Raw genomic sequence first — 72089 nt, 5'->3', positions numbered from 1 at the left:
ATGCCTTTAGTAGGTTTGCCAGTCAAACAGGTGCCTTTGGCTGTCTTGAGACCTTTTTTAGATTTGTCAGTCAATCAGGCGCCCTTGGCTATCCTGAGACCTTTTGTAGATTTTTCAGTCGATCAGACGCCTTTTGCTAACCTGAGACCTTTTTTAGATTTGTTAGTCAATCAGGTGACTTCGGCTAACCTGATACCTTTTGTAGATTTCTCAGTCAATCAGGTGCCTTCGTCTAACCTGAGACCTTTTGTAGATTTGTCAGTCAATCAGGCGCCCTTGGCTAACCTGAGACCTTTTGTAGATTTTTCAGTCGATCAGGCGCCCTTGGCTAACCTGTGAGCTTTTGTAGATTCACACCACTTTTGATAACTTACTTTTATTGCTTGAAGCGGATGTTTATACATTGAGGGGTTCAGACGTGAAACTTTTTCTACCATTTACCGTTGATGGGTGTTTTGACCTTGGTTCCATCCATGCGCCTAAGCTTATAGTATCCGCTTTCTACTACTTTTATTATTTTGAACTGGCCTTCCCAGTTAGCGGAAATCTTACCGGTTAAATACCAAGTCTTCCGCCTTGAAGGTTTTCTTCTTCACGCTCTGGTTATAGTATTTGGCTGCACGCTTCCTGTAATCTTCTGCAAATGGTTCCGCTCGTGCTCTTCGTTCTTCTATTGAATTAAGGTGGGAGAAATGACTTATCTCGTCTGGCGTGTTGTGGCTTGCCATCGCTACTCTTTTCGACGGAATCTCTATCTCCGCCGACAATATCGCGTCTTCTGTGTAGACTAGTGAATAGGGTGATGCTCCGGTGGAGCTACGCTTCGAGATTCTGTATGCCCAGAGTGCTAATGGCAACTGTTCGTGCCACCCCCTATGGTGATCATGCATTGTCCTGCTGAGGATTCGGATGAGCGTCTTGTTTGTCGCCTCAGCATGCGCATTTCCCTTTGGGTAATAAGGGGTCGATGTATGAAGCCTTATGTTGTATTAGCGGAGCAGATCGAGTATATCCTTATTTACAAAAGACTTGACATTATCTGCTCTAATTATCATGGGCGCACCGAACCTATAAATGATATGCTCTTTGATGAATGCGGCTACAGTTGCTCCAGCGTAGTCTTTAAGAGGTATTTCTTCTACCCATTTTGATGTGTACTCGGTGGCCATTATTATGTATTTGTGGCGCTTTGACAAGTGTCTCCTCATTGATTTCTTCATGACAGTCTAGCGCCAGCCGCCGGAACCGTAGGATGTACTTTCCTATTTCTTCCCCCATCCGTTGTCCATTCTTGCTTAAATATATCACCGTGATTTTCCTCTTAGCTGAGTAGAATTTCCGAAGGAAGAGCGTGGACATGGTTGACCAGGAATCCACAATTTATGCCTTGAGGTTGTCATACCAAGTGAATGTCGTTCCTGTGAACGATTTGGGGAATTCTTTTAGGGATAACTTTCTATCGGAGGCTCTATCATTCATCGCTTATAGGAATCGGCTAAGATGTTCTCGGGTGTTTCCTTGTCCATCATATGTCTTGAATTTTTGAGATTTGTAGTCTTCAGGGTATTGGTATCTTCGGATATCCATCGGATATGGGTTACTTAAGCAACAATAGTTTTCTTGTTCACCACATGGTAATTTTTCTCCAAGTACTTCGCCATTTCTTCTTGTGATATCGCTATTATCTCGTCGTCTTTGTACTCTTCGTCCTTAGTCTTTTCTCCAGGAGTGTCTTGTCCTTCTATTACTGCTTGTGTGATCCAGTCTTCAAGCTCCTGCCTTCTTCGTGAGCGCTCTTCTAGTTCCATTTGCATGTTTTGCAGAGTTGGTGATATGGATTTTGGCGGTTGGATTACTTGCGTGTTCTTTCCTTGTATTTTCGCCTATTTGTTTTGGGACTCATATCCTGCCGGTCGTTTGATAACGCCTTGGATCGGTGTTTCTTCCTCGTTATCATGCTCTATTGTTACTTCCTCCCGATTGATGGGTCGGTCAGTTACTTGATTCTCTATTGTACCAGTGTTAGCGCCTCCTACGTGTGTCATGGTTAGCTAGGCACGAGCCTCCGGGTGTGGTCGCCAAATGTTGAGGGGTGAATTCAGGTTTGAGGTTCTACCCGTCCTAGCCATCTAAGTGACCTCACTTTACCAATAATAGTAAGAGAGGGAGTTTTCTTTCCATTGTTCTTTATATAGACTTTCCAAAAGCCCCTTCCTTTCATGACTACATGCCATGTGTCCAAAACTCCTTTAATTACTACTAATGCCATTCCTTCTCTAATAGAACCTCCTTTTTCCTTTTAATTCCTCCCTTGTCCTTTCTATCTTATGGATACTTTCTTGGTTGACTTGGTGATAGACACATTTTTGTGTCTGAATTGTCCTCAGTGTCTCTATTGCTAGTGCTTGATTCTGTACTTATTGTGGTGTTTTTTTGTATAGGTGTTTTTGGAGAAATACACTTGTGTGGAAAAAGTTGCTCAAAAAGTGCTATTTGGACCACTTGAGGACATTTTTTATACGGACCCCAAATTTGGCTAAGGGGCACCCAAGGTTATGTGTATCCGAAATTCATCCTCAGCACCCAAATTTTTCCTCAGCACCCATCTGTTTTTCGCACTCCCGGATTGGATAAGGGGCGGTCATCTTCTTCGTTTGAATTTTGAATTTTGGCGGGAAAATGGTTGCAAATTTAGGGTTTGATAATTGAAGTGGCTTCATCGAGACTAAAGCGCTGAAATTGAATAGGCATCTTCCTTAAGCCTAAACAGGCCTGGTATGATCGATAGATTGGATCAACATTGTCTAGAATGGTGATTTGAAGCAAACAGATTGAAAGGGAAAGTGGCGGGAAACTGGTTCTTGAACTGGCAGAATTAGGATTCGAATTTTAATCATGTTCTGGGGAGATTCAAGGGCCTAAAATCATTGGGTTTGTTTCTTTTGGACTAACAGAGCTGGTAATGGTCGTATTTTGGACCAGAATTGGCCAGAATGGTGGATTTAATGCTTGAACAGGTTCTCGAGTTTTCTTCCTGCGGAAACTCTGTTAGGAATTTTGACAAGTGTCAGTAAGACTCGACAACTGGTTTTGGTTGATTCGGGCCTGTTTGTACCAAAAAGGAATGGTATGGTCGCTGGAATCGATCCATTTTGGCTGGATAATCATTTGGAAGCAAAACAGGGAGTGAGGAAAAACTCGTGTTTTCTTGCATTTCATCTGTGAAGATTGATGAAGATATTTGGCGAGATTCTTGGATTGAACTGGATTGGTATTGATCTGTTACGCTAAAACAGGGGTGATCACTGCATTTGATTCAGAAAAGGAAGGTCGATTCTCTCATTTGAAGAAAACAAGCCCATATATTCTTTGTGAAATATTCTCGGGACTTCCCGTTATTTTGGGAAGTTATCTTGTGGTAGAGGCGTGTTTGATGTTATCTGGTGCGTGTACAATCTTTTTGAGGTGTGTTACATATCTGCAGACGCATGAGAAGGCAAATCAGGGAAGAAAATATTCCCAAGAACATTTTTATTCACTGTCGTATAATGGGAGATTTCGTGGAGTAATGAGAGGTTATTCTTGGCCCTGATGAGTATAAATACGACTCTGGGGTAGCATAGAGAGGACGGAGAGTTTGGGGGAGATTACAGAGCTGTGAAAGTCGAGTTGCAGAAGAATCACCATTTCTGCTGCTGTGAAGAACACCAAGAACATTAGGCGCGCAACAGCAGTCGTTTCTCAACAGTGGAAACGACACACAGGCGAGGGTCGAGAATCAGCGACAGTACTCTGTTCTATCGTTCTTTTTAGTTTGTAACACTTATAACTGTTGTAAACCCGGTTTTTAATATTTTCTCTCCATTTCATCTTTGTAAACAATTTTTGAAGCAATGAACAAATATTTTGAGAGTGTTTACACAATGATGAGCTAAACTCATCCTCTGGGGCGAAGGAAGAAGCTATTTCACCAATGAAAAGTGGTAATCTCTAATTTGTGCAATTATTATATGATTATTTGTCTAGATAAATAAATTGCTAAAATGGTTTTTGTTAAACAATTGTCATTTCAATTGATGGAGCATGCTAGCCTAGGGTTTTGATGTCCCATACTTTCGATCTACAATTGTTATTTCTAAAAAATCAACTATTGCAATATTAAGAATCAATTTGAATGCATGATTTGCATGATTATAATTAGAGAATATAAATCACTTTGATATTGGTAAATAGTGGATTCCTTAGCCCCAGTCTTCTCCATATTTTTCATATCACTTTTATTTAAGTTTGCTATATTTTTAGTCTTAAAAATTAAATCTAAAATATGTTGCTTTCACAAGTCTCAACGAACTTTTTACTACAACTCAATTTGAAATCTGATCAAATTTTTGGCGTCACCGACGCGGACTTGTCTTTACGCTAGAATTTTTAGATTTTATTTTTTTAGGTTTTTATTTGTTTTTCATTTTTATTTTATTTGTTCTTATTTACGTTTCTGGGTTTTTGTCTTTTCCTTACAGATTTTGGAATTTGGAGCGAAAGAAAAATTTGCCAAAGCTTTTGGTGAATACTTAAAGATTTGGAGTAAAAGCAAAGCGAAAGGAGCGAAAGAAAGAAGAGAATAAAAATTAATTAAAAAAATTAAAAAAAGAGAGAGACAATTTTTTTTTTTTTTGAATTTCTTTTAGATTCTTTTTCTTTTGCACTTTATTTTTGGACTTTGGACTGTGGACTTTGGGACTTTATTTTTTTAAACCCTACGGAAGGGTAGTTTAAATATCAATGTTTGCAGAGAAGGACGGCGATTACGATATCGCCTCGGCCCCTCGGGTTCGTACATGACATAGGAGTCGTGGCCCGAGTCGACTTCAGCGGTTCATCCCCCGTCTGGTACGGGAGGTAAGTTTGTCGAAACACTCGCGAATCTCCTGTCAGCGAGTTACTGTATTCCTTCGTTTGCATATATGCTGAGGATTTGAAAACGGCTGCTTTAATTTCCTAGTAAAGGGCAAGGACTGGCCATACAAGATAAGGGTTCGGATTTCATCACCGTTCCCTTCTTGCCCGCCTTAGGAAAACGAAACCAAACGCGAACCTAAGCCTAAAATTTGACTAGAACGAGACCTATAGGGTAACGAGCTTAATAGGAAAGTCATTCGAAAAATATGGTTACTCTTTTAAGCATGCTTCAAAGTTCATGATGGTTTCTGTGAGTTGAATACGCCGCCTTGTAACGCCGGTGAGGCCTTGGGTATCAAAGCTCCATTGAGCTTCCCTCGTCTCGATTCAACTTACTTAAACTCGGATTGATTCCAGAGGGGTTTGCTTAAATTGTAACGAATTCCCTTTCGAAGGATTAGAAGCTGGTCTAGAAACAATCTAAGTGGAGCCATCATGCTTTTTGTTTGCTAGAAATCTAGGTTTGCTTTGGTGGAGTCAGCCTGTTTGTGTTTGCATAGAACTTCCCTTCCTTTTAGGATTTCTTTCTTTTTCTTTTGTTTTTCTAGTGTATGCCCAAGGTTATTAAAGAGCGGGCTTGGAAAAGAAACACTCTAGGTCGTTTGATTAGTGATAAACCTAGTAGTTCTTCTTGTGAAGGCGGGAGCTCGAAGACTCTTCTTTTGAGAGCCCTGTTTTTGGAAACTTCAGTTTTGAGAATCTGTCTCTTCGTGAGGAAAATACCCCTAGTACTTCAGTGTGCCAGCGATGGCAACTTTGAAAGATTACATGTTCCCAACTAGGTCCACCCGAGCTTCGTGCATTAAATTGCCAGCCACTACGGCTAATTTCGAGATAAAACCTAGTATTCTTCAGATGATCCCTATATTCTTAGGGAAAGATGATGAGAACCCTTATTTTCATATTAGGGACTTTGAGGAAATTTGTGGGACAATTAGAATAAAAGACCTTACTGATGAAGTCTTGAAACTTAAGATGTTTCCCTTTTCCTTGAGAGATAAAGCCAAGACCTGGCTGAACAACCTACCATCTGAATCCATTGAAACATGGCAGGAACTTATTGCTGCTTTCTATATGAAATTCTACCCTAAGCATAAAACTGCGTCTGTTAGGCAGAAAATTAGTGCTAGTGTGCAACAAGAGGGAGAGTCTCTTTATAGGTTTTGAGAGATTCAATGATCTCCTATCCCAGTGTCCTCACCATGGATTTGATAAGATGAAACTCGTAGAGATTATTTATGATGGTTTAGACTATTCAACCAAAGCCATGGTTGAGTCTATGTGCGCTGGTGAGTTCACTAGTAAAAGTGTTGATGATGCTTTCACCTTCTTAGGAGTGTCGCTGAAAAATCCCAACAGTGGGAGTCTTGTGTTGAACCCCCCAAAAGACTCTTGGTCAATAGAAGTAGCACCAATGTGGTAGATACAAGCTTCGGGTCTGATGCTAAGTTTGCTGCTTTGTCTAGAAGGTTAGAAGCTTTGGAATTGAATCATCCTAAACATAGGTCTCTTGTTGAACCTGATGATAGGTTTAGAGCCTCTCAAGTGTCTAGTTGTGGAGTAGAACCCAATAACTCGTTTTGGGAAGGTCAGGTTAGTGAAGAGCAAGCCCATGCTGTCTATAACAATGCTAGGTTTGAGAACCGTCAAAGTTTGACCCATACTCAGAGACTTACAACCCTGGTTGGAGAAACCATCCTAATTTTTCTTGGTCTAAGGGTCAGAATCAAGGACAGTCTAGTAATTCTCAGCCTCCCCAGGTTTTGGTTATGCTAAGAACTCTTCAGGTCAACCCCAGTTTCAGAATGAGAAAAAGATCTCCACCTTAGAAGAAACCCTTACTATGTTAGCAAAGAACCATGAGATGTTATCAAAGAACCACTATGGTTTTCAAGAAGAAACCAGGCAGAATTTTAAGAATAATTCCCAGTCTCTTGCTAACTTAGAACTTCAAGTCGGCCAAATAGCTAAGTTTCTTAGTGAAAGAGAAGATGGAAGATTCCCTAGTCAAACTGATCCTAACCCTAAAGGAGAGAAATCGTACAATCATGTGAATTCTATAACAACCCTTAGGAGTGGAAAGAAAGTTGACAATAAGGTTGCCATGCCTGATAGTGAACATGTTGTAGTTCACCCTTCTGAGCCAGAAAATGAGGAGACTGATAGAGTCTCCAAAGAGACCAATGAGGGTCATGCTGAGCCCGGCTTTGTTCCCAGAGCCCCGTTCCCCCATGCTAGTTCCAACTAAGAGGGAGTCCAACTTTAATGATATATTGGAGGTTTTTAAGCAGGTTACTATCAACCTCCCATTGTTAGATGCGATTAAGCAGATTCCCGCTTATGCCAAGTTTCTTAAGGATATGTGTACGCGAAAGCGAAAACTTAGTGTCCAGAAGAAAGCCTTCCTAGCTAGTCATGTGAGTTCTATTATTCAGAATACCACTACTCCTAAGTATAAAGACCCAGGGTCCCCTACTATTTCTTGCACAATAGGTAAAAACCATGTCGACAAAGCTTTGCTTGACTTAGGAGCCAGTGTGAACTTACTGCCATACCATGTGTACCTTAAGCTAGGACTTGGTGAGATGAAACCTACTCAGATGACACTTCAGTTAGCTGATAGGTCCATTAAAATTTCCTCGTGGTGTGATCGAGGACTTTCTTATTGAGGTCGACAAGTTTATTTATCCAGTGGATTTTGTTATCCTAGATACCCAACCTGTCCCTGACCCAGAGAACCAAATACCAGTAATTTTAAGTCGCCCGTTTTTAGCTACATCCAATGCGATTATTAACTGTCGAAATGGTATTATGAATTTGTCTTTTGGTAATATGACTATTGAGTTGAACATTTTTAATATTAGTAAGCTACCCTCTGAACTAGATGACTCGAACATAGAAGAGGTGAACATGATAGGGACATTAGTCGAGGAGTCATTACCAAACACTTTGTTAGAAGATCCATTAGAGAAATTCCTAGCCCACTTTGGGATTGATTTTGATGATGACGATGTGATTAATGAGGTGAATGCTTTGTTAGATTCAACCCCTTTGATAGACACTAGTAATGGATGGAAACCTAAGTTCGAACCTCTACCCATTTCTGAGTCTAACCTAGTTCCTTCGTTAGAAAATCCTCCTACGTTGGACCTTAAATCATTACCAGATTCCCTGAAGTATGTGTTTTCAGGCCCATCTGAAACTTTACCTGTGATTATAGCATCCGACTTGGATAGTGATCAGGAAAGTAGGCTAGTGACTGTCCTTCAGAATAACAAGGAAGCTTTAGGGTGGACCATAGCATACATTAAGGGTCCTACTGATTTTATGTATCATATTTATTTAGAGAGTGCCACCAAACCTTCTAGGGAGATGCAACGTCGACTGAACCCTGATATGAAAGAAGTAGTTCGAACCGAGGTTCTTAAGCTGTTAGATGCAGGCATTATCTACCCCATTTCAAACAGTAAGTGGGTAATCCCCGTTCAGGTTGTTCCCAATAAATCCGGTATTACTGTAGTCCAGAATGATAACAGTGAGTTAATCCCAACCCGTGTGACCACGGGCTGGCGTGTCTGTATTGACTATAGAAAATTGAACAAGGTCACTAGGAAGGATCACTTTCCCCTTCCATTCATCGACCAAATGCTAGAGAGGTTAGCTGTACGTAGCCACTATTGCTCTTTAGATGGATATTGCGGTTATAATCAGATTGTCATAGCCCCAGAATACCAAGAGAAACCACTTTTACATGTCCCTTTGGTACCTTTGCGTATAGACACATGCCTTTTGGGCTATGTAATGCCCCTGCGACATTTCAGCGTTGTATGTTGAGCATATTTTCTGACATGGTAGAACGGTTCTTAGAGGTCTTTATGGATGATTTTTCAGTGTTTGGTTCATCATTCGATGAGTGCTTGCATCATTTGTCATTAGTTTTGACTAGGTATAAGGAAAATAATTTAGTGCTTAATTGGGAGAAATGTCACTTCATGGTTCGTTCAAGAATTTTTCTAGGGCATATCGTATCTTCGAAGGGTATAGAGGTAGATAGAGCCAAAGTTGACCTCATTAAAACTTTACAGGTCCCAAAAACCATAAGAGATATTAGGTCATTCTTAGGGCATGCAGGTTTTTGTCGTTGATTCATTAAGGATTTTAGCTTAATTTCTAGACCTCTTTGCAATTTGCTTGCAAAAGACGTTAAGTTTGTCTTTGATGATGCTTGTTTAGAGGCTTTTGAGAAGCTTAAGAATTTACTCACTACCGCCCCCATAGTCCAGGCACCCAACTGGAACCTACCCTTTGAGATCATATGTGATGTTTCAGATTATGTTATTGGTGTTGTGCTAGGTCAGCGAGAAAATAATTTACTTCATGTGATTTACTATGCTAGAAAAACTCTGAATGATGCCCAGTTGAACTATACCACCACGGAGAAGGAACTATTAGCTATTGTGTTTGCCTTATACAAGTTTAGATCCTACCTCTTAGGTTCTAAGTTCATAATCTTTACTGATCATGCTGCTTTGAAGTATCTTCTTTCCAAGAAGGATACTAAACCTAGATTGATTAGATGGATCCTATTGTTGCAGGAATTTTCCTTAGACATTAGAGATAAAAAAGGTGCAGAAAATGTAGTAGCAGACCACTTGTATAGGCTTGTTGTGGATACCTTAATGATTCTCCTCCTGTTAGGGATAGTTTTCCTGACGAACAACTGTTCTTTGTTACCCAAGCACCTTGGTATGCGAATATAGTGAATTGTCTTGTTACTGGTCGAATGCCCCAACATTGGGGTAAACAAGATCGTTATAGGTTTTTAGCCGAGGTAAAGCACTTCTTTTGGGATGATCCTTATTTGTTTAAGTATTGTCCAGACCAGATTATTAGGAGATGTATACCTGAGAGTGACCAGTCCAGTATTATTTCCTTTTGTCATGATCATGCTTATGGGGGTCACTTTAGTGCTAAGAAGACTACTGCTAAAATATTGCAGTGTGGATTCTATTGGCCTTCGTTTTTTAAAGACTCCCACTACTTGTGAGCGTTTCCAGAAATTAGGAACCATTTCCCGTAGGAACATGATGCCCTTGAACCCTATTTTAGTTGTTGAGGTCTTTGATGTGTGGGGTATTGACTTTATGGGTCCGTTTCCTAATTCTTTTGGTAACTTATACATCCTTGTCGCTGTAGACTATGTCTCTAAGTGGATTGAGGCGGTTGCGTGTAAGACTAATGACCATAGGGTTATGATTGAGTTCTTGAAAGATAATATACTTACACGTTTTGGTACACCGCAAGCTATAATTAGTGATGGAGGGACGCACTTTTGTAATTGACCTTTTAGGATTTTGATGAAGAAATACACATAAGGTAGCTACCCCATGTCATCCACAGACTAGTGGTCAGGTAGAGGTTTTCAATAGGGAGATAAAGCGTATATTAGAGAAAACATTTAGTCCTAATCGGAAAGACTGGTCGTCTAGGATTACTGATGCCTTATGGGCTTACATTACTGCGTTTAAACTTCTAGCGTCACATAGTATCCGGTTAGCTAAGTTTACATACGGTTTCTCACCGAAAATATGGAAATTGGAATTGCTAGGGATAACATTCTTCTAAGACATTAGAAAAAAAGACATTGAGATCTTTGACATTCAGGAGATAACCTGTTCCTTTTAGAGGGTAACCATGATGGACCTAACCATCCATGATGGAAAGGAAAGTAGGTCAGAAGGAAATGCCAGAAAGACAAAGCAACCTCAAAATGTAGTCTTAGTTACTGGATTACGACTCTCTCTCAGTAGAAACTTATCATCATAAACAAGCGGAGCGACATAAAAATCTATGAAGAAAGTTGAAAACGTTAAAGGTTTAGAAGAAACAATAGAAAAGAATAATTCAAAAAAATCAAAGTTGAAGATTGAGTTACAAGAGCAAAGATCAAACGATATACGTTGTTGAAGTTCATGATACCAAGACATTACAAGTTGTGAAGATCCAAGTTCTAAAGTCCTTCTCTAATGGCCATGTAAATTGTTGTCTTGTTATTTTTGTTTCCAAAAAAAAAAGTACATTTAAATTTTGTTTAATAAGGCCATAGGGAAGTAGAAATCTATAAGGAAGTTTCAAGCAAGAAATCGAAGAGAAGAAGTAATTGTCAAGGTTCTGCGAAGTTCGAGAGTTTATCATCAACAGTTGAAGACCGAATAAGACGTTGTTTCTACTGAGCACTATGAGAGAGTCGAAGAGAGATGCATATTGGTTGCTTTGTTAGTCCGCTTTCCATCTGGCACAAGATCTTTCTAGCACTGGTTCAACTCATCACACGTAATTAGTCCAGTTGTGTAGCAGATGTCCCTCTCATTTTTATCTCTCCTAATCTTATCCAGCTGTAAAGCGGACGCATCTTACAATGTTTATCTAGTTGTGTAGCAGATATCTCTTTATCTAGCAGTGTTGAAGATGTGTCTCCCCTATTCTTTGTTCATCTTTAGAGCTGGCACCTTTAATTTCTCTGGCATTCTAGTTACTTGGAGATAGGTTGAGAATCTGTATGTCCTCATAGCTCTTTGGATACTTGTGACAAATTAGAAGTCATGGTTTTGTGGGTACACCTCTGGTAAACCCTCCTGAGACTATTTCTCGGTCACTAGGGCCACCTAGTGATTTAGGCTTTTATTTTTATTAGTTTTGCTCGAGGACTAGCAAATAATAGGTTTGGGGGTATTTGATAGACACATTTTTGTGTCTGAATTGTCCTCAGTGTCTCTATTGCTAGTGCTTGATTTTGTACTTATTATGGTGTTTTTATGTTTGTGTAGGTGTTTTTGGAGAAATACACTTGTGTGGAAAAAGTTGCTCAAAAAGTGCTATTTGGACCCCTGGAGGACATTTGCTATACGGACCCCAGATTTGGCTAAGGGGCACCCAAGGTTATGTGTAGCCCAAATTTATCCTCAGCACCCATCTGCTATTCGCACTCCCGGATTGGATAAGGGGCAGTCATCTTCTTTGTTTGAATTTTGTATTTTGGAGGGAAAATGGTTGCAGATTTAGGGTTTGATAATTGAAGTGGCTTCATCGAGACTAAAGCGCTGAAATTGAATAGGCATCTTCCTTAAGCCTAAACAGACTTGGTATGATCGATAGATTGGATCAACATTGTCTAGAATGGTGATTTGAAGCAAACAGATTGAAAGGGAAAGTGGCAGGAAACTGGTTCTTGAACTGGTAGAACTAGGGTTCGAATTTTAATCATGTTCTAGGGAGATTCAAGGGCCTAAACTCATTGGGTTTGTTTCTTTTGGATTAACAGAGCTGTTAATGGTCGTATTTTGGACCAGAATTGGCCAAAATGGTGGATTTAATGCTTGAACAGGTTCTCAAGTTTTCTTCCTGCGGAAACTCTGTTAGGAATTTTGACAAGTTTCAGTGAGACTCGACCACTGGTTTTGGTTGATTCGGGCCTATTTGGACCAAAAAGGAATGGTATGGTCGCTGGAATCTATCCAGTTGGGCTGGATAATCATTTGGAAGCAAAACAGGGAGTGAGGAAAAACTCGTGTTTTCCTGCATTTAATTTGTGAAGATTGATGAAAATATTTGGAAAGATTCTTGGCTTGAACTGGATTGGTATTGATCTGTTACGCTAAAACATGGGTGATCACTGCATTTGATTCAGAAAAGGAAGGTCGATTCTCTCATTTGAAGAAAACAGGCCCATATATTCTTTGTGAAATATTCTCGGGACTTCTCGTTATTTTGGGAAGTTATCTTGTGCTAGAGGCGTGTTTGATGTTATCTGGTGCGTGTAGAATCTTTTTGGAGTGTGTTACATATCTTCAGACGCATGAGAAGGCAAATCAAGGAAGAAAATATTCCCGATAACATTTTTCTTCACTGCAGTATAATGGGAGATTTCTTGGAGTAATGAGGGGTTATTCTTGGCCCTGTTGAGTATAAATACGACACTGGGGTAGCACAGAGAGGACGGAGAGTTTGGGGGAGATTACAGAGCTGTGAAAGTCGAGTTGCAGAAGAATCACCATTTCTGCTGCTGTGAAGAGCACCAAGAACATTAGGCGCGCAACAGCAGTCGTTTCTCAACAGTGGAAACGACACACATGCGAGGGTCGAGAATCAGCGACAGTACTCTGTTCTATCGTTCTTTTCAGTTTGTAACACTTATAACTGTTGCAAACCCGGTTTTTAATATTTTCTCTCCATTTCATCTTTGTAAACAATTTTTGAAGCAATGAACAAATATTTTGAGCGTGTTTACACAATGATGAGCTAAACCCATCCTCTGGGGCGAAGGAGGAAGCTATTTCACCAATGAAAAGTGGTAATCTCTAATTTATGGAATTATTATATGATTATTTTCCTAGATAAATAATTTGATAAAATGGTTTTTGTTAAACAATTGTCATTTCAATTGATGGAGCATGCTAGCCTAGGGTTTTGATGTCCCATGCTTTCGATCTACAATTGTTATTTCTAAAAAATCAACTATTGCAATATTAAGAATCAATTTGAATGCATGATTTGCATGATTATAATTAGAGAATATAAATCACTTTGATATTGGTAAATAGTGGATTCCATAGCCCCAGTATTCTCATATTTTCATATCACTTTTATTTAAGTTTGCTATATTTTTAGTCTTAAAAATTAAATCTAAAATCTGTTGCTTTCGCAAGTCTCAACAAACTTTTTACTACAACTCAATTTGAAATATGATCATTTGGACTTTAATTTCCATGTGTCATGTTGAGTTTGTCTCCCTTTTGAGGGCACACTATACCGACTAAAGAGTAATATTTTTCATGTATCAATAATACTCATAACTAGCTGGTCTTATACTGGCGATACTTCTCCCTAGTAGTGTTTTCAGCCGGAAGAGTCTAATGGTGAATCCAATCCAATCCAATAGCTTTATTCAATGGTTCAGAGATTCGACTTAGTTTCTCACTCCAGACAATTTGTATATACTTAATTTCGGGTCAACTAGGCTAGACCGTTTATGAATACGTGACATGAAAACATGGTCTTTTTAGAAACATGCCAGGGATTTTTATGACATTTCCAGACTCTAAAAAAGAGACTCAATCTATCGACCTCAAGGATGAGAGTCGACTTCTGAACAAAACTACTCATAATTGTTCAAAAAAAATGATTATTAGGCGCCCACACAAGAATTGCCTCTCGATTCAAGTGTAAGGAAGTTGGTTAATCGAAACATTTCTACTTGTAATTGAGATTTTGAACAAAATTGTTCTTATAAAACCAACTTAATAAAAAATATTTATAAAAGACAATTTAATTAAAAATTTGGAGCATCTGTAATGATGAGATTTTTTTTTTCTTGATGTCACATTAAATATTAATCGGATTATATAAATTCATCTCTAATGGTTTATCCCTACGGAATAAAAGTAACGATATAACAAAAAAAAATGGCAAAATAAGTATTTTTTCTTTCTCAATTTTTTTTCTGTTAGTCGTTCATTCGACGATTTAATCAAGTATTGTTAGGATTTAACTGTCTGATCTTTTTTTCTAAAGGTTTTATATCAGTTTCATCCAATAACGAAAAAAAACAAACAATAACCTGTTTCACAATTGGTTCAAAATTTTTAAAGACTAAACTAACCTTTGTATCTCTAAACATGTTTTATTTCTTTATTTCTCTACATTCGTGTTTTTCTTTCTCGGCTTTTCTGTATTTATTTTCTTTTTCTTTTCTCAAAAAGTTCTCCACACTAATAATGCATTCATGCATGTTATCTCATTGAAATTGAATTTTTTTTCTCATCTACATCTTTTTCTTTTGAAATCAAGAGTGTTAGCTAGTAATGGTGGAAAAAGTGGCAAATAAGTTTTTGTTGTATGTATTAGAAAAATTAGGAAAAATTAGGACTCTAATTCATAAATTGATATAACAATTTTCTTAAAGTCTAATATATTCGTGATAAATTGTCAATTTTAAAAAAAGTAACCTACTAATCAAATATTTTTAATTTTATGCATAGTTCATTCTAAATGTATTTTACAGAAAAGTTCACTTGAAAAATATCATTCCAGAAATAAACTGCAACAAAGATGAATTTCTCGAAAATTAGGAGAAAAAAAGTTCATACCAGAAATTTAATGAATTTTGGATGCACTATTAGATTACAAGTTCATCTAGCAAAAAGAATCGTCACCCATAATTTATTTTCCAAAATAAGATGTTAAATTAATAGTACTTTACATAGCAAAAATTAATAGTTCATATAACAAAATAAACTCTCTCACTCCTTTTTTTCTCCAGCAAAATCATCAAGAACAACCCATCTCTGCTCAGATTAATAGTTCATATAGCAAAATAAACTCTCTCACTTCTTTTTCTTCTCCAACAAAACCATCAAGAGCAACCCATCTCTGCTCAAATCTAGTCCATTTTTGGATTAGATTTGAGCAGATTTCTTCATTATTTCTTGCTTTTTCGGTTAATTGGTAGTTTAGTTTAGTTGTTATTATGTTTTCTCCTTATTTACACAGTCGTTGTGGTTTTATCTACTCTTTTGAGATTTATCTTCGCTTTAATGGAGATTCTTGGTTATCGGTTGGATTTTAAGATCAATAGTGATGCTCTCTGGTGACGAAATCTTCATCTTTGTTACCTCTGGCGACGAAATCTTCATCATCAACTTATATGGTGAAGGAAACTTCATCTATGGTCCTTTTGACGACGAAAGCTTCATCACTGGTTACAAGAGATTTGAGCAAATCACTCCTATTTTGGGAGCACATCTTTCGAAAGAAGAAAAACAAACTAAATTAATGGTTGAAATTTAATTTCGAGAAAAAACCCATCCTTCTTCCGATTTAATCGGATCTTATTCATACTTGTATTTGTCTTACTCCGATAATCCTTCTCTTTCTCTTGTCGGATTTCTCGGTATTTTACTTTTATGGTATGTTCTTGTTTGGGGTGTAAATTCGGTCAGGCCGGGCAGCCCGACCCGTTTCCTACTCCAGGCCAGGACAGACAAGCCTCATTATCGACTACCCAAAGAACCCGTCGGGCCGGGCAGCCCAGGTAAAAACACTTATTTTGAGGCCCAAAGGCTGCATATAACCCATTCTATTAAGTAGGCCATGCCAGGCATGCCAAACGGGTTTCGGGTTCTTTGTATTATGGGTTTCGGGTTATTTGTATTTTCAAAATTCTGTAATAACTGATTTAAATTCTATTTATAATTTGGAGATCGAATGAACTATAGGTTAAAATAATCTTAATTAATTAATCTTCAAAATGTAAAATAAAAATGAAAATAATAATTTTAATCTAAACTAAATGGATCCCAGTTGGTGGCTAGACTACCACCAAATTCTGTATAAATGGATCTTTATTTATTTTAATAAAATTCCTCATTAATTTACAATAATAATAATACTAGTAATAAACATTGGCATTGACCAAAGCCTGACCAAAGCCAATGTCCATCGAAAATATAATCAAAAACATAACAATTTGGTCTAACGTAGAATAAAAACCCTTAAAAAAATTAACGGGTACCAGGTCGGGCTGTTCGGGCAAGGTACCATGCCAGGCTATTAAATTTTAGGGAAAACCCGAGCCTGCCCATTTAAAATAATTTGGCCATGCCAGATGGACCCTGACGGGCTATAACAGGCTTTGGGCTTATACGGGAACATGCAAGCTCGGGCGGCTACAAGCATATCGAGTATTTTTAGATATTATTTACACCCCTAGTTCTTGTTACTTTGTATTCTCTTATTTTCGATCTTAAACTCATTGTAAGCTCGAATTTCCATTAATGAAAAGGTTATTTGTTTATAAGCTTATATATATACAGCAAAAACTCCATATATTAATAAACTTTATATATTAATAAAAAATCATGTTCCCAACTTGGGCCAGATATAAATAGTAATAAACTCCAGATTTTAATATTGATAGATTTTTCTAGTCCTACCATAAGGAGTTTACCTCCATATATTAATATAATAGATAGAATCGGAAAATTATAGATCTTGTTACATCAAAATTTAAGATAAAGAAGAATATGAATCTATAGTTGTTTGAGAAAATGATGTAATTATTTGGATTGTTATCTCATCTTTGGATTTGCATATGCGTAAGACCTCGTTACTATGTGCACCTTCTTGTTGAAGCCAAAATATATCCAACCTTCTTCTTGAAGCCAAAACATTTCCAACTTATCGAGCATGTTTAAAGCTTCTTGTTGAGCAATTTTTTTTGGCATACCTCTATACATGAATAAACTATATTTTGTGAAGTCCCAAAACTATTAATATATGGAGTTCTTACTGTATATAGCAAAATACCACATTATTTCACGTTTCTATTATACTAGTTATTTATTTTGGAAAGTGAACTAAAGTTTTTATAAAAGTTAGCTAAACCGATAGTGTGAAGGTTAAAGTTTTAAACTACTCCCTCCTTCCTAAATTATTAGTCCGCTTTGACTAAGTCAAGATATTAAGGAGACCAGAGGAGTGTACAAAACTATCCCTATTAGATACTATGTTATTACTAAAATTAAAAAGAGTATATGGAGCATGTAAGAAAATTATATATTTAGTCATTTTATTATTTATAGAAATATTTAAATAGAAGATAAAAATAAAAATATTTATGGATTGATTTAGTAATTTTGTTTCCTAATGAGGAAGATATCATTTAAGATGTTTAAATATAAGATAAAAATAAAAATATTTATGGCTTGATTTAGTAGATTTGTTTCTTATTGAGGAAGATATCATTTAAGATTTTTGTTTGGTGATATTTAAAAATTATTTTCTAATTATAAAAATTGAAGGATATATTAGAGGGTTTGGCTAAAAAATATGACTATAAACAGAACCTTGCAAGTATTTTAGGACAAACGAAAATAGAATAAAGGACAGAAATTTTAGGACAGAGGGTATTAAATTTTTATAGTGGTCTTTGTACTTGTTATACAGATCTTATCAAAAACCTTTTCGAATATGTTATGTAAAATATGTTATGTAAATTGTTTTTCCCATATTTTTTTGATATTTTGATACTGCCCTTTTTTTTTATCCGTCTTTTATTTTATTTTGGTCTATCTTTTTTTATCTGGCCGCTTTGTTTAGATAATTAATAGGAGTAAAGTCACTTTTACTAAAAGGAAAGACGAATTTGGGGTGGATTAAAAAAAACACAGTTGTATTCTTGAGAGTTGAACTGTCGGAGGATGTTCTTGGAATTCTTATTTTCTTCATGCGGACATGCCTTTAACAGGGATCGCCTCTCTATAGGGATTGGCAGCAAGTTCCAATGTGCTAATATGATTATAAATTCTCCCATGATGGAATAAAAGACGATTCGTTCCAATAGAAATTAAATATCAGGGCCAGATTATGAAGAAAAAAATTTTTGTGACCTTGATCAATTTTTTCATTCACAAAGCATAAACACGTGAATAGTGGTGAAGTCCCAAGCACACCAGAGAGTTTCCACTTTTGTTAGAATGATAAGGTTAATCTTTTTCGAAAATCACGCACTGAGTTTTTGCATCATGAAGGTCATCTTTGTTTAAGATGTAGAAAAACAAGACAAAGGAAAAACGAGATGAACATTTCATGTTTTTGGAAACAATTTTGGAGTGTCTGATTCCTGCAATCCTTTTTTTCTGAAGATTTAAAAAGGGTCTTTAAACATGTAACCACGAAAAGTTTTGTAACATGGAGTGTAGTGGCATAGCAACTGCAATGATGTTAGGTAAATTGAAACGGAGAAGAAGAAGAAAAAATAGATGATTCATCGCTTTCTTGGTTATTGATAGGGGGAAAGCTTTTTTTAAATCCACCCAGAAGTTAGCTTTCCATCTAGTAAAAGTGGTTTTTTCCCATTAATTATCTTTGTTTATAGACAATTTTCACTCTAGTAAAAATATTTGTCTCATATATATCCTTTATTTTTTATAATATTAAAATCATCTTTAATATAAACTCAATCCAAAATCTTAAATAGTATCACCATATATAAGAGAAAAATTCTATTCGAAATCTTTCATATTAATCGTCATTTCCTTTTTAATAAAATTATTTATGGACAGCTATAAAATTCTTAATAAGACTTCTACCTATTCACACATGATAAAACCAAGATATCTTTTATCTTTTTATTTTATTTTCTTAAAACATTTTTCAAAATAATGAACACTATTTTTTTTTATTATTAGATGATTGTACTATTACAAGAAACTAGTTGGAAGCGTAACAAGCTAAGCTCCAACAACGTACTACTACATTAATTTAACAGATTAACATGCTAGCCTACCAGCGAGCTCATGAGAAACCTAGCCAAGAAAACTGAAACGGGATCCAGGACTACACCACATTTTCTTTTACTTAATTTAAGTTCTTTTTAAAATTATTATAGTATTGCATTGTTTGATTAGTAAACGATGATCCGGTTCTCTACATAAATTTGATGCTTAAAAAAAAAAACCTTAATAGTTTAATAAATTTCATGCTTCAAAAAAAAAAGATTACACCTATTTACCACCCAACACTTTTTCTAATCGGCACCTTCATCAAAATTTCTATAGTAAATATGCTTTTCAATTTTACTTTTTTCTATTTATCACTTATAAAAGTCAAATTAATTTTGACTATAACTATCATCATTCTTATTTGTCTTTTTCTCCATTACTCACTATTTTCACTAAAAAAAAAACCCAAGTAGAAAGGTATTAATTCTAGACTAGATTTTTTTTTTCTAATTAGTACATGATTGTATCTACTCCTAATGATCAAAGGCGGAGTGGATAATCCAATCAAAAAATGTTCATTAGTGGAGTACATGTAGACTAAAAGTTCTCGTGAACATTTCGTAAGAATAGTTATTGGGTTATTTTATTTTTGGATCTTAGGTTTTCCAATTTTTGAGTTTGGTCTAACATTTGTCTAGGTTGATATTTGGTACCTGGAAAAGACGTTGACTACGTTAAATATTGACTTTTGTTTAGTAATTACCAAAAAAATTAAATAAAATCTAATAGGTAAACAAATTTACTCTTGTACCCTTAACTTAATTTGCTGAATCGGTTGAGTCTACTCTCCGATACATGAATCCGACAGAGTTATATCTGAAGTTTGATCAATTCTGGCCATAATTCCAAGCCATTTGTTTCGAATCCTTTCCTGCACAATCATTCATTCATATACAACTCATATCATTCATCTATTCAGTACTTCCAACGTTCCTGCAGTTCAATAAATCAGCAACCTCCTGTAACTTCGTTTGCTCAACTCATAAATAACATCACCAGCTTCATTCCTTCTCTATTGCAGCAACACCAACTCCTATTCTCTGCAGCTTCTTTTGCAATTCCAGCTGAAACCATTATCTTGCCATCTACTCTATGAGCTCAGATCTAAGCTATAACCAGCAACGCTATCTGAATCTTCCAGCCACTATCCCATTTCTTCAGTTTTATCCTTTCTGATTCATCACACTGCTGCAACCCTCTTTCATGTCTCAGACCGGACCAATTGCAATCAGCAATTCCATTGTACAAAAACCCTTTTCAACAATAATATCCCCATCTCTCACCAGCAAATCACAGCATCTCAATTGATTTGTTGAATCAATTGAGATTCAACAGCAAATCACAGCATCACAACCCTCTTCCCTGATATGTTCTTCAGATTCTTCAAACCCTAAGCTTCTCCCAATTGATTTGTTGAATCAATTTCACCAAATTTAGATTCATCTCACCCATCTTCAGAACAACAACAACATATCCAATTTCTTGTTATTTAATCAAAATCGCTAATTAAAACGCTTACTGAAATTTCCTATTAGATTGATTCTGTCATGAACCAAAATTGGAACCCGAAGATGAATCGAAACCCTAATATAACTTTTCATTTAAAACCTCAATTTTTCAAAACATCAAAACCACTGTACTATAACTAAATCCAATTCGTCTCTTAAAAAAATAGAGTAGACTTTGAAAAATTGAGATGGCAGTAGCAGAGAGCTAAATTTGAGAGAGTACAAGAATTCATGTCTGTGGAAGGCCTTGCGGCGGAAGAAACGAAGTAAAAAAAGAAAATGATTTTGGGAGTTGGGGAGACGTTTTTGGTAAAGTAAAAGGCTAAAACAGTAAACTACAATACTAATTATATTTTATTTTAATTTTATAATAATTATGAAACGGGAGTCAATCTTTACCCAAGTCAACGCGGGTCAACGTTTTTTTTCAGGTACCAAACGCCAAGTTGGACGAATGTTAGACCAAAATCAAAAGTTGGACAAAATTGAGTACCAAAAACAAAATAATCCGTAGTTATTATACCAAACTACTGTTCCAACCATTTCAACATAAAGATTTTTTTATTGATTCCATTCCTCTATGGTCTTCTTTTGCTATCTCCTAGAGATTAAGTAAGCTTGCATAACATTGTTGCGTGAATGGTACAACCATAGATAAAAATAATCAGACAATTCAATCGTCCGGTTTTGGATGATTATATATGTAAACCGTGGATCAATGACAATAGTCATTCAGTAATAGCCGATTAGTTCTTCTCAAAGAGAAAAGAAGGTTAAGAAATATAATATGGTGAAATCCGAGTCAATCAATCTAAAATAAGTCTGACCTAAACTAGTTACTTATCAAACATAATCGAATTTAAACATGAATTTCTTAAATCTAATCATACATGAATTTCTATGTACGATCAGGTTATTATTTATTTATTTTTGCTTTAATTTTGCTATAATTTTTGTGATTTCTATGGATGTATATTTTAATAAAAAATCAAGAACTAGTACAAAAAAAAATAAAGAATATATATGAGCGATCATAGAGATCGGTGAGTGGAGATGGTGATTTTTTTTTAGAACTTACTTTTTTGTGATAGTTATTCGGATTTTGTTGTTGGAATAATTGGTATTTAGGATATATCAAAAAATACATGGATGGTAAACAGGATAAGTGATGGTGGCAATCAGGAAAAATGTAGGTGACAAAATAGGTGAAATCAAAAAAAAAAAATGTATTCGGAAGATCTGATTCTTTATGTATGTAAAACTTCCACTGCACAACATAATTCCCAAAATAATATATCGGTGAAGATAAAGATGTCATGCGGAGAATCATTCGAGACTGTGCATATAATCAGACTCCAAAAAACAAAATCACTTTCTTTTAATTTATTCTATTCACATAATTCTAAAATTATTAACGTCCACCAGAGGAGAGTTAAAAAACGTATTTTAAGTAATATCCTATAGTAACTAAGAATAAAACCATCCTATAGTGACCTCTTTTTCTTTTTCTTTTATTTATTCTATTCACATAATTCTAAGAAAATGCATTGCCCCAACAGAAAACAATATATTGTTTGAGTTGTTTGACTACTTTTGCAGATCGACAAACAAAAGAATTTAACTATATTTGTCGGATGATGAATACAGACACCAAAGATTCCAATGGAGTCGTCATCAAATGTTTTGAGTAAAACAATGAATTAACATGATCTGAGGAAGGCACTAATCCTCGATTGACACAATCATATAAATATTGGTTGGAGGTTCTTGATTAACTAGAATCTAATCTGGCCGGTCCAACATTGAGTGATTCGTTATATTTCAGAATAAAAAATGTATGTTGACAAGGACCATCGGTAAAGAAATGGATCAGGATTCAGATATACTCCATCCGTCCCTATTATAAATGCGGAATTGTAAAAATTGTCCTATTATAAATGAGGAGTTGTAAAAATTTATAGTCCAATTAGATAGACAGACTTTCAATTTCAAGATGTGTTTTTTCATATATTGCCCTTATTTATTATAGGTAATTATCACCACAATTAAGTTAATGTTTCTAGTGTTGGAAATTGTACAAAGGATAAAATAAGAAAGAAAATGGAAATGTAGGAAATCAAAAAAAAATCTTATTCTAAGAGAAACTTACTTCTTCGCCTATATAATGGGGACGGAGGGAGTATAATTCAGGCCAGGGACTCCTGGTGTACGGCGTAAACGTTCCTCCCCCTAAAATACAGTTGGATCCTGGCTAGGATACATCAAACATAGTCTTGCCCGATGAGAATCTAATGACTGAATAACGGGTTGGGTACTTTCGGCTTAGAAATTCATTAATTTTCTGTAGACGAGCTCTTTTTTATTTTATCGGTAAAGAATTTGCTATGGATGCCCAGATCAGTGGTAACATCATTAATGATTTACACAAACTTGGTTAAAAAGACCAAAATCAACAATTCCTGGGTGAAAAGGACACTTAGATTTTGATATTGTTTAAATGGACAAAAATGAAAAAATAGTCAGGATGTAAACAGTTTCATCCCACCCATTTTCAAATACTTTTTCTTATTTTTAATTTACATCAGGATACATCCAGTTTCATCCTTGCTATTTTTTAAGTTAAAGTCAGGATGAATCCAGTTTCATCCTTGTTATTTTTTAGGTGTCCATTTCACCCATACTAATTTTTACTCGTCCATTTGAACCATGTTTTAAAAATATTTGGACAAATGACCCATTTTCCGAATGATTTATCATTGTATTATGATAACACCCGATGATTATAAATGATCAGGGATAATGTATCTTTTGGTTGACTACTTTCCCGTGAAGACTTTATCCAGCCAACCTGCTAAATAATGGCTCGGTTTAAAAACCTGGTTGGATCGGGTGACCGGTGAAAACTAAAAATTAATAATAGACTTTGATTATTTCTTGTACTTATGCTGAATATTGACCTTTAAATATTATTCTTATATCTTTTAATATTAATTTTATTTCTGTTATGATGAGAAAGTTGGAGTTAAGGGGACCTCATCCCGCAAAAACACAAAGAACTAAAATAAAACACAAAAAACCTAACCGCGAGACTATAATTTCCCCTTTCTATCCTCTCTAACGACATCACACAAATCAAGAGGAAAATCTTTTGAATCCACATCAACCCATTTGATAGGGGGTGAGAATTTCCTTACAGATCTGCAGTTCTGTTTGTTTCTCAAAAAACCTAACTATGAGACTATAAGTTCCTTTTTCTATCCTCTCTAACGATATCACGCAAATCAAGAGGAAAATATTTTATATCCACATCAACCCATTTATTAAGGGGATGAAAATTTCCTTACAGGTCTGCAGCTTTGTTTGTTTCTCTATATACATGAGAAATTTTCAACACCTCAAACCATAGTCTCAGTATCTTAACTATCTGTACACCAAATCTGAATCAAATTTCAAAGAGACCGTCAATCCTTATTCATAAGCAGTAAATAAGTAACCATAGTACCTTCATAAAACCTATGACAATAACCAGGCTTAAACACAAATTTACTACATGCAGTTTATGGGCATTCACTTAAATGGGAGGACCTCCTCCTTTAGCCACAACGACGACATTTCCAGAGCTAGTTCTTAAAATAGCTCCGAAACCACCAAACAAAAATTTATCTGCTCCATAATCATAGTAAATCTGAATCAGGTGCTAGCCAAGCACAAAACTTATAACAAGGATGAAAAAATTCATAGCTCATTCTAAGTTTATGAATAAAGCTTTTAGAATAAAAATTATCTACAACTTTGTGGTGTATGGATAACACTTTAATTCTAACATCCTCAATGATAGTAAAATTCACTTGATCTGCAGAAGAGAACTTACGAGAGAAGATTCTGCTATTTTTTCTCTCCAAACATGATAAACAAAACAGTTCAATATCAGTTTCCTAACTCTAAAGACAAGCTTATGCCCAACAAAAGCAGTACTGCACCAATAATCTCTTCTCTCCAGCTATTACAAATACTTTTATAATATACCATTTTGAGAAGCAAGCCCATCTAAATATTAGAAGAAAAAAGATATAAGAATGAAATACATGGTCTTCAGATTCAGAATCCTCATCACAAAGAAAACACGGGTAGCAGTTTCATTAAGTCCCACTTTTCTATCTTTTCCCTGGTTTTTAATCTTACATGCACACTCAACCAAGTAATAAAATAATGACGTGTCACATGATTTTTGAACCACCACCACCACCACCCACCCACCCACCAAAGTTTTAATAAGTATCTTTCATGATGTACTTCCCAGTAGTACCAGGTTTTCACACAATTAAATCAGAAACAAATTGATAAAAGTCCACATCCTTCAACTTCATGATGGAATGCCTGAGATCCTCCTCAATATTATTGGAGATGGAGAAAAGACATAGTTTCTTTCTGATCTATTTCATCTTGATGGAAGATTGATTGATTGGATGCGTAGTGATGCTATTAATAAAGTTTTTAGTGTGACTGGCTGCAAGGTTGCTGACTTTTTAGATGAGGATGGTTGGTATTTCCATGATGCTGCGAAAACAAGTCTTTAGCCACCTCTGTTTTCTCTAACAAACATCTCCAACATCAAGAAGCATCTTGGTTAATCTTGAGGGTCCAAAAATCTTTATTCTTTATCATATTCTTCCTTACGCACTATTTCCAAATGACATTCTTCCTACTCACCAAATTCGACATGTATCGGAGATTGGCAGCAACATTAGTGGTCTTGGCACTCCTTGCACCCAAACCCCTTCATTATAAGGTCTACACACCATATTTCATCCGATAGGATGATATTTCTCTCCCATATCATCCCCAAACCGTAAAAACGTGTTAAAAATATAGAGTGCATCTCTTAAATAGCTCTCTTGGGATAAAAAAAATAACATAACCAAAACAAAATCATGCCAATAAGAACTACTTTGATCAGTATCAATCTACCATCATAAGCCAACTTCTTCGATTTACAGGATTTGAACCTTTTAGACACTCTTGAAATCGAGAAAGACAATCAAGAAGAAAGCAGGGGTACCCCATGGTGCTTCATAGAGAGAATTACTGAAAAAGCGGGGGTCTAATAACCGCACCCAATATTTCGCTTAACAATCTGTATGGACAAATTCCAATATACTTTTAATAGAATCAATCAGACAGTCAGACTCAATCTTAATGAAAGTATATCAAAGAGTTATATCTCACTTTCTCGATTCAATACTAACTCAAGCAAATATAAATATGCGAGTCTAATTGAATACAAGAGAAATCACTTGAACGGTACCAAAGACCAATGTTCAAGGATCAATCAATTTCAATCAACAACCAAAGATTGGATTTCCCAAATGATCAATTCAACGCACAACCTGTGATATTTCAATTATACACCAAAATATAATGCGAAAAAGAAATAACACAGACACCATAAGTTTTGTTAACGAGGAAACCGCAAATGAAGAAAAACCCCGGGACCTAGTCCAGATTGAACACACACTGTATTAAACCGCTACAAACACTAGCCTACTACATACTAACTTCGGTATGGACTGTAGTTGAATCCTAATCAATATCACACTGATTCAAGGTACAGTTGCGCTCCTTACGTCTCTGATCCCAAGAGGATACTACGCACTTGATTCCCTTAGTTGATCTCATCCACAACTAAGAGTTGCTACGACCCAAAGTCGAAGACTTTAATAAAAAAATATGTATCACACAGAAAAGTCTACGGTAATAAATAATTTGTCTCCCACAGAAATACCTATAAGTTTTTGTTCCGTATTTTGATAAATCAAGGTGAACAGGAACCAATTGATAACCGGGACTTATATTCCCGAAGAATAACCTAGAATTATTAATCACCTCGCAATAATCTTAATCGACTAGCGAAAGAATATATTGCGGAATCACAAACGATGAGACGAAGATGTTTGTGACTTCTTTTATATCTTTCCTATCGGAGAGATCAATCTCAAGCCAATCTTACGGTTGTACTCAAACACGATAAAAACAACAAGATCAGATCACACAACTACAAGAGAAGTAGTATCGATCTGGCTTCACAATCCCAATGAAGTCTTCAAGTCGTTAACCTACAGGGTCCCGATAGAAACCTAAGGTTCAAGGAGAATCGACTCTAGCTAATACAACTAGTATCACACAGAAGGTGTGGGGATCAGGTTTCCCAGTTACTAGAGTTCTCCTTTATATAGTCTTTCAAATCAGGGTTTGCAATCTAAGTTACCTTGGTAACAAAGCATTCAATATTCACCGTTAGATGAAAACCTGATTAGATTCAATCTAATATCTTTCAACCGTTAGATCGAAATTTATCTTGTTACACACAAATGAAATGCACGTTTATTTAGGTTTGTTTAACCGTACCCAAATATGTACATCTAGTTGGTTCAATAGTAGTTAACCAAATGGTTAGCCATATGAGCACTTTCATATCAACCATATTCATCTTAACCATAACTAGTTCAAATGATCAAGAGAACTAGTTAGAGAGTTGTTTAATTGCTTAGATCTCATAAAAGTATATAAGACACAATCGAAGCAAAAACGATTTGATTCACTCGAATCAATTCATGAACTTTAGAGCCACGGTTTGCAAGTATGCATTCCTTAGTTTATATAAGTTTAAGTTCACGAATAACCGTTTTTAGAAACCAACCTACTTAAGTACGCATACTGGTACGCGGACTTAAGTACCCGGAATAAGTTTTTTTCAGTTCATAAACTCCAACAGAAATTCACGGGATGTGAACTTCCGACAGCATGCGGACTTCGGTTCCAGTTTCCCTGAGCAGCAAAGTACGCATACTCTAGTTCAAGGAATAAGGACTTACACACGTATGAGTTATCACACAATGTTTATATCCTTTCAAGGTTATATTCTAAACTCTCATTTCAATCATTGAAACATTCTTAGAGGACGTTATATAGTTGTTGTTCACAAGCTATTTTTCGTCAAAGCGATTTTCAGGTAATTGAAACTAAAAGACTTTCGTCACTAGTAAAGATGAACTTGGCCAAAGCGAAAGCTTACCAACACATATTTCGAGAAATAGATAAGCAAGATAAACTCGGCTCGAAATAGAAAATGTATATAATCATAGTATATATAGCAATATGACATTTGTCTCAAGATAGGAGATACAGTAGATAGACTTTTGAGTGATAGATAAGTTCAAGATTCCACATACCTTTTAGTCGATGAAGTTCTACCAGTTCCTTGAGTAGTTCTTCGTCTTTGTATGATGATTGCCATGGAGTCTAGATCTCAACTACACTTTCTATCCTAGTCTGAGACTTATCTATGAGTAGACTAGAAATTAAGACTTATAGTTTTGGCAACTAAACTTGACAACAAGCTTGAGATAGCAACGCTTGCGAGTTCGACCGAGCAGTGCTCTAACAATCTCCCCCTTTGTCAATTTTAGTGACAAAACTATCAATATATATGGAATACAAAATAAATAAATAAAAAAACTTTTGTAGCTTCTCTTCCACATGCATGATCTCCTTGGTTCTTCAACATTACTCGAAATCTTCGTCACTTCCAAGTACTCCAGTGATTCCAAAGGTTGTAAGTTTAGCATCATCGTTGTTGAAAATCCGTAGCTATAACAATGAGAAAACAAGAGTTCTCAATCATTGTTACACAGTGTCATAGTATTATTACACATTATCAAAGTTCAATTATATCACAACTTCGACAACAATACTATGGTGGTATGTATCACTCCCCCTTAGTCAATACTCCATCTCACATGGAAACCACTCCCCCTTACATAATGATCCGAAAACCATATGTACTTGTAGTGTGAACTACACATTAATTCTCCCTCTTTTTATCATAAAATTGGCAAAGGTATGAAAACTAGTGGGATCCTAATGAAATTTCCGTAGAGACATTTCATGACCAAAAGAAAGCACATATCAACTTTTTAGATGCCATCATATAGCTAAAGCTAAATGCATTCATCAAGGAGTTTATAAAGATACAAGATAACCCCTATAATATTCCACAACCGCACTCCACACAAAGATTTAGTAATTAAGCACAAGTTCAATTAAGAATTCTCCCCCATTCCCGAAAAAACAACAAGAAGGACCTTACTTTCATAAGAGAAGAAGTATTTCTTTGGACACCAAGAATCACAAAGGAAATGATTTTGTATCCAAAAATTCTCAACTAAACTAACCACAAGAAGACCCATGATTAATTTAATCGGAATACTCAACCAAATTAACCACAAAAGAATTCATGATTAATCTAGTTGGAAATGCTCACACAAGAGAACTTACGGAGCCACACAATATTTGCATAAAAAATGGATCAGGGAAGATCAATACAGCAGAATAGACAAGGATTCATTCTGTTTTCCATCACTATTTGCACAATGACATACAATAAACATAATCCTCGTAAACAACAGTTCTATCCTTTCTTTTATCAAACTAATGACATAAAAGGCTTTAACTTTTGTTTGTTAAAAGTTCATTCTATCTTTTATCAATACATTCGTATCAACATGATAAAGATAACTTTTGAACACGTATCTGTACTTCTTATGATACTAACACATTTAACAGTTTTAATTGAAAGATCATTCAAAGCTAAACATGAACATTATTACAGCCAATAAATCAACAGTTAAAAGTAGTTCATCATAAGAATTTTAACAGATAATCAAACAATAGCATATTCAGTTCAGAAATTAATCACTCCTCCCATAATAGTCTCTTCCGATCTCATAAAACTTCTCTATCATCTCTGGACAAGCGTTTTCAGCATAGTCTACCTTTTCTCTGAGAACCTCATTTTCCTCCTGAAGACGAGTGAGCTCAGCAATAGTTGAAGTATTTGCAGAGTTTCTGGTTGCAAGATGCCTCATCTTCTCAATGCTTGACATACTCAGAACAGTTGGTCCACCAACATCAGAGCCAAAAGGAGTAACTTTAAAGTGAGCACATATCCTTGAGATGAGACAAGGAACGCCAGGAGTTTTTCTTGATGTGTGTTTCACGCTTATCATTTGATCAATAATAAGTCCACAAAAATCAATACTCATCCTTTTAACAATATAATAGATAAATTCAGTGAGACCCTTGGTCCATAAATTATTGTCAATTTTGCTCGGCATCAAGTTTTCCACAATAAGTTTAGAAGCTATTTTGAGAAACAATCCAACTCCGCATTCATTTTTCCATCACTCCGAGAAAGGTCTTTATTAAAAATACGATCAGACAACACTTCTGAAGATAATCTTTCATTCTCAGGAGGAGGAAATCTAGTTCCCCCAACAGACACATCTAGAAGATAACCAATAAGAAAGCGATCTACAATAGTCTTGAAAGAGCAATTGGTAAAGTTTTCCTCATGGATATTAGCAGAAAATTGTGCAACCATCTTAATCCGAACAGTCCCCAGAGATCTGTGAATTATACCCCAGGCATGATTTTTGAAAAAATCATACAGACCATCTACTTCAATTTTTGAAGCATCACAGCATCGTTCACAGACGGGTTGTTTGTTCTTATACTCTAAAAATAGTACACGAACAGCAGGGTTGGTGAATCTGGCACAAATACTGGGATCATATAAAGACTCATCCCTAGTTTCTCGACTTGAGCTTCCGGCAAGTCTTGTTCTTCTATGCTCCATAGTTGGGGATGAAAATACAAGAAGAAGTAAGAAAAACTTACTTGGTTCTTGAACTGTTTCTAATGTCAGAACTCCAAACGCTTTTCAAAAATAAGAACCATCTTGTACCCAATATTCACAAGCTTCTCCTGAATTCAAATACACAAACAATATTTGATTTGATTAAGAAACAAGGGGTTGATGAACTTAAGGTATGAGACAGGTTTGGTTTCTTTTGCGTATTCGAACTGGAAAGAACCAAAGAAGAATGTGAAGTGAACGATTCTTTTCCCTTTTTGTGTGTCATATGAACCATTCCAACACGTTTAGAAACGAGATTTGTTCGTGAAGCGGTTCTGGGTTTGACGTATGCGAACCACACATGTGCAAGTGAAGGAATCGTTTGGTACAGATAATGAGCGATAGCTCAACATATATTTGTTTCGAGTAATTTTTGTAGGTACAAAACTGAATCTTGCACATCATGACACCAAGAGGGAGATTATTTCCAACAACTCTTACATCTTGTGGTGTTGAGAGCCTTCCAGAAAATTATTTTTATAAGTCTATCAAAAAGCTTTAAGAGAACCCAAAAATTATTGAGTTTCTGATTTTTGTTTTTCCAACTTATGAAAACAGTTTATGCATATAGTTTTTAGTATTGCACATGGAAAGTTTTTTGATAAGAGAAGACGTCCTGGCTTCTTCAAGAATGAAGGCAATACTACTAACTTGATAAGGGGTATTAGGAATTGGGTCATGAAATACTTCATGCTTTGAGGTGATATACTCATATGACAGAGATTTAAACTCTTCTTGTAAATTGTATAATTTATTACAACTAACAGAATACAGGAGAGGAGCACTGCTCTTGCTGATTAACAAATCAATATTAACCTCGACATTATTATTCATCATAACTTGATTTAGCCTGCCAAGAGATTCTTATTCATTCTGGAGATATAGATCAACATCAGAAGATAGGCTTTCAAGTTTCTTTTCTATTTCTGAGAAGATTTCAAGGGATTTTAAACCTGGTGGTGGTTTAGATAGAATCTCCCCGACAGACTTAATTAAATCAGTCATGGAAGAGAATTCTGAAATCCCTGGATCTGGTGGTGTATTCATTGAGACAACACATTTGTCTATATAGTTAGATCGCTACAAACACAGACTTGTAAGGTCTTTAAACGTGTTTGCCTGCTCTGATACCAATTGAAAAAGCGGGGGTCTAACAACCACACCCAATATTTCTCTTAGCAATCTGTATGGGAAAACTCCAATATACTTTTAAGAGAATCAACTAGACAGTCAGACTCAATCTTAATGAAAGTATATCAAAGAGTTATATCTCACTTTCTCAATTCAATACTTACTCAAGCAAATATGCTAGTCTAATTGAATACAGGAGAAATCACTTGAACGGTACCAAAGACCAATGTTCAAGGATTAATCAATTTCAACCAACAACCAAAGATTGAATTTCCCAATTGATCGATTCAACGCACAACCTGTGATATTTCAATTATACAACAAAATATAATGTCGAAAAGAAATAACACAGACACCAGAAGTTTTGTTAACGAGGAAACCACAAACGCAGAAAACCCCCGGGACCTAGTCCAGATTGAACACACATTGTATTACGCCGCTATAGACACTAGCCTACTACAAACTAATTTCGGTCTGGACTGTAGTTGAACCCCAATCAATCTCACACTGATCCAAGGTATAGTTGCGCTCCTTATGTCTCTGATCCCATCAGGATACTACGCACTTGATTTCCCTTAGCTGACCTCACCCACAACTAAGAGTTGCTACGACCCAAAGCCGAAGACTTTAATAAACAAATTTGTATCACACGGAAAAGTATACGGTAATAGATAAATATGTCTCCTTCAGAAATACCTACGAGTTTTTGTTCCTTCTTTTGATAAATCAAGGTGAACAGGAACTAATTGATAAACCATACTTATATTCCCGAAGAACAACTCAGTATTATCAATCACCTCACAATAATCTTAATCGACTAGCGAAAGAAGATATTGTGGAATCACAAACGATGAGACAAAGATGTTTGTGACTTCTTTTATATCTTGCCTATCGGAAAAATCAATCTCAATCCAATCTTACGATTGTACTCAAACACGATAGAAACAGCAAGACCAGATCACACAACTACAAGAGAAGTAGTATCGGTCTGGCTTCACAATCCCAATGAAGTCTTCAAGTCATTAACCTACAGGGTCTTGATAGAAACCTGTGGTTAAAGAAGAATCGACTCTATCTAATACAACTAGTATCACACTGAAGGTATGGGGATTAGGTTTCCCAGTTGATAGAGTTCTCCTTTATATTATATTTCAAATCAGGGTTTGCAATCTAAGTTACCTTGGTAACAAAGCATTGAATATTCACCGTTAGATAAAAACCTAATTAGATTCAAGATAATATCTTTCAACTGTTAGATCGAACTTAGCTTGTTACACATAAATGAAATGCACGTTTATTTAGGTTTGTGTAACCATACCCAAACATGTACACTTAGTTGGTTCAACAATAGTTAACCAAATGGTTAGCCATATGAGCACTTTCATATCAAGCATATTCATCTTCACCATACCTAGTTCAAATGACTCAAGAGAACTAGTTTGGGAGTTGTTCAATTGCTTAGGTCTGATAGAAGTATATAAGACACAATCGAAGCAAAAACGATTTGATTCACTCGAATCAATTCATGAACTTTATAGCCATGGTTTGCAAGTATGCATTCCTTAGTTTATACAAGTTTAAGTTCACGAATAACCGTTTGGAGAAACTAACCTACTTAACTATGCATACTGGTACGCGGACTTAATTACCCGGAATAAGTTTGTTTTCAGTTCACAAGCTCCAGCACAAATTTACGGGATGTGAACTTCCGACAGTACGCGTACTGGTACGCGGACTTCAGTTCCGGTTTTCCTGAGAAGCAAAGTACACATACTTAGGTTCAAGGAATAAGGACTTACACACGTATGAGTTATCACATAATGTTTATATCCATTCAAGGTTATATTCTAAACTCTCATTTCAATCATTGAAACATTCTTAGAGGACGTTATATAGTTGTGGTTTACAAGTTATTTTTCGTCAGAGCGATTTTCAAGTAATTTAAAGTAATATGACTTCCGTCACTAATAAAGATGAGCTTGGCCAAAGCGAAATCTTACCAACACATATTTCGCGAAATAGATAAGTGAGATAAACTCGACTCGAAATAGAAAATGTGTATAATCATAGTCTATATAGCAATACGACTTTTGTCTCAATATATGAGATAGAGTAGATAAACTTTTGAGTGATAGATAAGTTCAAGTCTCCACATACCTTTTAGTCGATGAAGTTCCACCAGTTCCTTGAGTAGTTCTTCGTCTTTGTATGATGATCGCCATGGAGTCTAGAGCTCAGCTACACTTTCTATCTATCCTAGTCCGAGACTTAGCTATGAGTAGACTAGAAATCAAGACTTATAGTTATGGCAACTAAACTTGACAACAAGATTGAGATAGCAACGCTTGCGAGTTTGACCGAGCAGTGCTCTAACAATTACAACACTACGATCCAGAAAAATGATACTCCCTCCGTCCTAGTTTAGATGCCAAAATTGGGGATTTTTTTTGTCCTAGAATACTTGCCATACTTCATCTTTTTCCACCTTTTATCCTGATTTGCCCCTAACTTGGAATCATGCCATAACATGGAGAATTGTGTATTTCAATTTTCAAGACACACTCTTAAATACTTTTCTCTATACATTTCCTCTAATTTTAATTTTTCCAACTAAACAACAAAAACCTAGACATCTAAAAACTGGGAATATTAAATACTAACCTAGGGTAATTGTGGAAAAAAACTATTCTCTTTGTGTTTATTAATCTTTGTGCAAAATCCTATTTTGGCATCTAAACTAGGACGAAGGGAGTAATATGATTAAGAATTTGCAGATGCATTGAAGAAGAGAAAATGACTTTCTTATATTTATTCACCTCTAAACCAGAGATATTACTAAAAGTATCTGGATCAATTTTAAAAGAAGAAGTCGTGGATAAAGAACCCTTTAAGAAAACCAAAACATCATCCGCAGAGTATAAATAAGTTTAGTGAGATTACACCTAGGATGAAGAATATAACTACCCGTATACACTTGATGTTTAAGAGAAAAACTCAGAATCTCCATGACAGTGACAGAGAAATATGGGTACAAGGGACAAATTCGTTACGCATCCTTTTTGGTGGTTGCGTAATTCGTTATGTATCACTTTTTTTTTTAGAATGTTATTTTTTTTAAGTATATACAACATTTTATTGGTTGAATATTTAAATTAGTGGATGCATAATGTTTTATGCCTCCTTTTATAGCGTACTGTGTTATGCATCCATTGTGGAGGTGTTGATGGGGAAAAACGATTTGCTGGTTTTTCAGAAAGTGGAGAGACGACTGTGCGGACGGAGACTCCTCAACCGAGCAAACTGCATAACCTCAAAAAGATGCACTGCACGGGAGTGCTTTGAGTTCGAGAGATCAATCTGTAGGACTCCGACCTAAACTAAGAAATGGTCGTTCCAGAGTCAATTCGGTCACAAAGAGGGAAGAGGGTCGATCTGTAGGACGGAAGCTGAGAAGTGTGTGAGATCAATGTCTCATGATTGTGGAGTCTGCAGGACAGACGTGTATTTAATTAGTTAATTGTTGACTTGATTAGACAATGAGTTTAAATATTGTTCAGTCGAGCATGGTTGATGAATGCTCTATGGTTCATGGACTGAACATGTCTGTTGGGACGTACAGTTCTCGAATAAATATTGATAATTTGATCAACATGATGAATATTAATAGTCTGAGCAAATATTGCTCGTATGATGAATTGTTGAATATTGATAGTTGAATCACTATTAATACTCAGATCAAATATTGCTCGTCTGAGTAAAATTACGGAATATTGATAGTTGAATCAATATTTCTTGTCTCAGCAAATATTGTTGTTTGATGAATTATTGGTGGCATGACCAAATAAAATATTAGTTAAAATATTGGTAGCTAGAACGAATATTATATAATTAATTAAGATATTGATTGCTGGATCAATCATAAAATTATTAGTGTTTAAACTTGCTCAGAATTAGGATTTGCAAAGCATTCATTCGAAACCCTAATTTTGATCGATTGCTGATCAATTGATGATTTACTAAAAAAATAATCACTGAGTGAAGGAGGGACCGACTAGATGGGATGATGGCCAACCATGTAGCATCCAGGTGCTCGAGCGAGCATGTACCAAAGTCCTTTGTTGACCAGTTGGTGAAAGTATGATTAAATGCTGGTTTAATCATTTATTAAAATAGTGCTTGTCCGAGCGTTAGGTAATAAAACCTAATTATGGAAAGATGAGGGACCGTCTAAGGGGTGTAAATCCGTCCCTTGGTGGTCGTGGGACCAGCTGGTGGTCGATTGAGCAAATTCCAAATTGGTTGGAAAGAGTTTGAACCCAATATGAACTGTTGAAAGCTAATTAGGTCAAAATTGTGAAAGAGTGTGGGACCGGCTTCTTGCAAGCCTAAGGGCCGACGTTGGTCGGTCAAGGTGGCATGCCCGTGTTACCATATTTTCCGTGTCACATTCCTGAGAATTTTGGTATTTTCTGGTGCGCGTTTGAGCAATATTTTGGATTTTCAGAAGAGTTTAATCTTGACTGAAACTCTAGATTTTGCTCGAATGAGCAAGTAGAAATTTTATCGCGTGACAAATATTTTGAGAATATTAAATAATAGTATTTTAATATTTACCTTGAGTAGCCTAGTCGGTCATGTGACCATTTGAATTTTTGGCATTTTGATGGTCTGAGCAATATTTGAGAAAATATGCAAAACTAGGGTTTTTGCTCAAATGAAGGAGTTTCATGAGATGAAGGAAATAATAATAATAAGAAAATATGGGATAATTGGGTGTGGAACTGGCCACGGCCAGGGCATGGCCGTCTGGCTAGGTGTCCCGGTCTCATGACTCCCTTCCCTATTTTTTATTATTTTTTTATCGTTTGAAGGAAAATATGGAGAAACTAAGAGTTTTGCTCAAACAAGGAAATTTGCTCGAATGAAGGAGTTTTCATGAGATTAGAAAAAATAATAAAATAATGGGAAAGGCGTGGGGCCAACCGCGGCGGCATGACCTGTCGGCCGGCGTTCCCGGTCCTCTAAGCCCCTCTTTTATTATTTTATTAATATTATCTTTCCTCCCCTATTTTGCATAGGTTTCCTCGTTCGTCCATATTTTTGAATGCTCGTTCGTGCATTCGGGTGCTCATTTGTGCATTATTTTCTAAGTACACTTGCACCATTTTCTCGGGGCTTACTTGGTGGTGGCCCAGATGCCCGATCAGTGAATATTGATTACTAATTCATGGAATTCAGCTAAGAATCAAGTACGAAACATAGTAATAAAATAAAATGATTATATATTACTAATCCATGGAATCCAGCTGAGGATCAGCCATGGAACAGAGTAATGAGATAAATAGGTTATCTTCTAGAAATCTAGTGGATGAATGACATGCTAGAATTAACCTACTTGCAGAATCGATGGAATCCAGCTGAGGATCAACCATGTGCGAGTCTGACTCAGTGTGACCCGCTGAGTTCACAAAACCTATTTATCCACCCTTTCTAGTCGAGTTATAAAATCTTGTTATCCGGTTTGAACCCTCTTCTAAATTTGATTACAGAATCGAGAGATATCATGATGGTAAACAAATTGGATCAGGTTCATTCAGTTTCGTATGGCATGGAAGACATCGCGTTCACAGTCAGGAAGTTGCTATCAAAGAAATCATTATGGATCGATTATTTAAGAAACTACATGACAGTCTTGTTTCAATTCAATTCCCCCCTTTTTTTTACTTGAAATTCCCAATTCGAATATTTTGTGGATGCATGAATGAATTGATCATCAGACACTGTGATTAAAGTACAAGTAATAATCCTGATTGAAATATTGCAAATTGGTGGTTGGACTAAATTACTTTCAGTAACCTTGATTTTTTCAAGCATAAGAAGAAGCATTGTGTTGATTACCTTGAAGAAGTTAGATAGAGTTGTTCTAAGATGAATAACTACTAGTCTAATTCACAAAATTGATGCTTGATTTCTGCAATTTAGGTCCAAGGGAGGTGATCCCTCTATGCATATCCAGCGCAAAAGGGAAAGTCGATGAAGAAACAACAAAACACTTCATCCAGCAACTGGGTATTAAGGTAGACAACTCTGTGTCTTTACAGATTACAACGATTTTAATTTTGTAGTACTGATTTTTCACTGCTTATATATTAATCTCAAAGAAGCTACATTTGTGTGATAATATATGAGAAGAATCAATCTCATCTAGGTTTTTTTTGATTTTGTTGTTTTAGTTCTTTGTTTTTTATCTCTTGTTTTTCGATTCGCATTTTGTTCTTATCTTTTGTTGCCATTCTGAATAATTTCAGAATACTATACGGCTCAGTTGCTCAGGCTGTGCAAAAATTTAATTTCTTTCGTTTGTTTTTTTTTTAATGGTGCATTATAGTCCATGAATAAAGGTTTGATGTCCGCTCTTCCATTTTTCTTGGATAAAACTTTCTATTAGCCTTCTGCAATTCCCATTGTCCTTTGATTGATGTTTTCATAACTTCAAAGAAAGAGGAGATGGTACCTGGTGTTGTTTGTTAAAAGCATTCAATTACTGACTTCTCTCATGCCATCTTTTCAGGACTTCCAACAACTACCCTCTATTTAGTCTTCCACTCCATTCCAGTAGCACTTCTTCTTCAACATTTTTGAAGATATGTGCATAGTTCTTCAGTCGGTCCTAAAAGTATATTGAATTCCTCTTTTACACGGTCCCATAATATAAATTGGGTACCTCTTTAACAAGGTCGCATAATATAAATTGGGTATCTTTTCAACACTCTTGCATAATATAAGTTTGGTACCTTTTTTTTTTGAAGTTGAAAATATTTATTTAAATTTAAAAGAGCTTAGAAGACAGACTCTTTGACGATGTATAGCATTTTTGTTCAATAAGATATACCTGTTTTTCCAATGCTCAGGCTTTGATGACAGTTAAGATGTAGGTCTTAATAGGAGTTGCCTCCATAATTCTGATCAGGCGTGTTCTACATTCTCGGGAAAGTCTACTTTTCTTACAAAAATCTTGATGTTTGATTTCCTTTTCTTTCTCTATTTTGATCTAACAGCTAGTTTTTCATTGTTGCTGCATGAGAAGAATTGTCTGGTAAGTCTGCAACTGTTGCTGCAAAGGCTGAGAAGGTTAGAATTATTTCATCAAATGTTTAGAAATCTATCCTACTTGCTTGACCTGGTGCCTTGTGTATTTCTTTTCACTTGATGATTAAGCACTCAGTTGAGCTAGAAAAACAAAGCACCACTGATAAATCTAAAACTTTTTGCTTGAGGTTTTAAAGCCTATTTTCCATCCCGAAGGTATAAAACTGCTTATCCGCGATTTTGGGTACTGCCATGCCGGAGTATATCATGTCATTCTGGTACCTCAAACCATGAACGAGAACTATGGTGTATATATTGTTTTAAGAAACCAAGTTGACTGGAATGTAAATGCAAGTATTTGATGAATCACATTCATACGTAAACTACTTGTTGCTTTTTGATATATTACTGGTGCAGGTGTATTCCGTAATTATGTTGTTATGTTTCATTGACAATTTGTGGTCCACTAGATTATTTATACTTATCTGATTGTTAGATTTCCTTGCTAGGGCAGACAGAACTTGCTAGGGCGTGACTAGATAGAAACAATACATCTACATGACCAACTATCATCATTGACTAGATACAAACAGTACTTACCTGATTCTTACCATTGTAGATGAGAAGTTCTTCGGTCGGCCCTCCCACAGTGGCAGCGGTTGTACTAGTTAATCTTCCACTCCATTCCGGTAGCACTTCTTCTTCAACATTTTCGAAGATGTGTGCATAGTTTTTCGGTCAGTCCTAAAAATATATTGGGTACCTCTTTTACACGGTCCCATAATATAAATTGGGTACCTCTTCAACAAGGTCCTAAAAATATATTGGGTACCTCTTTTACACGGTCCCATAATAAAAATTGGGTACTTCTTTAACAAGGTCGCATAATATACATTGGATATCTTTTCAACACGCTTCACGCTTGCATAATATAAGTTGGGTCCTTTTTATTTATTTAAATTTTAAAGAGTTTACAAGACAGACTCTTTGACGATATATACCAAGTCTGCACTTGAGCTACCTCGTAATGTACAGCAGCAAACTTAGCTATTGCATTAATACATAAATTTTTAGTTTTAGGAACATATACACAGTGCCAGTTACTACATTGTTGAAGCAGAAATAAGTAGTCATGTACTATACTAGCAGTATCTCAGTCGAGATTACCAGAAGACCCATTTATAGCTTTAACCACAGATAAGTTGTCTGATACCAAAAGAATTCGAGGGAGTGAATGGTGTACTTCCCATTTGATAGCTGACAAGATGCCGATCGCTTCCGAGTGGGTTACTGACGTGGCCTTGCATTTCCTTCCTTGTGCGCCTGACATGTTTTCTGGATTTATCATAGTGAATGAAACCACAACCTGCAATATAACGATCATTATGATACGAAGCATCTGTAAATATAATATCATACTCTTTATAATCAACTGAGATGAACAGAATGCAGTGATGTTATGTAAGTATGTGAATATCGAAGTGTGTTATGGATACTGTGGTTTTGTGCCAAAAGTGACAAATAGTGGTTAATGTGCATAATGGTGTCTGTAGGTTTTTGATGTTTATGTTCAAATTCAACCTGACAACGACCCCTCCATATATGCCAAAGGATAACAGATGCTTCACACTATTTATGTTGGTTAGCTTGGGGAACATCTCTATACCTTTGCCGATGCATAGAAAAGAAGTGGAAATCTTCCGACAGATGTGAAAAACATGACTTATCAAATTTGTTATCTTTCTAAGCACTAAAATATGGCACTATCAAAACCTGTACAAAGGGCAGGGCAAAGAGATTCTATGAACACTCGATACCACTTCGCCCCATTACTGACAAATACCATAGATTGTAACGGTTCGTCTTAGCTTAAAATATGACAATTGGAGCTCAACACTTCTCCCCATTGATGAAAAATCCCATGAATTAGTTAAACACTCAGTTTCACCTTCTAACACTCTTGACAAATGATGAAACTCTAGAAGTCTCAAAAACAGATTTATCTCTAATCTCTAAACAACTAGAATGAAGTAATAACAAGTACCGGTACAATACCTTGTGCAAAAAAAATCAATACGTTCTCATCCTCCTCTTGCAGTCATTAAAATTTGTGGGCCAAATATGTTTTCCTGCTGATTGAATGAGGGGAGTAACAACTGACTTGCCACAGGCAATTAACTGACTACACCAACCAAAGAAACTATCTAAGCTACGACTGCGACGAGCCATTAAAATTCCTGATATCTATGAGAAGTTTCTGAAATGTGTTGCAAACTAATTTTACCTCAAATACTCTACTAAGCCATCTCAAGCAAAGCAGCGGCATAGCTGAACAAATGGGGACTGGTTTCTAAATGGGAGTGAACGATACATAAAGAACAACTTGAAACCAATGTAATACCTGAATCCCGCATCACGTCAACAGTTGAGACTCTGTCGTGGAGTAGTTTCCATGTTAACCAGTCCCTCTTTAGCGGTACACAAGCCTTCTAATATATGTGTAAAATCCATATGTTACACAATTAAGTGATATTATAGATTAATACTGTAATGATTCTATTACCTTGATGCAATTAAGTCAAACTCCCAGTTGAGTTTAAAATAAATCACCAAGGACACCTAACCTCCTACATTTGTTTTAATCGGCATATAACCTCTTGTATACTGAAGATTATGCCTACCCTTGGTTTATAGGCGAATAAGATAGCACAACTAATTTGAGGCATTTCCACAAACACTTATTGAGCAACTCCAATACTGCACGACATAGACTAGCTGTCGTTCTCATTTTTTGTCTATTATTCTTCTACTTACTCTGCTAACAAAAAACAACAGAGATACTTACATCAATGTTTTTGCGAATCTGTAATTTACAATGCTCGGGAGCTAGCAAACCGTTGATCTCTTCGTTATATATCTCCATATATGACATTCTTAAAAAGAATTTATCGATCCATATCCTAAATATATCAACAAAAACACATCCAAATAATTAAATGAAATTTGAAGACAACGAAAAGCAACAATGTGATAACCACAAAAGATGGTTAGAGCATGAAAACTAGAGTTCATCTCAACTCTCGAGCTTCTGTTTTCATTTTCCGTTATGTTAACAAACAAGTACCTCTTGAATAATCATGCACATCGAGAGGAACAACACCTGGCTTAAAATTTGATTGAGTTAAAACCATCTTCCATCATCAAAATTGATCCAGAGCATCTTGGAGAAAGTTCTTACTTTTGGCGCAATTGATCCAGAACTGTCTGCAAAGAGTTGGAGAGAGTTCTTACTTTTTGGACAACCGGATTAACCTAACCTAACCAGAGCAGTTAGCCTAACTGACTAGGGAGGGCAGATTTGGTATGAATTGGATCAACTCAGTGGGCGGGTTACACTGAGTCAGACTCGCACATGGTTGTTAACTTGTTACCTTGTTGCAGAGTTAGTCAATTTCTCTGACGTTTGCTCATTTTTCTTTATCACGGTTGAGATTAATGAATCCGCGAAAGAAAAAAAAACTTGTCCACCCAATAGTATTGAAAGAGAAACAATATCATGTCATAGGTACTGGATCACCGCCCTATACATGTCCTGATGGACACGTAGAAGCTCAACAGCCAAAGCCCATCAAGAAAACGTGTACACGCATTACGCATCAAGGCCTCAAGACAACATCAAAATGAACGACCCAAATTGGTCAACTGAATCAACTCCCAACTTAAATAGAACGAGTGTTCTCTTGTACTCCACTCTCGCACTCTCCTTTTCCTCTTTTGTTTTTACAAAAAACCTAGATTCAGTACAAGCTTCTTCTTGAAAAAAAATTAGTTGGAGAAGGTTATTATATCATCAAGATTCAAGATCAGGTTAGTTGGTTTTTTCATATGGGATTCATTTTCTCTTTTTGACTGTCTAAAATTTTGGGTTCCATTTTTCTGATGATTTTAGGTTTTCTTTTTTTTCTTTGAGATTTTATTTTGTACCAGATGCTTAAATTCAAAGTCCAACACTCACAATTGGTTTTGTATTGTTTGTTCAGGTTGATCTTTCTAACTCATCATGGATTTCTCTGAAGGATATAAAGCGCACTTCCCCATCGGCTCTGTCCTTTGTCCGCCTCTTCTTTTACCTGAATCTGTAGTAAAATCTACAGTCGGTCCGCTTCTATTTAGCCCTTCTACTGGAACCCGAAGAACAGTATCTCCATCTCCATCTACTACTCAAGTTAAGTCTGATGATTTCTCTGCTAACAACAATCTCGGTTTTATCAAATGCCCTGACAATGATTGGTTTTCTTCCCTACTGGGGATAAACTCCAGACACTCGGGTATGCTAAATTGTCCCTAAAAGTAGATGGAGAACCACCAATCTATGGTAAATCAGAATGTGAGTTTGGAGGAATTGTTAAGATTATGGTTAATTCAGTTTGGAAGCCTGCTGATTTTGTTTCTCATAAGTATCTTCCACCACCACCTTCTGTTGTTACTCTAGGTTATTTGTCAGCTTGTACAACCCACTCTGTCCATTGGTTTAAGATTGACTGGGATCGTAAACAACATCAACATGTATTGGTTAACTTGGGTTCCGAGCAGTTCTCTGCTTCTGTTCTTCATGCTTGTTGGGGTCCACTTATGAATTATCAAAGTCTTGTTTTGTTAGATAGTGGTGAACTGATCTTATTTGATTGGGGTCCCGAACCTGAAAGAACTAGTTTAGATGTTGAATGGAAGGATTCAGATTCGGGTACATTAACTTCAGATACAAGATGGTTGAGTTGTGAATTTGGTTCGCATCCTCTGCTTTTTTTTATTGCTTGTTCAGATGTTGTTTACCAAGTCGATGGGAGGTTTCATGACAAGTATATTGCAAGCGTTCTAGCAAAGATTGAGTTGTTTGCTGACACACACGAGCCTGACGAATTCATTGCATTTTGTAGAGCCGGTTCTGGAGGTTTAAATTTCTGTATAGCAAGTAAATATGGCATATATCTCATAGACACCAGAAAGCCACTATCTACTGTGTTACAATGGATTCACAATCTTGATGATAAACCAAGTTATATGCAGGTGTTCGAACTTTCTGAATTAAGGTCCAAGGCAGATCGTGACAAATATCAATGGGCCACTCAATCTGGTTTTGTCATTTTGCTGGGGTCATTTTTGGATGATGACTTTAGTTTTTTCTTCTATGGGCCTCCTGTGCCAGCTCCACCTAAATCAGTGGCTTCTAAAGTTGCAGATTTATGCCACACCTTATATGCATGGGGGCATTCTGCGTATCTATCTTTGTCCGGTTCCCGATGCTATAGTGGTGATTGCCTCATACAAGAGAAGTTATCACATGCAAGGCGTCCTAAGAGAAAAATCACGGGCTTCTGCGTCATCACTGAAGATCTCTTAAACATCCATCTTGAACGTGGTGTTGGCTGCAGTTTTGGACTCATTAGGTTGTTGCCCTCTGGGAAGATTGAGTCACAGATGTACAATGCTTCTTGGGAGTTTGACGAACCATCTGCAATAGAGCATTTGGAACCAGCCGAATCACCGGATGAAGACTTTTGTATGGATCATACTTGTAAGAAAAAAAAGTATTTGGAACTAGATTATTTCCTTTCTTATTTACATGGTGATCTTCTTGCAAAAGTCATGAAGGAGGGTGCTGGTTGTTCGCAGTCATGTACTCATGAAAGGTACAAATATTTGCACGACCATTTGAAGGCTGCTAGTGTTGATCAAATTGGTTCACTGCCTGATATTGTTAAGATTTTAACTTCTGTTAGTGTTCCAATGAGCATAAATGAGATTGCTGTAAGTAGAATGTGGACTGGCCTATCCATCAGTGCTTTACAGCTAGGGTTTTCTTCTTATCCAGAACTCCCCCATGGACTTCTTACATATTCCGAAGTCTCCCCAGCTGCCACCATTTTTATTGAGGAAGCCTTCGAGAAGATATAAGGAGTCCCAAGAAGTGAAACCTGGAGATGATCTTTTGGGACCAGTGCTTCCTCTTCCGGTTCTAGTCAATCTTCGTAAGGTAGAAAAGGAGATGGGCACATCAGCTGCGGACAAAAATGAAGAAAATGAATTTTTATTAACTCACCAATGAAATGAGATCATGAGAGTGGCCAACATTATGGGTTTGCCAGGCTCTTCAGCTGAGTTACCGGACTCCCATGCTGTTTCTCTTGATGATGACATGGACGAAAACTCTAGTGTTTTCCATGATAAAGTCATTGGTCTTTTATAAACCAACATCATTCCCTAGTGAGAACCGCCACTCTGTGGAACAGCCTGTTTCAGAAGATACCTGTGCGACATCCATCATGAAAGCGAACAAATCTGATTTAGAAATGTTTGATGATCTGTGCCCAATTGAGTTGAAGTTTGATGATTCTCCTTCTAGAAACTTTGGGATGGAGGAGTTGGAGGCACTCAAGTTGTTGAAGAGACGAATTTCCTCATGGCAGCGAAAGTATAAGCCCTATCAGGCTTTAGTTGGACGTCAAGCGTAAAAGATGATAACACTCTTTAGCTATCCAGGTAGAAAAATTGGTCACAAGCAACTCTACACTATTTAGCTGTATTAGTTGCACATTTGTTTAGTAAATTTGGTTTCATCCAATTCTTTCCTGGGTAGGCACACACTAGATCCTCACTTGTCATTCTAACTATATATATATATGCTTTTTGATTGAACATTATTCCCATGGAATTCATCTCTCTAATAGTTTGATTCGCGGTGGAATGATGAGTTTTTTTTTTGTTTTTTTTTTTCTTTTGCGTCTTTGTATATGTGGGTGTGTGCCTGATTCTAGTTGAACCATTTGTGGTTCACTCTTGGAAAAAAAAATTATTTGATTATTTTTGTTGCTCTGTGGAAGGATGACATATTTTATCATCAGATGATGAAATAGATTCATATCATTTCATCAATGCTATGGTCCTTGCAGAGGGATAACAACATGTGCTAAATGCCCACCATTTTTAATATAAATTACCTGACTACCCCTTATATTCAAGTAGATTATTTTGGTGTCACTCTTAATTACTGTTCTCTTGTGTCATTCGTCTATTGTCGTATTATCTGTTACGTTACATTATACTGCAGGGATCTATATGTGATCTTATTTCAGTTACTCTGTAATTTGAACATGTCCACTGAAATCTTAGGTGTTGGTAGTTTAGTATTAAATTGTATAGGGAATAGTATTGTTTTATCCGATTCCAGTGTATGGTATTGTTGGGCTGTATCTTTGAAGTTGGATATATAAAGATTCCAGTCTTTTTGCAAGTCAATTTGTTTGCAGCAAAGTCCATTGCCTCAACTGTAACATATCTGAACTCAAAATTTGAAATAAAATAAAAAGTTGTGATCTAAGGTACCAGCTGACTGTGTCAGGGACTTGATGCCACTATTTCTAACTACTTGTTACGCTATTGTACCTGCTGCACTTGTATTGTAGGGCTTAGTTTGATTATATATCAGTTGTTGCTATTGTTATATTTGGAACTTGTTCATTTGCAACTGTTCTTTACTGGTTCGTTGTTAGGGATCTTTAAGTGATTCCTTTCTTCTAGATTCTATAACATTTTAAGCTTCTATAGGTTCTTTGTATCTGTTTAAGATTCTATAAATTTTAAGCTTCTATAGGTTCTTTATACTTTGAGTAGAAACCTGCATCGCTCCCTTGTTCAGTTTCCTATATGTAGAAATTTGATTGCAAAGAACAAATATTTAAGCTTTTTGTACTAGTCAGTTTGCATGCAGCAAAGTCATGGCCCCAACTATAACATTCTTTGCTTCTTCTATTTCCAACTCACCTTTACATAGAACTTTTGAATCTGGATGTCGGGTTGGAGGTCAAGTTTGCGCTTTTGCGAGTCGTACACCAGGTAATACTGTAATAGTTCAGCAGTTTTACTGTACAACATATACAACTTTAGACTTCCATTTCATGCTATGCGTGCAGGGTTTTTGAAGTTAGGTGTTTGCATATATACCACTTGAAGGTATTGAATCTATTGATACTTGCTGATTACGTGTTTTCCGCAAAATGTTTGCTGAGTACTGTACAGTATCTGTAGCTACCTTATTGAATCCGTATAGTTTATCACTAGAAGAAAGAGGTTAGATGGTGATGCTTACAGATCACTCTCTGCTAATGTTAGACTATTTTTTTTTCCACGACTCCATGAATGCTTTCTAATTGCATATCTTCCCTATCCAAAGGGCTGCTAGAAATCATTGAAAATACTGCAAGGGTTGAACATGCTTCATCTCCAAATAAACCAATTTAATTTAGTTGGGGATTCCGCTGGAGGATGTTAGCACTACCATACTTCAACAAGTATTTTTCTTTTGTTAGTGTCCTGAATTGTTGACCGACTTCTGTGTGGTTCAGCAACGTCATTTGGCAGGTCAGCCTTGCAGGCTTGCAGCCTCTGCTGTCTTATAAAATTTGCCTGATAGCTTCCATTTATCTTTACATACATTCTTAGCATTACTGCAGATATGTGTTCTTCTCCTTTAATCCTTACAACAGCATTATCACTTTTTTATGTTTTCTTTAGAATTTCACGATTTCTGTTGAAAGCTCTGGCCTCTAAACCACAACATTGTTTAATCGTTCGTCTGTAACTCCGAATTGTCATTTCAGGTGTCGCGGTGAAGGTGGCAGTAGTCAATATTAAAAATGGCCTCCCTCTTGCACAAAGGCTTGCAAAAATGTTTAGAGACCTGACTACTACGTTATCATGTATATCTGTAAGAGCTAAGAGCGTCCACAGTGGTGCGAGCATAACTAAAGACCAAAGACTAAAAAAAAAGATCAAATTTGGGTTTAGTCCGTCCTGTGGCGTAGCGGGTGACGAGTAAATTTGGTCGCGCGTTGATATAAAGTCCGCTTCATCGTCCAGCGTAGATAAAGATTACGCCTGGCATGGGGCGTTGATAAAGATAACGCCTGGTATGGGGCGTTGATAAAGATAACGCCTGTATGGGGCGTGAACTATAGCAACGCCTGGTGTGTGGGACGGAGATTATACGTTCGCCCGGGTTCAAAAATTTTTTAAAAAAAAAAAAAATGGGGCGTTGATAAAGACAACGCCCCAAGAAAAGTTTTCAAAACTTTTCAAATTTGGGATCATGACTATATCAACGCCTGGGTGTCCGACGTTAACTTTACGTACGCCCCATCCAGGCGGACATTATACCAACGCCCCATGCCAGGCGTTGATTATACCAACGTCCCATTCAGGCGGATATTATACCAACGTCCCATCCAGGCGGACATTATACCAACGCCCTGCATCAGGCGTTAACTTTACGAACGCGCGGTTACAGGCGGACATTATACCAACGCCCGTCGGGTAGGCGGACATTATATAAACGCCCGACTATATTTGGATATGGTCTTAATCGCCGACCAAATTTGGTCCGAGTTTTACTCTTTGATCAAATTTTGATCGATGCTCCGTCCCACTACACCAGCCCACTCGACATCAAATTTGGGTTTAGTCGTCCACTGCAGTTGCTCTAAGAACTAACAATCCTCGAGTCTCCAGGTTCCTTATTCATTGCAAAATAAAACAAACTAACATCTGTTGTTGGAAGCTGGAAGAATTTCTACAAGATTCTCAAACATGAGTAGTGCACACATTTTTGTCTTTTTTTTTTAATATTTATTTCTAGTCATTTTGGCTTCAGTTATTTTATTTTATTTTCTTTTTGATTGGCAAACATCAAGTATTTCATTGAAAAAAGAAAAAAGCTTACAGGAAGTAAGCAAATTACAACCCAATAGAAGGGAGAAGTTCATCCAACTCAAAGACAAACCGTACACAAAGTACCTATTGCAACATTGCTACTCAAATCAAACAGCTCGCCCTGGAAAAAGACCCATGACCGTCCAACCGAAAATAAGCACAGAATCTCATTTTCATTTCATGATCTGAAATAATAGCTTTTCTCTAAGCCCAATAAAACCCACCCACATTCAAACCCTAAACATTAGAAATGAATCCTGATTTTGGGCATACCTAAATCTTTCTAGGCATACAAAACAATAGTCCCATCTTGGGTGACCTTATAAGGGGTACCTATGGGTAGTTCAATTACCTATATACCCTTAATACAAAAATCTAAAATCAGTTTTCTAAAGTTTCTCTTAACATCTCTTCTTCTCTCTCCTCCTCTAGCCGAACTCTTCCCCCTCCTGCGAGAAAAAAAAATTATCATCGTGATTAATTGTCGATTCGTAAAAATTTGATCGTCGGTTAAACTCAACCACATAATGACTCGTACAAAGAAAAGCAGGACTAGGCAAACCAAATCGTCTTTTAATCCATCAATTGAAGAAGAAAAGCCAATTGAAGATGAAGGTGTAGAAACTGAAAATCAACCACCAATTGAACCAACTGCATCTCCAACTCCGGAAATGAGGATAAGAAAGTAAGTTTTACAAACCCAATCTCCTATTTGCTGTTTTTCATCGATTGAATGACGGTTACAGTGTTGGGTTCGGCTCAAAATTGAGTTGTGTTTTTAGCTGAACTGTTCTACACAAAAGCTTCCTGTAAGTGTATATGAAAAGTCCGGCATGAAATTTCATGAAATTTCAAGCCGAACCTAGTCACAGATAGAGATGCATAGGGGTTCGGCGTATTCGATAATCATAATATGTGCCGAACCTAGCACATTTACGAGGTTCGGCTATTACGATATTCTCAATATGTGCCGAACCAATAACAATAGTTTAACCAAAAAAATAACAAATTGATGTTCGGCTCATACGATTTTCGAAATATGAGCCGAACCAGTAATTATTTTTTTTCCGGACTATTCAGGATGTTGTTCGGCTTACTATGAAACTTTCATATAAGCCGAACTAGTGTCTAGCAAAAGGGTTGGAATTAAAAATTATAGATTCGGCGCATGCAGTAAACAGATTCAGTGAGCCGAACCGTTCATCAATTGGTAGATTCGCCTCATAGATGTGAGCCGAACCTCAACTTGTTTCGCCGAACCGTGATCCAAAAATCATCTAAACAACCTTTATAATTCTGAAAATTATCTTAATCACTAATCAAAATATTTAATCACTAATCAATATTACTAACACTAATACGGAAAGGGCAGATTTGCCATTGAAAAAATTTGGGTTAAGGGATAACCTGAGTTTGCTATTTCACACCCTAGGGTTGGTAGAAATTTGGATGTGTATTGTGAGTGGTGGAAAGGAACACGAATTGATTCAACCAAAATCTTTAACCTGATATCTCCTATCATTGTCTGAGATTCAGTGCAACTTGTTTAGATTCCTGTGCAGACATGACCAGAATAATGAAGCTTTTTTGATCCCGTATTGCCATTGGGTTTAAGGTATGTTCGGGCGGGGTTTTAATCCCTCTGGTGGTGAGCATGCCACCTAAAACGACCGTGAGTGCTGCGGCCATCATAACCCGCCGGTGTGGCCTGACCGCCTCAGCGTCCTTGGTGGGACCAAGGAGAACACTCTTCGGCTCAACCTGTCTCGACGCCGACTGATTAGTTCGGCTTTCCCGTCTCGTTACTCCGCATATCATGAGGTCCGTCTCTTATCAGCAATAACTTGTCACGTTTTTAAGAACGATTGCAATTGTTAGGTCTATTCCACTTCCCCGATGACGCCCCTACCAAATACATCCCGTCTAACCGATGATGTCGATCCGGAATAGCGGGCCCGGGCATGGCAGCGGGCGGCTGTTCGATGGGACCGGTCATCAACAGTTGTCGGCTAGTCGTTTTCATATAGGGGACAAGCTGATCCTGTGTAGACATGACCAACCATTAAATAATCCCAGTTTGGGGATTTCCTCGGATGACTTATGTGGTGCTATTCTCTTTGATTTGTAACTGTGTCACACTCTAACTCCTATGGTGTGAGTGGTGGGAAAGAAAATAGAAATTGAGATGACTCGGAGAGAATTAGAGTGTCAAGAAACTGTAACTTGAAAACCTGGGTAAATTTGGTCGAATTCTTGGTGAGCAAACCCTTAGAGTTGATGAGTAGAGAACTCCATTGACACAATTAGGGGAAGTTTGGTACTTGAAACATATGACTTGGGGATGAGATGCAATTTGAGCAACCCTTTGAGATGCAATGTTGATTTAAGCATTTTCTTTGGGTTGAGCAATTGAAGAAAGTAGTAGAGAACTCCATTGATACAATAGGGAAGTTCAGTACCCGGAAGACAATGTAACAAAGTGACCTAACCAATCAAAGTGACTGAAACATGACAGATCCAACAAGTAACCAAGCAAAGTGATAAAAATATAGCAGAGATCCAACAAATGCAAATATTACACAGCTCCTCCAAATATCTAACCAGACTACAACATTTGTTCTGTTAATATCTAACCAAAAACATAAAAAAAGACCTAAACCAAAAAATTTGATGCTAAATGACTTTCAGGAAACTAAACAATAGCATTGGCAGCACTAGCAATCCTTGGCCACAGGTCGGCACATTCCTTTCCAATTGGTCCAGTAATTGCAGATCCTGAAATTTAACCAGCAGAAGGAATTAGTATATACTTGTATGTATAAAACCTGTGTTACAACGATACACCTAAAAAAAAAAATCAGCCGTATCGATACGTATTTACACGGATACGCGTACTAATACTCCCAATACTTCAAGATACAACTCAGTTAGAAAACTTTGACTAAATATTAGAAAATTTAGATATTTTACTAGATTCTATGAGAAGTTTTAACTATAGTGACAAAATATTAGTTCCAAATCTGTCCACAGATCTTGCTCTAGACTTTCTTCCTTCTTATCCTGACTTTTTTTCTCTTCAGTGAGGTTAATTATATTTTAATCATGCAAACGCATGTACGTATTTTGTTAAGTTTCTATCTTATATATAATATTTTTATGTTAAACTACTGATCAATATTGAGTATGCTGTATCGCCGTATTTTAGTTTTTCAAGTTGGTGTATCATAGTAGTGTATTGGTATCTTGTATCCAATACCGTATCCGTATCGTTGCAACACAGTATAAAACCAACCACACAAAATCACAACTACAAGGGGGAAAATTGGACATAAACAAAACCAAACAATATCAATATCAGCTACAACATTAACATGAATGCCTATATTCGGCCATTCATGAGAGGAAGAGAAGGATGTACCTTTCATTTCTCCCTTAGGATTCACAATAACTCCGGCATTATCTGCATATGGAAGGTTCATTGGACGTCAGAATAAGAAAGCAGAACGATATAGAAACAACCAAGACACTATATTTCAGAGACATCGAATTCCCCTAATTCTATTGCATAAGACCTGCCTATCAACTTGTGTAATGACATATAATGAGACCTTGAAAAGTTGAAATTCTCGTATAAACCAAACCATACTAAGGTCAAACAGGTTAATATAATTAATACAAGATGATAGCAATCATGCATCCAAACAAATACATTAGCAAACAATCAACACCCTGCATTAAACAGGGTACACATTTAAATATATCGGATAGGATATCTTCTCTGCAAACATTATCCAAGTCAAAAGTGCAGTCTACAAGTGTTACGTAGACTAAACCTACACAAATGCATTCTGAAAAAGAGAACATCCTAAATTAAGGCAGTGTACCTAACATTGTCTAATAACGGAATGATATTGGAACGTCGTCATCAAATGCGCGTGGGCAGCAATTTATTTATTTATCATCTGTCAGACCCAATTGATCAAAATTACTAACTCTGTTTCAGCAAATACAATTTTTTCAAGGCAATTCAATTCATAGAGCAAAACAGAACACTAGAGGGGCTAAAGTAGAACTACCCTAGCAATAAAAAATGGCAGCTCCCAAAAACACTGACTAGAGTGCAGTCTACAGTGTTTTATATCATACACTCTACACAAATACATGAAGAAAAAAGAGAACATGCCAGATTAAGGCAATGTACCCAGCATTGCAGCAATTTATTTACTATCTTTCAGAACTAATAGAGTCCAACTTCTTCATTTTGTTTCAGCAAATACAACGTTTTTCTAAGCAATCTGTCTGATTCATAGAAGAAAACAGATACAAAAACTAACAGTAATGGATCTGAAGATAACAAAAATACTGATTAAAGAGAGAAAAAAAAAATACCTTCAAAGTACATGAAAACACCATCTTTACGGCGCCAAGCTTTGCGTTGTCTAACAATAACAGCAGGCATAACCTTTTTCCTAAGATCAGGTTTACCTTTCTTGACAGTAGCCATAACCATATCACCAACACAAGCAGATGGTAATCTATTAAGACGACCCTTAATACCTTTAACAGATATGATGTAAAGATTCTTAGCACCAGTATTATCAGCACAGTTCACTGTTGCTGCTACTGGAAGACCTAATGACATCCTAAACTTACTTCCTGCTGTTCCTCCACGACCTACGAAAATCAAATAAAAAAAAAACAATATTAATCAAAATTGATTGATATATACATCTTGATTTCCAGATTAACATAACAAAAGAGATGATGGATTACGTTTAGCCATTTCGAGAGATTTGAGCGAGTAGACGACGGCTTCTTTGGATCTGTTGATGCAGCAGCGGAAAACTTTCGAGTAAGGGTTTTCGTGGTTTATATATTGGAAAATGAGTCTTTTTGTTTTAGGGTTTTCAGCTTCGCTGTTGTTTGTGCTTTTCTTTCTGGATCAAGGCCCAGAGGTTAGGGAGCCTATTAGGGTATTCTCAGAAACTCAGCACAGGCCCAAGACTACGCCTAATGTTCATGGTGGGGATATTCCCTCTCAGGCCCGTTCCTACTGATAAGTTTGCCATGCCAGGTGTCCTGGAAATTGGTCAGTGCCGCCATGGGAAATCTCTGTAATACGTCTTACTGTAATAAAGAAAGGGTACTTTTCAACCGCGGCACAGAAAATGTCTTGAGTACCCCTCTGTGTTTTTTGACTTCTGCCTGTGCTTCCGTGAATTTCAAATAGCTTATGGGCAAACATAAACTACTAAAAATCTCAGCATCTGTTTCATCGTCCCCTTACGATCCAGACACAATCTCATCGTCCCCAAATCGATTCAGAGACAATCCGACCATGAATAACCCAACCCCAAAATAGATTGTATCTAACACATCTTTCTTCAAACCCCAAACGATTCACACAATTTTTTATCAAAAAATTTGAACTCGATTTCAATTTTTCCAGACCAAGATTATTTTCACTTGACTTCACTTCCATGGTCGAGTTGATTATTTTTCCCACTCCAGTTCACAAACTTGTTGACAATTTTTATTTATTTTCATTGATTTCAATTATTTCAGATTCTCATTCTTCCATCGTCCCCAAATCGACTCTAAACCCCAAGGAAGAATGGAAGCGGAAGTACAGGTTAGTAAATTTAGTTTCAATGGATTGTCATGGAATGAATTTCGGATGGATTTTCATAAAATTCAACGTTTATTTTTGAATAGGTTTGCATGAAATGAAGATTTACTTGATCAATTTCGATATGAAGCTTCGATGGGGTCAATCTTTAGCTACACGAAGAAGAGGAGACAAAAGGGTGTTGGAAAACGATTAATAAAAAAATAATTTTTTAAAGTTTTAATAAAAAATTATAATTTATTGTTTTATTTTGTGAATGAAACTTTTTAGTCCCACATCGTGGAGTTTCTAATTTTTAGTAGTTTTAAGAAACTATATAAAGCTTTTAGTCCCACATCGGGAAGTTTTTCTTCTTAAGTTGTATTTGTCAATTATATAAAGAAATTCACTACTTTTGTAAAATCTATGGGAAAGGGGTTGCTCTATATTTTAGAGGGACCCCTAAGGGAAAATATTTTATAGCGGTTTTTAAGCATTCGCGATTTTCCTTAACGGTTTTTTCGGAGTTGCCAAGCTCAAGTTGAGCATCTACTACATATGCTAGTAGTAGGTGTATTAGGGTGTTTTATCCTGGAGATATCCGTCCTGTGAGGGCTATAGCATCACTCTTGAGTGTAGCCGGGCGCTAATGTCTTAAGGACAGCGTGTTGAACACGTGACTCACTCTATTTTCCAAAGTTTTGCCTTGTTGCTGTTGCGGAGATACGGGGAGCTTGTTCGTTTCGTCAAAGCAATCACTTCCATTATAAAGGAGCTAAGTATCAATAACTTTTGCTTATTTGATTTTTCTTTGTTTTTGATTATTGCACCCAACAATCTTAAGACATTAGTATTTGTAATAATCGAAAACGATTGATTGGTTTGTGAATCATGGATGTTAATTGTGGAGTGAAAAACAAAAACGAATTTCTGGTCAGCTGTAGAGTTTCAATTTTATCTTTTAATATAGAAGGAATTTCGATGAACCCTTTTGACACAACGTAGTAGACATCCTGATAGTTACCCGCGTAAAATTTCAGAATTTTTGGAGTTGTAAAGTATTTTTTGATATTTTACAAAACAGAAAAACGTTTCTGAAAAATTCTGACGAGCAGAAAATTGTTGTTAACTAAATTAATTTTTGTGGGGTAACCATGAGTTTTTTGAAACGCTGATTCAAACGAAGTTTGTATATATAGATGTTATCTTCAAAACTCATATTTTACTTTCTGATTTGGAATTGTGATTTGTAATAAAGGTGTCATCTCCGAGGGACATGGCTAATAGCCGCATGTGGTTGGAAACAAATCTTCCAAAGATGGCAAAGGTGAGAACATCGAACGCAACTATAAGCATGGTCTTCATGATAAAGGTATATTTCGTAAACCTGAATCCGGAATTACTTTAGTTAAGGGTGAGTGTTATGTTTGTAAAATTCCTGGCCACGCGCGGCAGTAAATTGTAGACAACATAAAAACCTTAATAAGTAGAAAGTTAATGCTAATTTAGTTGAAACAAACTAGAACGAGTTTGGTGGGTGATGTCGGAAGTTATTTTAATAACCAATGTGAGAGACCAGTAGGTGGACTCTGGAGCCACCAAGAATGTTTGTTGAAACAGAGACCTGTTCACCTCCTATCATAGGATAGGGGATGTCGAGAAACTCTTATTGAGTAACTCATATGCAATAGAGGTTGCATAAAAGGAAAAGGTCGAGCAGAAGCTCATATCTGTAATATTCTCACATTGAATGAAGTTTTCATGTTCCGAGCATATGCGAAAATCTTGTATCTTGTTCTGTAGATGGAAAAATATTTAAGATCTTAATTGAATCTGGAAAACTTGTTGTAACTAGGCAGTGATTTTTTAAGCAAGAGTTATAGGACTTTGGGTCTATATAAGCTTAACGGAAAAACTGATGTGAACGTATTGATTCTTGTGATATCTTTGTGTGATTGATTGTTTTACGTGGTAGACTTGGAACCGTAAACTTATAAGTCAATGCTTAACTGGCTAGCATAGGCTTCGTACCCAAATTTAGTTTGGATTTTGAACACAAAAGTGAAATCTGTGAAGAATCAAAATATGCTATAAAATCTTTTAGCACAAATGTTCAGAGTAATTCTAAGCCTTTAAATTAATTCAGTTAGGCCTAGTTGACATGAGTTCAACCCAAAACCACTGTGGTAAAAGATGGTTATAACTTCCGTAGATGATTGTACGAGGTACTATCTTGTATACTTGCTTAGGATAAGGATGACGCCTTAGAAGCCTTAAGATGTATAAACTTGAAGTTGGAAACCAATTAGAAGCCTTGAACATAACAACCGTATCCTTAAGGAGATGATAATTTCCATGTTGATTAGTTCAGGATTACCTGCGGCCTTGTGGGGGGAGGCAGTCCTCTTAACTAGTATATCCTGAATAAAGTACCCTTTTAAGAATCAGATGAAACTCCATATGGTTTATGGAACGGTAGATGACCTTCTTATGAATGTGTCAAAGTGTGGGGGCGTTTGACTAAGATTGTAATTCCTCTTCCTAAAAGAACTAGATTGAAACCAAAAATGTTGATTGTGTTTTCGTATAGGGTATATTGAGTATACTTCTACAAATAGATTTTTGGTTGTGTGTTCTGATTTTTTCTGACATTGGTGTGAATATTATTACGGAATCTAGGGATGCTGAGTTCTTTGAACATGTTTATTCTAAACCTGTACCTCATTAGAGATGTGTTGTTGATCCCCTAGATTTATTTCAAATAGTCAGAACTTATTTTAAAGGAAGATGAAGTTGATGTTGAGCCTAAGAGAAGTAAAATAATTAGACTTGAGACTTCTTATGAAACCGACTTCATAACATGCCTAGCTTAGTCGAGCCACAGACTTGTAAAGAAGCCTTGATATCTACTGAAACCCCATTCTGGTAAGAAGCTTCATTTAGTGAAATGGACTCAGTCCGTTGGAACCAGACTTGGGAGCTTGCTAGTTTACCTCCAGGTTGTAAGACCATGGGATGTAAATGAGTCTTTAAGAGGAAACGATAGGTAGATGAAACTGTGGAAAAATATTAAGCTAAGTTGGTAGCTAAAGGCTATAAACTAAAAGAAGGTGTAGATTTCCTTGATTCTAATTCAATTGTGACGGAAATTACTTCCGTTGAGATACTAATTGTTATTGCTGCCATAAAGAACGTAGAGATACATCAGATGGATGTTAAGACAGCTTTTTCTAAAACCGTGAATTAGGTAAAGAAATTTACATAGATCAACCTGAAGACTTTGTAGTGAAAGGTTGTGAATACAAAGTTTGTAATTTGAAAAATCTTTGTATGGTTTTCAAATAAGCACGTAAACAGTGACATGGAAAATTTAATCATGTGATAATGGATAGTGGATTTAAATTAATGAATCTGACAAGTATGTTTACAAGTAACTTGTTAAGGATGTCTGTGTAATTGTATGCTTGTATGTTGATGATATGCTTGATACAAACATAGATGTGATCAATTCCACTAAAAACATGCACTGAATGAGAACATTGACTTGAAAGACTTGGGCCCTTTTGATGTAATCTTAGGGATGAGGATTAGAAGATAATCAAACATTTATAAGTCTTAGTCGTTCTCATTATGTTGAGTTGTGCTTAAGAGATACAATCAGTCTGATTGTAAACCTGCTTGTACTTCGTACGATTATTCTTGTAGTCTCAAGAAAAATAAGGGTAGTGGAGTATCTTAACTTGAATACTCAAAAGTTATAGGATGTCTGATGAATTTAATGAACTGTAAGAGTCCAGACATTGCCTATATTATGAGTAAGTTAAGTGGATATAATTGTAGTCCAGAGCAAGAGAATTCAGATGCACTGAGTAGAGTATTATGGTACCTAAAATACTCTTTTGATTTATGAAAGGTATCTTGTTGTCCTTGGGACTTTATGATGCAAACTGGATAGTTGACTCAGAGGAGTCTAAGTCTACGAGTGGATATGGTTTCACTCTAACATGTGGGTTTGTTGTTGGAAGATTTCCAAACAAACATATCGCTCAATTCATTATGGAATCTGAGAGTATTGCGTTAGATAAAGCATGAGAGGGGGCCGAGTGCCTAAGATGATTTTTAGAAGACATTCCTCTTTGGCATAGGCCTGTGCCAGCTATATCTATACATTGTGTTAGCCAAGCTATAATAGTTAAAGCTAAGAAATAACTAATCTCAATCGGCGTTATTTCCATTGATTGGATAAAGTCCAAGGAGAATATCGCGCAATCTTTGACGAAAGGTTTGTACAAAGAGATAGTTAAAAATGCATCGAGGGGGTTGGGGCTTCTTAAGCTCATATATTAAACTTGCCATGAAGGATACTCAACCTTGCTGACTGTAGATCCCATGATCAAGGTTTCGAATGAGACAACTAATTTGTGGTGGGTAAAGGTAAACACTATCAGAGATTTTCATTCTCTGTCCCTTCCCTATGGTGTAGACGTGATAGTGTGACTGCATGTGGAGGATGACTTTTTAATAAGTCTTAATGAGTTCTATAGTTTCAATTTAAGATTGAAGTGGGGTGTAGCAGTAACACTCTTTATGGAAACCACCTATCTGAATGAGGAAGTGGGTCGCTTCCTGTGAGAATATGAGCTGATTCTCTAGAGCATTCTGAGAAACAGGATACGTCCAGGGCCAAAACGGACAAAACGGCACGAGCTTGGCAGCAATCTTGGAGATATCACCCGTGGTTGTTATCACGAATTACATCAAATGCTAGCAGTTCAAGACATAGTTCACTGTCTCTAGCAAGTAATTCTGGTAATATCTCACTAAGCAAAGGTTCAAGACCTCATGGACACCTCTGCCTAAAATGGTATTTCCTGCGTTTTTTATGTGATTTTCATTTTGATGGTTTTGGTATTACTGGAACTTAGGACCTAAAGGTCACTAAGGGTTCACTAGTTCATGCTTTTTCACTTTGGTGAAAGATACCTATAGTCTCACCATGTGAGAATTAAAGATGAAAGCTCTCAATACTATTTTGATTTATGCAATCCATAGTATGACCCTGGGGTCAACACACTTTTGTGTGAGGGAGAGGACGTAGAAATGACTAGTATGATTTCAACACTTGCACGATCAGTCTGTTTGGATCGTGAGGTTGGGATGTTTATTTACCAAGATCTATCTGTTTTCATGTTTTATGAGTTTTCATTCATGTGGGGGATTGTTGGAAACGATTAATAAAAAATAATTTTTAAAGTTTTAATAAAAAATTATAATTTATTGTTTTATTTTGTGAATGAAACTTTTAGTCCCACATCGTGGAGTTTCCAATTTTTAGTAGTTTTAAGAAACTATATAAAGCTTTTAGTCCCACATCGGGGAGTTTTTCTTCTTAAGTTGTATTTGTCAATTATATAAAGAAATTCACTACTTTTGTAAAATCTATGGGAAAGGGGTTGCTCTATATTTTAGAGGGACCCCTAAGGGAAAATATTTTATAGCGGTTTTTAAGCATTCGCGATTTTCCTTAACGGTTTTTTCGGAGTTGCCAAGCTCAAGTTGAGCATCTACTACATATGCTAGTAGTAGGTGTATTAGGGTGTTTTATCCTGGAGATATCCGTCCTGTGAGGGCTATAACATCACTCTTGAGTGTAGCCGGGCGCTAATGTCTTAAGGACAGCGTGTTGAACACGTGACTCACTCTATTTTCCAAAGTTTTGCCTTGTTGCTGTTGCGGAGATACGGGGAGCTTGTTCGTTTCGTCAAAGCAATCACTTCCATTATAAAGGAGCTAAGTATCAAAAACTTTTGCTTATTTGATTTTTCTTTGTTTTTGATTATTGCACCCAACAAAGGGAAACAAAGAGAAGAAGAAAAAAAAAAAGGATTAACCAAAAGGAAATTTTAAGTATACTAAAGTATTAAATTGGTGTTGAATTTTTCTCAATGGATCCTCTGAAATTTAGTTTGATTTATTTATGTTTTACGAAATGTTGGAACCCTTATTTGCTACGCAATTTATCAATTGCAATTTTTTTTTTATAGATAACGGCCCTCAAAAAGGTTAGTGATCCCCCTCAACTGTTGAGATTAGCCAAACAAGAGACACAGATCAGTATATAAAGACATTTTTTTTTCTCATTGAGCAAGCTCATGTGCCACAGAATTACAGAGTCTAGGTTGAAAATTAAAAATACAGTCTATAAACTTTAAGGAAAAGAACTGGATGTCTTTAAAGATGGCATCAATACTAGTGTCTCCATCAAAACAGCCTGTAGAGAACTTGTCTATAAGATTTTTTGCATCACTTTCTATGATAACATGGGTAAACTTCTGCTCCAACGTTTTCTTTATAATGCCCAGATTGCTCTTGCTTCAGCTTCTTTTGCATACTTCACTTGAAAAACCAGGGAGGCACAGAAAGAGGCTTTATTGGAGGAATCCCTCATCACATATCCTGCACCATTATCTCCAGTGGTTTCATCATAAGCACCATCAATATTACATTTAATCCATCCAAAGAAAGGAGGCATCCACTTATCACTCAAGCGGATATAGGCAGAAGGGGAGACAATAGGTTTGGTTTTCCTAGTTAAAAGCATGGCATTTGCTCTATAGATAACAGTAAGATGATTTTCCTTTAAGTTTTGGAAAATTAGGTTATTTCTGCTAGTCCAAAGAGACTAGAGGATGGCAACTAAGAGACATTGATTATCATCAGAAAGTTTGGAAGCAGTGTCAGTTAGCCAGAACATGAGCCAATCAGTGAAAGATTTGTTTTGAAAATACCGAGTATTAATGCCAAAATCAGACAAAAACCAAACTCGGCTAGCAAAGGGACACAAGACCAAAGCATGCATAATGGACTCCTGAGGATGGAAGCATCTAACACAATCAGTATTGTGCATTGGCATTCTAATATGCAAAATAGTTCTAGCAGGCAGAGCATTTCTAGCTGCTTTGCAGGTAAAAACTTGTATCCTATGAGGAACCCTAATTTTCCAAATTCTTAACCAAAGATTTTTGCATGGGGATAGCCTAAGGCCTCTGATGCCCATGTAGGCAGATTTTGAAGGGAACTTACCATCTTTAGAAAGATACCAAGCCCTCCTGTCAGGATTGCAAAGCTAGATTAAGGGAATGGTGATGATCATCTTAACAGAAGCATCATCAAAATGAGTATTAAGTCTAGAGACATTCCAGGATCTAGAAACAGGAGTGGTTCATTCACCTCGGCATGAACATCTGCAGAAGTCTTCATCTTTGACTTGATATTTTTGGAGCATTCCCCGGAAGAGTGGTTGTAACCAGAAGTCACCCCTATCTGAGGCAAAAGACATGGAGTCATGGATATACCAATAACAAACGCGTAACAAAAATGGTAACAATCCAACTCTTACCTATTTACAATTTCACTAGGTGTAGTGATTATTACGTCAGAATTTTGAAAACTTGCTCGTTCCCTCGAACCTGCAAAGACGAGCAAAATTCATTATTCAAAATCATGACTTGATTTTCATAAAACCGTGAACAACCCACGTGAATTTTAACATCCACTGGTTTTTCGAAAACTAGACAGACGACCATTCTACAATTGTGAAAACTCACAGACATTATTTCACCATGTATAATGGTCTACTTTCAACAGTTGTTCAAAACTAAAACATGATTTTACAAAATATATAAATATTTAACGTGAAACTCACGTAAATTTGAAAAATATATCTATATATTTTGTCTCCCTCGCACGAGCATCTGTCTTTGAAGCGAGAATATATTTTCAAAGATTTCTGAAAGCTCGAAGATAAAAAAATTTCATGAAAGCTCATAAACAAAGTTTTATTACTAACAGATGCACGTCTATTTAAAAAAAAAAAAAAAAAAAAACTTTTCTCTCGTACGAGCATCCACCTTTGAAACGAGAGTTTATTCCACTTTGTGAAACATCACATATTTTAAAAAAAAAAAAAAACTTTTCTCTCGTACGAGCATCCACCTTTGAAACGAGAGTTTATTCCACTTTGTGAAATATCACATATTTAAAAAAAAAAAAAAAAATTGGCTTTCGTGAAAGCTCATAGACAAAATTTTATATCATCATACTGAGGTCTATTTTGTTTGTTCCTTAAACTAACAAACGAACGAGAAACAAGGATTTCTTTTCTTGGTCCCGGACCCATGAATCCTAACAACCAAGGTTCGATCACCAAATCAGCAGTGCTACACCAATTTGCGCTCGATGCTCTATCATGCTACTGGGATCTTTGTTCAATCCATGGTTCGTTCGTGCAATCGAAAATCCGATAACCTTCTATCTGACGACTAAGTTCAATTACTTATTTCGTCCGTAACTGGAAAATCACCATTCGGTGCTGACTGAGGAACATGATTGTCCCTCGCTAAGCAGGGGACTTAATGTAGATGGTGGATTTTCGACAAGGCTTAAAATCGTAAAACCATAATTATACATGCTCCCGATCCAGCAATCATATGAGTATTGAGGCTCATGTCTCTCATTGGAGCATGAAAGCTCATGCCATGAAATCTCTAACTGAGAATACTTTCTTCCAGAGTATATGTAGATGTGTAGTCTTTCAGCTGAGGCAACGACACATCTCATGAATACTGAGCAATTTCAGTAATTACTTCTATATAGAATCGAAAGATTGGACGGCTCCTAGACAACTTGCCTGCTAGTATAGAGCAGTAACGTCTTCAGGATGCAACAAGGTTTTCCCTGACTATATAAAAGAAATATGACGTTTCAACAAGCTCATATTTCTAAATTCTCAGATAATTAATGCTCCTAGACAGCATGTCTGCTAGTATAGAGCCATCAATTAATTATCTCTAATCGTTAATTGAATATTCAGCAATATTCTACGATTCTTTGTAATATTTCGTCACTTCAATTCGTGGTTCTTCCCAGCAGAATTCCACGGGTTAGTGATAAATGTTCAACGTACGGGTATCTGAGCCGCTATCGAGTAAGCCCCGACCAAGATGGTGCAAGTGTACTCAGCAATAATGCACAAACGAGCACCTGAATGCACGAACGAGCATTCCAAAATACGAAGGAACGATGAACCTATTGAAAATAGGAAGAAAATAATAAATAATAAAATATTAATTGAGGCGCCAGGGAACTGGGCTCACCGGCTGGCCGGTCGTGCCGTGGCCAGTCCCACGCCCAATTTTATATTTTATCATATTTTTATTATTTTCTTTGATCTCATGAAAATCTCTTCATTTGAGAAAATATCCTTCGTTTCATGAAAACTCCTTAAATTCATGAAATTTCCTTCAAGTCATAAAAAATAATATAAAATTAGGGAAACTCGTGGGACCGGGCCCTAGCCGGCCGGTCATGCCCTAGTGATAGACACATTTTTGTATCTGATATAATCTCAATTGTATATATTGTTAGTGCTCGATTTTGTATTTATTTTGGCTTTTTATGTCTTTGTAGGTATTTTTGGAAAAATAAGATTTTGTGGCGAAATTGGCTCGAAAAGTGTTTTTTGCGTTCATGGGAGGACATTTGCTATTCGGACTCTCACTTTGGATAAGGGGTAACCTAATTACTAAGGGGAATCCCATTTCCAGGCAGTTGCTAATCGCACCCCTACTATGGATAAGGGGCAACCATCTTCAACATTTCAAAAACCAGATTTTGGCGGGAAAATAGGTGCAGTGAAGAACAGTTTTGGCAATCGTGATTTGGAGGAGTTTGAGGTCGATTAAACCTCTGATTTTCATATGATAGACTCCTTATGGGTCTAGGAATCTGATATGGGTGTTTAAATCGATTAGACTGAGCTCAATCAACGGATTTTTCTCACAACAGAAAGGAAAATAGGTGCAGTGAAGAACAGTTTTGGCAACCGTGATTTGGAGGAGTTTGAGGTCGATTAAACCTCTGATTTTCATAGGATAGACTCCTTATGGGTCTAGGAATCTGATATGGATGTTTAAATCGATTAGACTAGGCTCAATCGACGGGTTTTTCTCACAACAGAAAATATGGAAAGTCACGTGTGTGACATGTTTTAGGGAATTTTAGAGAGATTAAAGTGCTGTAAACCTTCCCAAAGATTTGTATCTATCTAAGGAAGAGTTTAGAATACAAAGAAAAGCTCAGAAACGCGTAGAAATTCTAAAACAAGAAATTGACGCAACTTGGCCGTGAAGAGAAGGAAAGAGATTTTGGAAGATTTGGGAGAGATTTAATCGGTATTTTTGATATAAATAGATGTCTTGGGTCATATAGAAGAGATGTCGAGAGTTTGGGAACCTAAGGAGAGCCAGAGAAGAAGAAATCAGAGCTCTACCAAACTCTGTTTCTGCTGCTGCTGCTGCTGAAGAGGAAGAACGCGAAGAACATTGACGCACGGGAAACAGTCGCAGAACAGTATCGTTGTTTAACAGCTGAAGAACATTAAGCTGTGCAGGGCAGTCGTATTCTAGGGTCTTAAAATCAGCGACAAAGCAACAGTTTTTCTGTAACAGTTCCATTGTAACGGCTGTTTTGCAACACCAATACACTGTTGCGAATAGTCTGTGTTATTACTTTTCACTCTTTTAATCATCTTTTGAGCAACAAACACATATTTTGAGATCATGATTAATATGAGGAGCTAAACCCCATTGCTGAGGCGATAGAGGAAGCTATTTTTCCAACAAAAAGTGGTATATTCTATTTTATCTTTTTATTTGCAATAATTATATGATTATTTGCCTTGAACTATTATTGAATATGATTTTTATTTGAGTGATTGTGATTTATTTTGATGGAGTATGCTTAGTTTTAAGACTTTTGATGCTTCATACTTGGTATTTACAATTATTACTTTTGAAAATCTACTTGTTGCAATATTTTAGAATCAAATTAAACAAGAAAATTGCATAAATATAAGTATTGGTTTAATCACTTTGAACTTGGATAATAGTGGAATCTTAGCATCAGTGTTTCTTTTAGTATTGATATCATCTTTGATTGAGTTTGCTATAATTTTTAGTGAGTTTTCTATTTTAATATTGGAATTTAAGTCTAATTAATATCCTTCACAAGTCTGAGAATCGAACCACTTTTACCACTATTTCAAAACTACATCAATTTTTGGCGTCGCCGACGAGGACTTGTTTTTAGGGTTTTAGATTTATTTTATTTTATTTATTTTTGTCCTTTTTTATGTTTTTGGGTATTTATCTTGTATCTACAGGTTCTGGATCATAAAGAAAATTGAGCCAAGGAGTTTGGTGATTTCATAAAGACTTGGAGCTAAAGATTAAAGCAAAAGAACAGAAAAGAAGACAACTTTATTTTAGACAACTTTAGTTTAGGGTTTGTTTATTTTATTTAAAAAAACAAAAAACAAAACTGTATTAGGGTTTATTATTTTTGTAATTTTTCTTTATTTTTTTGGACTTTTGGACTTTGGGACATTTTTTTTATTACCCTACGGAAGGGTACTTTAAATATAAATTGTTTGCAGAGAAGGAGGACAATTACGATATTGTCTATGCACCTTGGGTTTGTACACTAGACATCGGAGTCAGTGGCCCGAGTCGACTATAACCGATTCATCCCCCGTCTGGAACGGGAGGTAAGATTCTAAACACTCGCGAATCCCCTGTTAGCGAGTTACTGGACTCCTTTGTATGCATATATGTTGAGGACTGAATACAAACATTTATTTTTCTAGTAAAGGGCAAGGCCTGGCCATACAAGATAAGGGTTCGGATTTCATCACCGTTCTCTTCTTGCCCGCTTTAGGAACACGTAACATACGCGGACCTAAGCCTAAAATTTTGACTAGAACGAGACCTATAGGGTAACGAGCTTAAAAGGAAAGTCATTCGAAATTGGTTACTCTTTTAAGCATAGTTCGAAGTTCTTGACGGTTTCTGTAAGTTGCATGTGTGACTGCGCCGCCTTGTAATACCGGTGAGGCCTTGGGTATCAAAGGTCCACCGATCTTCCCTCTCCTCTATTCAACTTACGTAACTCGGATTGATTCCAAGGGGTTTGCTTAAATTGTAACGAATTCCCGTTCGAAGGATTAGAAGCTGGTCTAGAAACAAGCTAAGTGGAGCCATCATGCTTTTTGTTTGCTAGAAATCAATAGGTTTGATTTGGTTGAGTCGGCCTTGATCTGTATTTTCTTACCCTTCCAATTTAGAAAATTCTATTGTATGCCTGAACGTAAAAGAGACGCACTAGGTAGACTTGTTAAAGAGAAACCTAGTAGTTCGAAGCGTCTCGATTACCTTAATCTAGAAAGTCCGGCTTTTGAAGAGTCTGTTTTTGAACGTTCTTTGACTGAGGAGAGAATCCATATTGCTCCGATAGCGGCAACTTTGAAAGCTTTGTTGAATCCAACTAGGACAACCCGTCCTTCGTGTATTAAGTTAGCTGAAATGGAGGCACCCTATGAACTGAAACCTGGGACCTTACAGATGCTCCCAATATTTTTATGGAAAGAAAATGAAAACCCTTATTACCATGTTAGGGATTTTGAGGAATCTAAGAATTAGAGGCTTAGATGATGATGCTTTGAAACTTAGGTTATTCCCATTTTCCCTGAAAGATAAAGCCAAGTCGTGGCTGTATAGTTTGGACTCCGAGTCAATTGAGACATATGAACAACTTACATCTGCCTTTTTCAATAAGATTTTCCCTAGGCAAAAAACATCGTCTATTAGGACGCAAATATGCACATTTTCACAACAAGAGGGAGAATCTTTATATAGGTATTTGGAAAGGTTCAATGATTTATTATCCCAGTGTCCTCATCATGGTTTAGAAAAGGTTAGGCTAGTTCAGATCCTTTATGAGGGTTTAGATTATTCCACAACGACCATGGTTGAGTCTCTATGCACTGGTGGATTTGAAAACCAAACTGTTGATGCGGCGATGGAATTTTTTAAAGAAATCGCCGAAAAAACCCAGCAATTGGAAAATAGTAGGGCACCCCAGAAAATAATTCTTTTAAGTAGAGGAAACGTTAATAGGATAGAAGGAGGCTATGAATCAGATGCCAAAATTGCTACTATAGCAAAAAGGTTAGAAGCCTTAGAAGTGGGCCAGACTAGTGGTAGAGTGGAGCCTTTTTAGGAAGGCCAGAATATTGAAGAGCAGGTCAATGCTCTTTATAATAACACTGGATTTGATAACCGTCAAAAGATTGACCTATATTCAGAAACCTATAATCCTGGTTGGAGAAACCATCCGAACCTTTCATGGTCTAAGGGCCAAAGTCAAGGTCAGTTTAGTAATTCTAATGCTCCCCCAGGTTTTGGCTATACTAAGAATCCTTCAGGACTAGCTCAGTTTCAGAATCAGTCAGATAAGAAAATCCTAAGTTTAGAGGAATCTCTCGCCTTGCCAACTCAGCAAACTGCAAAATTCCAGTTATCCGTAGAACAGAGTCTACAAGCTAGTAACAGGATAGGGCAAGAAAATAGTCAGGCTATTTCCGAGTTAAAAACCCAGGTTGGTCTGATAAGTGATTCTTTGAGAGAAAAAGGTAAGTTTCCTAATCAAACACAACCCAACCCTAGAGGAGTTCATGAATTAGGTGCAAAACCATCGAATCAATTGAATGCTGTTAGAACCCTTAGAAGTGGTAGAGTTGTAGACAATAAGGTAACCATGCCCGATAGTGAACATACTGTAGTTCACCCCTCAGGATCTCACCTCTCAGAACCACTAGCTGGAGAGACTGATAAAGTTTCTGATGATGTGAATTCGGTTCCTGAAAGGTATGATTTTAGGCCAGGGCCTCATTTCCTCAGCTATTAGTACCAACAAAGAAGGAATCAAACTTTAATGACATAGTGGAGGTTTTTAAGCAAGTTACCATAAACCTTCCCTTATTAGATGGAATTAGGCAAATTCCTGCTTATGTCAAGTTCCTTAAGGATATGTGTACGCGAAATCGAAAACTTAGCGTCCATAAGAAAACCTTTTAGCTAGTCACGTAAGTTCAATCATTCAGAACACCACAACTCCAAAGTACAAAGACCCAGGTTCTCCTACCATTGCTTGCAAAATAGGTAACTTCAGGGTAGAAAAAGATTTATTTGACTTAGGAGCCAGTGTGAACTTACTGCCATTCCATGTATACTTATAGCTAGGACTTGGTGAAATGAAACCTACTCAGATGACACTGCATTTAGCTGATAGGTCTGTTAAAATCCCTCGAGGTGTTATCGAGGATGTTCTTATTGAGGTAGACAAGTTTATTTATCCAGTAGATTTCGTGGTCCTAGATTTCCAACCTGTCCCTGACTCAGAGAACCAGATACCTGTGATTTTAGGTCGCCCATTTTTAGCTACGTCTAATGCGATCATTAACTGTCGAAATGGTGTGATGAGTTTATCTTTTGGTAATATGACTATGGAGATGAACATTTTTAATATCAGTAAGCAACCTCATGAGCTAGATGACACATGTGTTGAGGAGGTGAACATGATAGAAGCCTTAGTTCAGGAGTCATTACCAAACATCTTGTCTGAAGACCCATTAGAAAGTTGTCTATCCCATTTTGGTTTAGATTTTGACGACGATAACACTATTGAACAGGTGAATGCTCTATTAGATTCTACCCCTGTGTTAGACACTGATAGATGGAAAGCTAGGTTCGAACCGTTACCAGTTTCTGAGACTACCCTAATTCCTTCTTTAGAAAAGCCCCCAAAGTTGGACCTTAAACCACTACCCGATACTCTAAAGTATGTGTTTTTAGGCCCATTTGAGACTTTACCTATGATTGTAGCTTCCAATTTGGATAGTGATCAGGAAAGTAGGCTAGTAAATGTACTTAAAGACAATAAGGAAGCTTTAGGGTGGACTATAGCAGACATTAAGGGTATAAGTCCTACTGTGTGTATGCATCAGATTCATTTAGAGGAAGACTCCAAACCTTCTAGGGAGATGCAACGTCGACTGAACCCTAACATGAAAGAGGTAATTCGAAAAGAGGTACTTAAGTTTTTAAATGCGGATATTATTTACCCAATTTCAGACAGTAAGTGGGTCAGCCCTGTTCAGGTTGTCCCCAAGAAATCAGGTATCACTGTAGTCCAGAATGATAATAATGAATTAATCCCAACACGAGTGACCACGGGATGGCGTGTGTGTATTGACTATAGGAAATTGAACAAGGTCACAAGGAAGGATCACTTTCCCCTTCCTTTTATCGACCAAATGCTAGAGCGATTAGCTGGACATAGTCACTATTGGTTCTTAGATGGCTACTCCGGTTATAATCAGATCGTTATTGCCCCAGAAGACCAAGAGAAAACCACTTTTACATGTCCCTTTGGTACCTTTGCGTATAGACGCATGCCTTTCGGGCTATGTAATGCCCCTGCAACTTTTCAGCGTTGTATGATGAGCATATTTTCTGATATGGTAGAACGATTCTTAGAGGTCTTTACAGATGTTTTTTCAGTGTTTGGTTCATCTTTCGATGAGTTCTTGCATCATTTGACATTAGTGTTGACTAGGTGTAAGGAAAAAAAATTAGTGCTTAATTGGGAAAAATGCCATTTCATAGTTAAATCAGGAATTGTGTTAGGGCACATCGTCTCTTCAAAGGGTATAGAGGTAGACAAAGCCAAAGTTGACCTTATTAAGACTTTACAGGTCCCAAAAACCGTAAAAGATATTAGGTCATTCCTAGGGCATGCAGGTTTTTACCGTCGATTCATTAAGGATTTTAGCTTGATTTCTAGACCTATTTGCAATTTGCTTGCAAAAGATGTTAAGTTTGTCTTTGATGATGCTTGTTTAGAGGCTTTTGAGAAGCTTAAAACTTTACTCACTACTGCCCCGATAGTCCAGGCACCTAACTGGAACCTACCCTTTGAGATTATGTGTGATGCTTCAGATTATGCTACAGGTGTTGTGCTACGTCAGCGAGAAAACAAATTACTCCATGTGATTTACTATGCTATCAAAACTCTGAATGATACCCAAATGAACTATACAACTACCGAGAAGGAATTGCTAGCCATTGTGTTTGCCTTGGATAAGTTTAGATCCTATTTATTAGGTTCTAAGATCGTAATCTATATTGATCATGATGCTTTGAAATACCTTTTGTCTAAGAAGGATACCAAACCTAGATTGATTAGATGGATCCTTTTGTTACAAGAATTTTGTCCATACATTAGAGACAAAAAGGGTGCAGAAAATGTAGTAGCAGACCACTTGTCTAGGTTAGTTGTTAGTTCCCCTAGTGATTCTCTTCCTATAAGGGATAGCTTTCCTTATGAACAATTGTTCTCTGTTTCCCAATCACCCTGGTATGCAAATATAGTGAATTATCTTGTTACTGGTCGAACCCCTCAACATTGGGGTAAACAAGATCGTTCTAGGTTTTTAGCCGAGGTTAAGCATTTCTTTTGGGACGATCCTTATTTGTTTAAGTACTGTCCAGAATCTCATTAGGCGATGTGTACCTGAGAGTGGCCAGTCTAGTATTATCTCCTTTTGTCTTGAACATGCATGTGGGGGTAATTTTAGTGCTAAGAAGACTGCTGCTAAGATTTTGCAGTGTGGATTTTACTGGCCTTCGTTGTTTAAAGATTCCCATAGTCACTGTGTTTCTTGTGAGCGTTGCCAGAAGTTAGGAACCATTTCCCGTAGAAATATGATACCTTTGAACCATATTTTAGTGATTGAGGTATTTGATGTGTGGGGCATTGATTTTATGGGTCCATTTCCTATTTCGTTTGGTTATCTTTACATACTTGTCGCTGTAGACTATGTGTCTAAGTGGGTTGAGGCGGTTCCGTGTAAAACGAATGACCACAGGGTCGTAGTGCAGTTTTTGAAAGAGAATATACTTACACGTTTTGGTACGCCGCTAGATATAATTAGTGATGGAGGTTCACACTTTTGTAATAGACCGTTTGCTCTTTTAATGAAACAATATGGTATTACCCATAAAGTAGCAACCCCATATCACCCTCAGACTAGTGGTCAGGTAGAGGTTTCAAATAGGGAAATTAAACGTATTCTAGAGAAAATAGTTAATCCAAATAGGAAAGACTGGTCGTCGAGGCTTACTGATGCCTTATGGTCTTACCGTACTGCGTTTAAGACACCCATTGGAATGTCACCTTATCGTTTAGTATTTGGCAAGGCATGTCACCTGCCCGTTGAGTTAGAGCATAGATCCTATTGGGCTATTAAGAACTTAAACTTTTCACTTGACAAGGTAGGAGCTCAAATAAATATCCAGCTCAATGAGTTGGACGAGATTCGTAGAGATGCGTACGATAGTGCTAAGGAGTATAAGAACAAAATGAAACTTGTGCATGATAGGAATATTTTACGAAAGTCATTTTCTCCAGGTCAAAAAGTTCTTCTGTATGACACTCTTTTGTATCTATTCCCAGGGAATTTACGCTCTCGGTGAACCGGTCCTTTTGTGGTCCGTACTGTTTTTCCTCATGGCGTTGTTGAGATTGAGACACCAGATGGTAGTAGTTCTTCGAAGGTTAACGGTCAGCAATTGAAGCCCTTTTTAGAGCCTTTTCCTACAGGTAATGTTGAGGAGGTCCCTCTGGAGGACCCTGTTTACCTTGATTGACCATCGAGGCGATTTTGTATGTTGTACAATATTTTTGTAGGTTTTTGGTTACACTTCACCCAGGTACTATCTTTCCGACTTCTCTCTTTACTATTTCCTCATGTTACTTTTATTTTTGGTACTGTTCTTTAATTAGAAACATTGAGGACAATGTTAGATTCAAGTTTGGGGGTGGGGTAGAACTTTTTTTTACCTTTTCGTCGCAATAAATAAACTCCAGAGCCTAGAAATTTATCCTTATTAAGGATGGCACTAACCAATCTAAGTGGATGGAAGCATTTTGGTTGTAGGAGTTGAGGAACCAATCTATCTAGATGGCAACATCTAAAG

At 36.6% G+C, this 72089-nt stretch overlaps 3 protein-coding genes, 1 long non-coding RNA gene and 1 pseudogene across 8 annotated transcripts; 2 read left to right on the top strand and 3 right to left on the bottom strand.

Moving 5' to 3' along the window:
* The first annotated feature begins 37223 nt into the window (after positions 1–37223).
* LOC113320741 lies at positions 37224–39178 on the top strand. Its single transcript, XR_003346266.1, has 2 exons — positions 37224–37768; positions 38263–39178. It is a non-coding gene; the product is annotated as an uncharacterized LOC113320741 (long non-coding RNA).
* Positions 39179–39707: 529 nt separating this feature from the next.
* On the bottom strand, positions 39708–42243 carry LOC113320740. 5 transcript variants are annotated; one of them, XR_003346265.1, is made up of 5 exons: positions 41905–42243; positions 41626–41740; positions 41182–41269; positions 40836–40909; positions 39708–40146 (listed from the first exon to the last, which is right to left on the bottom strand). XR_003346265.1 is itself a non-coding variant. In XM_026568632.1 (4 exons), the coding sequence occupies exons 2-4, from the start codon at positions 41710–41712 to the stop codon at positions 39968–39970; spliced, it is 354 nt and encodes a 117-aa protein (XP_026424417.1). In that variant the 5' UTR covers positions 41713–41740; positions 41941–42240; the 3' UTR covers positions 39708–39967. The 5 variants fall into 5 exon arrangements, 3 of the variants coding, with proteins under 3 accessions (XP_026424417.1, XP_026424418.1, XP_026424416.1); XM_026568632.1 differs by lacking the exon at positions 40836–40909 and having other exon boundaries at positions 41941–42240; XM_026568633.1 differs by lacking the exon at positions 40836–40909 and having other exon boundaries at positions 41182–41266; positions 41905–42237.
* Positions 42244–42480: 237 nt separating this feature from the next.
* On the top strand, positions 42481–45792 carry LOC113322769. The gene is made up of 2 exons (XM_026570914.1): positions 42481–42647; positions 42821–45792. The coding sequence occupies exon 2, from the start codon at positions 43194–43196 to the stop codon at positions 44733–44735; it is 1542 nt and encodes a 513-aa protein (XP_026426699.1). The 5' UTR covers positions 42481–42647; positions 42821–43193; the 3' UTR covers positions 44736–45792.
* A 5251-nt stretch (positions 45793–51043) lies between these two features.
* LOC113320937 (60S ribosomal protein L23) lies at positions 51044–53479 on the bottom strand. The gene is made up of 4 exons (XM_026568840.1): positions 53319–53479; positions 52935–53219; positions 51964–52005; positions 51044–51320 (listed from the first exon to the last, which is right to left on the bottom strand). The coding sequence occupies exons 1-4, from the start codon at positions 53326–53328 to the stop codon at positions 51238–51240; spliced, it is 420 nt and encodes a 139-aa protein (XP_026424625.1). The 5' UTR covers positions 53329–53479; the 3' UTR covers positions 51044–51237.
* Positions 53480–66856: 13377 nt separating this feature from the next.
* On the bottom strand, positions 66857–66956 carry LOC113325556 (annotated as a pseudogene).
* Between the last annotated feature and the right edge of the window lie 5133 nt (positions 66957–72089).

The sequence above is a fragment of the Papaver somniferum genome, chromosome 11 (assembly GCF_003573695.1).
Source record: "Papaver somniferum cultivar HN1 chromosome 11, ASM357369v1, whole genome shotgun sequence".
In the NCBI taxonomy this organism is placed as follows: Eukaryota; Viridiplantae; Streptophyta; class Magnoliopsida; order Ranunculales; family Papaveraceae; genus Papaver; species Papaver somniferum.
The sequence above is the reverse complement of the archived record's forward strand: the minus strand, read 5'-3'. Positions and strand labels throughout refer to the sequence as shown.

Bases quoted from the DNA above. Each gene is read 5' to 3' on its own strand.
- LOC113320740 (XM_026568632.1), bottom strand. From the start codon at position 41,712: ATGTCATATATGGAGATATATAACGAAGAGATCAACGGTTTGCTAGCT. The intron at 41,270-41,625 runs GTAAGTATCTCT...CACATATATTAG, and splicing joins AGATTCGCAAAAACATTGAT to AAGGCTTGTGTACCGCTAAA. The intron at 40,147-41,181 runs GTATTACATTGG...GTTATATTGCAG, and splicing joins TGACGTGATGCGGGATTCAG to GTTGTGGTTTCATTCACTAT.
- LOC113322769 (XM_026570914.1), top strand. From the start codon at position 43,194: ATGGTTAATTCAGTTTGGAAGCCTGCTGATTTTGTTTCTCATAAGTAT.
- LOC113320937 (XM_026568840.1), bottom strand. The intron at 52,006-52,934 runs GTATTTTTTTTT...TTCCATATGCAG, and splicing joins TGTTTTCATGTACTTTGAAG to ATAATGCCGGAGTTATTGTG. The intron at 51,321-51,963 runs GTACATCCTTCT...GTTAAATTTCAG, and splicing joins TCCTAAGGGAGAAATGAAAG to GATCTGCAATTACTGGACCA.